This window comes from Lactuca saligna, chromosome 9, assembly GCF_052625555.1.
Source record: "Lactuca saligna cultivar CGN05327 chromosome 9, ASM5262555v1, whole genome shotgun sequence".
In the NCBI taxonomy this organism is placed as follows: domain Eukaryota; kingdom Viridiplantae; phylum Streptophyta; class Magnoliopsida; order Asterales; family Asteraceae; genus Lactuca; species Lactuca saligna.
The window spans coordinates 29,934,433-30,006,521 of NC_136425.1; the positions used below are offsets into that span (position 1 = coordinate 29,934,433).

Consider the following 72,089-nt stretch of genomic DNA (forward strand, 5'->3'; position numbering starts at 1 on the left):
CTTAATCACTGAGTTATTCCCCCAACTCGGCGGGTATACTCGCTGAGTGATTTATAGGAAACCCTAATCCTACTCGCCGAGTCTGCCCTTGGACTCGGCGAGTTCATGCCATGCACAAACTCAATTGACCTCCTGAGGTCAGATTTGTTCCTTTGGTCCATAGATCTGACCTTCCCAAGCATGATAATCACGTAAAGTTCAGACCTTGATACTCATATAGCATCTAGATGGTCTCACTTGGTGATTTAGCCCCAAAAAATAACTTCCTAAGTTCATGGCTCCCAAAATAACCCATAAAGCTCCAAGGGTTAAGGTCTCTAGACCTCTTTGAGTCCAGATCCAAAGCATAAACTCGAGAAGGGACCAATTGCTCCACATATTCATTCTCCAAAGGGGGTTAGATAACCCTAACTATAAGAATCAACACCAAATGTGAAGAAGGTCCGAATAAATACCTCAAGATGAAGTCTCTGAACTCTAAAATCACCTGAATCGCTCCTCTTTCAGCATGTTCTTGCCTTGGTCACCTCCTTCTTGTAATCACACCAACAAAATGATCAAAAGTGGCCTCTACTTCCTCACAAACACTCTAGATCTCTTAGGGTTTCTCTCTGGGGTTTGGTAGCCGCAAATGACGGCCCTAAGAGCCTTTAAATAGGTCTCAAACCCGGGAAATTAGGGTTTCATTATACAACGTGGACTCGCGCGAGTCCAGTCATGAACTCGGATAAGAATCCGCGACCCTACTCGGCGAGTCTAAGCACCAACTCGCCGAGTCACCCCACAAACTCCAAAATAAATGAATCAAATAATATACCTGAGAATCTGGATGTTACAAGAGAGACTATTGGTGACCCTGTATGAAGAGGGACGTATCATAGGTTGTAGAGAGGTGTTTGACCTGTTGTTGGGTTAAGGCGGAGCACCAGCGACCTCATGGTCCATTGCAGCCTCTAGAGATTCCCCAGTGGAAGTGGGAACATATTTATTTGGACTTTATCAACAAGCTACTGAGGACTGTGCATGGAGTTAACGCGATTTGGGTGATTGTGGACTGACTGACAAAGATCGCTCACTTCCTCGTTATTAGTAAGAGTTCCTATGCAGAGAGACTGGTTGAGATTTATGTGAAAGAGGTGGTAGCTCGGCATGGAGTGCCAACCTTGATAGTGTCAGATCTAGACGTGCGCTTTACTTTCAGGTTCTTTAAGAAATTTCATGAGGAGTTAAGTACCTGGTTACATTTCACTACCGCATACCATCCGCAGACAGACGGGCAGAGCGAGCGGACGATTCAAATGCTTGAGGACATACTGCATGCATGTGTTATGGACTTCGGAGGAAGTTGGGACACTTATTCGCCCTTGGCTGAGTTTTCTTACAACAACAACCATCATTCGAGTATTGGTATGCCTCCCTTTGAGCTTCTTTTTGGGAGGAGGTTTCAGACTCCCATTTGTTGGAGAGAGGTAGGGCAGCGAGTGATGGGTGGCATTGAGATAGTGCTGAAGACGATTGAGCAGATTCAGCAGGTTAGACAGAGGTTATTAACGGCCCATAGTCGCCAGAAGAGTTATGCAGACAAGCGACGATCTGAGCCAGAGTTCCAGGTTGGAGATTTTATACACATGAAGGTATCCCCTTGGAAAAGGGTGATTCGATTCAGGAAACGGGGCAAGTTGGGGCCCCGATACATCGGTTCTTTTAGAGTGACCACAAGAGTGGGTAAGGTAGCATACCGGTTGGAGCTACCTGCAGAGTTGAGTCAGATTCATAACACCTTCCACGTGTCCTAGTTGAGGAAATGTATAGCCGATGAGACGACAGTGGTACCCCTAGAGGACATTAAGGTGGATGTGATCCTAAATTACATTGAGAGGCTGATCACGATGTTGGATCAAAAGGTGAAGGTTCTGAGGAACAAAGAGGTACCCCTACTTTGGGTCCAATGGCAACATCAGAAAGGGTCTGAGTCGACTTGGGAGCCGGAGTCAAAGATGCGAGAGCAGTATCCCGAGTTATATTCGGAGCGTGACTTCGAGGGTGAAGTCTGATTCTAGTGGGGGAAAATTATAACATCCCAAGTCTAAGTATACCTTGTAACCCTTGGTCTTTTGAGTACTTGTCCATTTTAGCCCTTTTTGAGAAAAGGTGGTGAATGTGCATGTGGGGCGTGCGCGAGTGTATGCTTAGCGTACTCCTGTGCATGCTTTTAACGCAGAAGCCACCTAGTATGCCAGGCGTACTAGGCCCAAAGTGAAGACCCTAATTTAGGGTGTGTCCCTATATAAAGGATATGATGGCCTCATTCTTGGCCATCATTCTCGGACAACAAAACCTCTTAAACCCTAAACCTTCGTCCATAGGGTTTGTGAGTGCATTTGAGAGCCTTTGAGTGATTTTGTGTGTTCTTGGAGTGAAGAAGAAGCTTTGGAGAAGAAGGAGTGTGAGTCCAGACCCTTGGATCTGAGCATAGCTATGTTGGGGGCTTCATATATAGGTATAAAGCTTCAATCTTTCTCACACTTTCATTTTGTGCATCATAGTAGAGTATTTTAGGGTTTTGTCCCAAAAGTTGGAGCCTTTATGAGATATTGTGCTCCAGAGACTATGACCAACCCCCTTTAAGTGTTTTAAGTGGTGTATTGTCATAAAAATCCAGACTTAGATGTTGGAATCAAGCCATGCATGAGATATGAGCTTTTTTGAGATAAGAGGGTGGATGTTGTGTGTGTTTGTGACCATATCTACCATGCAAAGGCATAAAGACACTGACTTTATGGAGTAAGAGCTATTAGGGAGTCCAGATCTGTGATATGAGCCAAGGTCTTAACTAATTAATTCAAAATGAGTAGAAAGAGTGAAACTGGGACGTACGTTGGGCGTAATCCCAATATGCGCAGCGTAGGGGTCGAGAATCCTCAATGAATGCATGACATCAGAGTACGCCCAACATAAAGAGCTGGTACACGCAACGTACTCTCTGTCGTTGACTTGTTGGTTGACTTTTAGCGTTTGGTCAATTGGTGGATTATTAAGGCCATTGAGGGGTAAAATGGTCTTTTACCCTTCTGTAAGTTTGCAGAAGGGTTAGTTTAGCTTCTTGAGAGCCGTGATTAATTAGGGATAATTTTTATATGTGTTAGGCAGAGGCTAGACTGGTGGTTTGAGTTCGAGATTAGTCGATTTCTTGCGAGGTGAGTCTTCTCACTATAATTACCATGAATGGTATCTTCGTATGACCATGATGTCTTATGTGCTTACCTGTGTATTGTGATATTTTGCATTATGTCTTTGTGATTTATACTGAGTATTATTATTAAGCTTATTGAGTTAGGACCGAAGGGTCCACCTGAGTTGTGAGACCGGAGGGTCTCCACTGAGACACATTGACCAGAGGGTCGTATTGAGTTAGCCTCGAGTGGCTAATGTAATATGTGTGGTATTTTGGGGAACTCACTAAGCTTCGTGATTACCGTGTTATGTGTTTTAGGTACTTCTCAGGATCACGGGAAGGCGCCGACTTGATTGTACACCCACCAGAGTTAGAGTTATGTGGAGAGGATCCTGGATTTGTGATATATACAGTTTTGGACATGTGTTTTGAAAATTTTGGTTTGAAAATTGACGGTGTGATATATATATATATATATATATATATGTGTGTGTGTGTGTGTGTATGTGTGTGTATGTTGAATCTGGAGGCACTAAGTGAATGCCCTTAAGTGGCTAGATGAAGATAAGTGATGGTAATACATGTAAGAACATGTATCAGAGCATGTACATATATTTAGAGTATGTATGAGGTATACATTTATAAACATGTACTTGAGCATGTATGCATACCTAAAGTATGTATGTATGTGTAGATGTTATGGGTAGTATGAGTAATACCTATGAGATGTAAATGAGAAACAAATGGGATTATATGTATTATAATCCCACATATGAAAGTGTATGTATGGTTAGATGAGAATAGTATTATATAGAATACCAAAGAGATATAAGAAGAAGAAGAATTAGATTAAATACTTAATGAGTTAAGTACTAGATAAGTAGTAGAAAATATATTGATGAGATAAGGAGACAGAATGTCCATGGGACAAGAGTTATGTGATGAGTTACATAAAATAGTTAACGAAGAGTATGATTCCTTCGAGAATGAGACAGAGATTCCTACGGGAATAAGAGTATGATTCCTTCGGGAATAAAGAGTATGATTCCTTCGGGGATAAGATTATGTCCCCATGGGGAAAGAGATGATGATCCCTTTGGGGATGTAGATAGATGATTCCTACGGGGTTAAAGATGGTGTATGGTTAAAGAAGATAGAGGAAAGGTTCCATCAATGGAACAAGGCAAGAGAGTTCTTTTGAAAACGTAGATATAATCCATGAGGGATTAAGAGTAAGGAATATGTGAGGGATTCAAGAGAAGAAGAATGATTAAGGATCTATGAGGGATCATAAAAGATGAATAAGTCTAGATGAGCATACCCGATAATGTAGTGGGATGTTGTTTTCCTTAGAAGATAGAGAAGATTATAATATGAGATGGGATCGTTGGGTCTAGATGAGAATAGAATGTTGAGGCATTAGAGTTGAGAATATAAAGATGAAGAGTAAGAAGAGTATGAGACAAACATGTTGAGAGTAAGAGATGTGTCAAGAGCAAAGTAAGATTATGAGGAACATGCATAGAGTATGAGCAGAACAGACAAAATATAAGAAAGAAAAGAAACGGAGAAAGAAAAGTATGAGAGAAATAAAGAAAGAGAAGATAGAGTATGCACAATGTATAAGATGAGCCTGAGAAGAGGCTAAGAAAGAGTATGCGTAGAAAAGAAAAATGTAGAGAAGAAGAGAATAAGATAAAGTATGAGATAGAGCAAGAGTAAAAGGTAAAGATGAGAAATGAATAATAGAGATAGATGAAAGAGAAAGAATAACAGTGTATGCTATTAGAGAAAGAGATTAGATTGCAAAGTATGAGAAAGAAAATAGAAGAAGATTAGAGTATCTAAAGATGGAAAGATAAAGAAGAAGAGTTAGATTAACATGAAAACATATTAGAATATAACTCGTCAGACCTGTGGTCGGTGTTGTAGTAGAGATTTTAATGTTTTGCAGGTTTAGATAGCAATCGTGATATGTGAGAAGATAGGAGCACAATGACATAAAATAAAAGAATATATTATATATCCATGTTTCAACTTGCATGTAAGCTTTTATTATAAACCTATGAATAAACCTGAGATGTAAAGTGTTTTAATTTTTATAAAATTCCATATTTTAGTAAAAACTTTTATAATCCTTGTAGATGTATGTGTAGAAAATTCGGATCGTTACAATTACCGTTTGTATATGTCTGTTAAGTAGACATGAAAAGACAATTTTACCTATGGATCAAATCTATAAAACATATAAGCTAGAATGACCATCAGTAAATTGTTCCAAAAAATAAAATAAGAACAAACAACTCATTTCTCTCCTCCTGCCTCGTCTCTCCCTCTCTTTTTCTCCTCTCCCTTCTCCCTTTGCACCTCTCCTCCGATCAACATCTCCTACCTCTTGCTACCTCTAACGAAGTCCACTCCCTACACCTATACTTGTAGGGTACCACAACAACGCCGCCAGCACTATCGCCTCACAAGAGCATTCAATAGATTACCCCCTCTCTGAATATTACACTTGTTTTTATCTTTTTTTCTTTTTAAGTTTGGATTTTGATTTGAAAATTCGAAGGATATAACTGTGGTGTCCATGGGGAAAGAGAAAATGGTGGTGTTTGTTGTGGTATTTAGTGGGGCTGTTAAATAATTTACCAAAAAATATTGCTTTTAACAACTGTTTTTAACAAATTAAAAAAAAAAAAAAAAAGTTTGTTATTAGAAAAAAGGTTAATTTTTCCCCCAATATATGGTGGTTTTTAATAAGAAAAAAAAAATATAATGCTTAAAATGCAAAATGGCCAAAATATGATGGCTTTTGTATGGTTAGTCCTTTTTAAAATGGTAAAAAATCATATTTTAAAACTCTAGTGGCTTGTGTTTGTACAAACCAGATATTTAAATATGTGCACTCTAAACACTCTACTTAGAAACCTGCCTCCACCCCATGGTAAGCCATGCTAAGCTACAAAATGATATAAAAAACTTCGATTTTCTTTGAATATCTAACATTAGATTTGATCGACTTTTCACTTATTGAATATTAGATGGATTAAGTGTACTATTGTGTTAATCAACACACCCAAAAAAGAACGAAAATCTATCCACTCAAAACATATATTATATATAAAAAGATCATTTTTACACACATACATTCAGCAGATCTTGCAAAAGAATTGAAAGTACAAAAATGAGGAGGATAATGTGTTAGTTCATTCAAGATAATTCAACAAAATGTTAACCAAACAAACAACATATAGCAATTAAGATTCTGACTTGTACCTACAGCAATGAAAATAGTACAATCAATTGCTTGACGCTTATTTCATTAACAACATTCAGTCACTTTTCAAAATCAAATAAAATACAAACATAATTTACAACAAATGTATATCCTGACAAGAATGCGTGGCTTATTGATATTTCCTATTCCATTCAATCCTTAAATTCACAAAATTATAAACCAAAGAGGTTAAAAAAACCTCATTCACTTTCACTCAGAATTGGGACAATCAGAGGATTCATCTGTGCAAGATATACAATAGCCCACCTGCACAAAAACACAATGACACAAAATTAAGAAATAACTAATAAGAACTACTTTTTGTTGTTATTGTTGTAGGAGATTTTAAGATTATTTTTTAATTGACTTCTTCAAGAGTGTCCTATGATATGTTCCATCCTATAGCTTTAGGATAAAGATCAGTTTTTCTTTTTAGGATAAGGATGTGATAACTGATAAATGTATATTAAAAAGGATTAAGAGAATCAAATTCTTATGCTTGATTTGTTAGTAATGTGTATATGTCTTAACATGTACAGACTACCAATAGATACAAAGAATGAAAGTGTTAAACTTACATCATCCAACAGCATACTGTTGCAGTGATCACCAATGTGAGGTGGAACCTGCGTTATATTTACATGTAATTGATATTAGTGGCAAACCAAGATTTTATCAATACATCTAGAGGAAAGTAATGCGAAGACAGAAATCGAAACTAATAGCACAAGTTGAATGATCAAACTTCAGTTATCTGCAGCGATCTGATCAACTACATATTCGATCCATAAAATGGGTACACGTTGATTACAGAAGCCAAACATTTCTAAGTGAACAAACAACGTTCTATATGTCAAACGTGTAGATTTCTTAACATGGACTTTGAAGATGAACAACCCAATTGCACTACCCGAAGACAGGGATTGACGTATATGAAAGCGGGATTAGAGGTAGCATAAAAATTAACAGATTCCAGAGAGTAAGTGATAATGGATAATATCAGAGAAACATACAGATTAGCGGATGGCCCTTTGTTGCAGCAGATTCGAGCGCAAAGAGACGCGATGATTCCAATAACAACGAAAATCAGGGTTGTAAGTAGAAACCCCATCGTTGTAGATCCCTCTGATGTGAATAGCAGTCAGAATCGATCTGTTGAGAGGAGAAGGAGGCGGTTGCAGGGATGGAAGCGGCGAATATAGGGTCGGAGATGGATGGATGGTGGTGGTGATTTTAGAGGAATCAGAAATCTATCGTCGCCAAATTGATACAGAATAGCAGATCGGCTGGATCTTGCACGTTGTGCTTATTTTTAATTTATTAGATTATATCAAGTCTTTATAGATTTTCATCGATTTTAATTAATATGTTCGGATAATAACTTGAAAAATAATAATATTCCTTATTATAAGTTATTGCTGTTTATTTGTGAAATTGTTTGTGAAACTGAATGCCAGAAATTATTTTAAAATTCTAAGTGTTAATAAAGGAAAAGGAGAAACCATTTGTGTAATTATCATAAAATATGGGTAAAAATTGGTAAAATTAGAGGGGTATTTATGTCAAAAATAGAAGAAAAATCATCTTTGACTGCCCTTACGACTCTGATATATCAGGTGTCACCCAATGATTAGTTGTGATTTTTTTTCTAATTAATTTTTTTATCATAATCTTTTTTAGTATGAAAAACATATATTAAAAAAAACAAAAAAATAAATAAAAGTTTTTAAAGTTATCTATAAAATAAGCATAATCCTAAAATTCGAAAAAAAATAACATTTTAAAATGTTTGATTTTATAAACAAAATTCAAGTAAGTAAATCTTCTACTCATTATATCAATGAGTTTACAAAAATGAATTTATTCATCCAGTCATGAAAAACTTATGAACCAATATTAACTAATTAGTCCCTTCAAATATAATTTTAAGTAAGTTATAACATATAGGAATCACAATTACAAATATAATTAATTATTTATAGTAAACTTTATAATAATTAATCACTTATTTTCAATAAATTATTAATTAAACATGATTTTGTAAGATTTTTAATATAGTAATACAATACTTTTAAAAAAGTTACAAGGAAATGATATGTGTTATTTTTATAGAGCATTTGAAAACAAAACGTAAATTATAACTAATAATTATTCTTTTATTAGTATAAAAATATTTAGTGGTTATATTTTGTAAAACACCTCTTTGCATTTTAGTTGTGACGACGTAAAATTTTCTAACAAAATTTTTCAAGATAAATTACCAATATCACATATAAAAATTCTTAAAATCACAAGTGTCAATGTCATAACATTTTTCCAAAATAGTTTTCAAAAGTAATTATCAGATCCAGGATCCATAAACATAGCTCCCTCTCAACTGTATGTGTACAAGCAAGTCGGTGCCTTCCCGTGATCATCAGAAGTATCTGAAACACATAAACACATAACACGGTAAGCACACATGCTTAGTGAGTTCCCCAAATACCACATACAATACATAAGCCACTTAAGGCCATAGCTTTATAAGACCTTCCGGTCGTTGTGTCTCAATGGGACCTTCCGGTCCCACAACGCTAATGGACCTTCCGGTTCCAATTCTATTGACCTTCCGGTCCCAACCACACTGACCTTCCGGTCCCAACCATATTGACCTTCTGGTCCCTACTTCGCAAGCTCATAGTATAACACATACATATCACATAAACAAAATCATCATAATATCACATAACTCATGTAAGCACATAAGACCTTCCGGTCACACATAGTTACCACTCTTGGTAAGGTGTAGTGAGAAGACTCACCTAAAACTAGCTCAGAATAATATCGAACTCAAATCACCGGTCTAGCCTCTGCCTAACACATACAATGATCATCTTAATTAATTATGGCTCTCTTTCTCTTTTTCTCAAGGCTAGACTAACCCTCCTATACACTCACAGAAGGGTAAAATACCATTTTACCCCTCCATGGGCTTAATAGACCAAACGTTGACCAAACCCTAAAACTCAACCGAAAGTCAACGGTCAGGGAGTACGCTGTGTGTAAGGACCTTCTACGTTGGGCGTACTCGGATGCTATGCAGGCATCGGGGATGCTAGCCCCCTACGTTGCGCGTATTGGGATTACGCCCGACGTACGTCCCAGTTTCACTCTTCTCACGTTTTTGTTCTTAATCCGTTAAGACAGCGGCTCATATTACAGATTTGGACTTCCTAATGTCTCTTAATCCATAAAGTTGATCACTTTAAGCCTTTGCATGGCTGATTAGGTCAAAAACACTCATCCCCTTTCCTTATGAAGTTCATAGTTCATGCATGGACCATCCCTAACGTCCAAGACTAGATTTTTATGACTCTACTTCACAGAATACACTGAATATGGGTAGATCAAGGCCTCTAGAGTTCATCATTGCATAAATTATCCACCTTTGGGACCAAAACCCTAAAAAACTCCATATGAATGGATCTAATCAAAGAATGAGAAAGCTTGAAGCTTTATACCTTTTTGTGAAGCTTTCCTCATAGATAAACTCAGATCCAAACTCTTGGAGTTCCCTCTCTTCTTCTCCGACCTTATTCTCTTCTTCAAGATCACACAATCACATTAACAAGCTCCCAAATGCACACTCTATCTATAAGAACAAAGATTTAGGGTTAAGTGGATATTGTGTCTAGGAATGGTAGCCAGGAATGAGGCCATCATGTCCTTTAAATAGGGGGCTTGTTCACAATTAGGATTTCATTATAGGCCATGTACGCCCAACATACACACTGGTACGCCCAACGTACTAGGTGGCATCCGCATCTCAAGCACACATTCGAGTACGCTAAGCGTACACTCTAGTACGCCCCGTGTACTCGCTTATCACACTTTATCTAATAAGGACCAAAATGTTCAAGTACTCAAAAGGTCAAAGATTTATAATATATGCCTGAACTTGGGATGTTACAATTCTCCCCCGCTAGAATTGGATTTCGTCCTCGTAGTCATGCTTCTGCAAAAAGTTTGGGATGCTGCTCTTGCATCTCCGACTCCGGCTCCCAAGTCAGCTCGCATCTCCGACTCCGGCTCCCAAGTCAGCTTGGTACGACCACTCGCTACCACCCTCCCACCAATACCACCCCACCTCCATCACCCATCATCACCACCTGCCGCCACCAGCCCCGCTCCACCTATAAAAACCACCACCCGTCACCATCATCCACCAATCACCACCACCCGTTACCACCACCTACCATCACTACCCGCCTCCACCACCCATCACCCCCACCCACCCACTACCACCATTGGATACAACCACCCTCACCCACCACCCACCAAGACCACCACCACCTACCACCATCTCTACTACCCACCTCCATCACCCATCACCGCCACCTGTCACCACCACCCCACCTATTACCCAAAAAACCACCACCCACCACCACCACCACCACCCGCCACCACCACCCACTACTTGTTGGATTAGTGTCTAAGTCCATAACTATATTTGATATGTACTTGACCAAGTTGTGCATGGTCCATTTGGATTGCCTTCACCAAAGCAACTTGACTGGAGAAATAATATAGAAAAAGGTGATTATGATTTATTAATATATTATAAGACTAATATATTAAAAGATAAATCATATTTGTTTAATTAACATTGGTCAATAATTGGTTAATAATTTTATCCAAGTTTGACCAAAAGTCAAACCGGTCAGAAAGTCAACGGTTGTGACATCCCCAAAATCACGGCCAGAAAAGACCGGTTTTATTTATACTTTATTTCAAAATCAGAGTTATCTTTTAATAAATGGTTTGCGGAATTTGTCCCAAAACAATAATATGATAAAGATTTATCAAAAGCATTTCCATAGAAATGTATTCATTAAAAGACTCGGGATGTCATGTTCGTACAGATCAAAAGTATAAACAGTACAATATAAGCCTTACTACATTATTTCATATCTACAGGCCTATATCCGTAATCCCTCGTCCAAAACATCACACCTATGCTCATGCGCCACTACCTGTAATACATAAAACTGAGTGGGTCAGGCTTGGGAGCCTGGTGAGCACATAGGGTTTTCAACCCACAATAAATAAGTTTATTAATTTCATCAATCAACAATAACCCGATTACCCGTTCCCGTTATCCTCACTTTACGTCCCTAAACACCTATCATAAGGGACCTAGCCTAAGGATTATCATCGGGACGGACACTACTGCTAAGGGGATTCCTCAGCAATAAATGTCCTAATAGGCAACCATGTGGGGGATGGAGTACACCGGTGAACACATCGTTCACAACACCTACAGGTTGCGAACCTGCTAGTGTTCCACTGGACTGTCTAGAAGAGTCCGTGGTCGTCATCTATACTCCGCTAGATGACTGGATCAACAACAACAACATCGAGGCCTCTCATCATTTTATCACACATCACCTATTACATCTACCCATGTTTTACCCCAACATTTTCGTAGATATAAAATACATATACAGTTTAAATCATTGAAAACATGTATAACAACGTTCATCTAGCATAGATAGCAAGTATTCAGATAATATGCACACATAGCACGTAATTTATATAAAATACTTCATATCTATGTGTAAGTTGAAGGTAACTATGCACTCACCGGAAAAGGTGGTGATTCCGAACTCAGACAGCGCTTCGCTTCTTAAAAAGAATTTTTCTTCGACGAAACCTAGTATTATTACCACTAGAGTTTAGTTTATTATTCGTCGAGACTAATTAATAGTCTAGCTATTATTATTATTATATAAGCGTCAAAAAAATACTTATATAACCCATAATAATAGCCCAAGTATTTATTATAAGTTCCTAATAACGTTACTATAATTAAATAAAAGTTATATTAAAAATAGCGTAGGCGTAGCTCACTTACAGCGGGTTTTATAGAAAACCGGGCTTTGCTTGGAGCAGCGTTCCCGAGCCGAAAAGCTATTCTTCTCGGATCCTTCAAGCACTCCGGGGCTTCCGCCTCGTGCTAGGGAGGTTCCCTAGGCTTTTCAGGGGATTTCGGGGCTAGAGAGAGGTTCTAGAGAGAGAGAGAGAGTAAAGAGAAGAAAGAATGGGAAAGGTGTGAAGAAAATGAGGGTGGGAGAGGTGGTATTTATAGGGTGAAATGTGGCTGAACTTGGTGCCACATGTCACCATCTGGTGGCAAGCCTTGGGGAGAAAGCAATGGCCAAGATTGTGCCACATCACCCATTTTCGCACAGCACACTTCCGACTTCTAAAATCCGTAACTTTCACATACGACCTCCGTTTTTGACGTTCTTTATATCCACGCGTAGGTAATAATAAGATCTACAACTTTCATTTTGACACCGTCAGCTAATTCTCGACCAATCTTAAATTTAACAGTACAAGGAGATTATACTGTTAAACGTCTGCGTAAAATTAATAACTTCTACATACGGACTCTGTTTTTGTCTGTCTTTTTACCGTTGATTTCCTATTAATGAGATCTTCAACTCTCATTTATGTTGCGTAAGCCAAAAACCGCTCGAACTAAAATTCAAGTTTCAGGCCGTGCACTGCTAAGCCGAATCTTAGAAAAATCATAACTTCTTCATACGAAGTCAGATTTGGGCGTTCTTTTTATCGATGTTCTTAGTTTAACATATTCTACGACTTTTGTTTAGATTGCTAAGGCTAAAAAGTCTTCTATCGTAAATTCACTATTTACGTCTCCCGGTATCGTGCCGGTTTTGTCGTAAAACTTCGGCGGGCCATAACTTCTTCGTTATAGCTCGGATTTCGGCATTCTTTATATGTACGGAAACCTTGAGACATATTCTACAACTTTATGTAGAGATATCGGGATTATCTCACACTTTAATTTTGACGCTCATTTTTATTCTTTATTAATTATACATTTATAATTAAATAATAAACACATAAACGCACATAATTCACATAATACTCAAATATTTCATATTTATTACTTCAAAAAGAATTACAATAGTTGACCTAGACTATTACATTGACAAAAATGCTTAGCCCTGAAAACCCGGGCGTTACAATTCTCACCCCCTTAGGATGATTCCGTCCCGGAATCATGCATCAGCAAACAGATGTGGATAGCGACTCATCATGTGATCCTCTGTTTCCCAAGTGAGATTCGGCCCATTCGAATGTTTCCATCGGACTAGCACCAAGTCGACCATCTTGCGTCGTAACTTCTTAGTCTTACGGTCAATAATTGCCTCAGGCTCTTCGATCAGCCTTTTATTCTCATCCATCCTTAATTCCGAGATTGGAATTATGTCGGGAACATCTCCCATGAATTTCCTCAAATAACACACATGGAAAGTGTTATGAATACCATTGAGTTCTTCGGGCAATTCCAGCTTGTAAGCTTGGTTCCCAATCCTCTGAAGAACTTTGAATGGTCCAATAAACCTTGGACTCAACTTTCCTCGTTTCCCAAATCGTATAAGTCCCTTCCACGGTGAGACTTTAAGTAAAACGGAATCCCCAACTTCGAAGGTTATCGGTCGTCTTTTCTTGTCGGCATAGCTCTTCTGACGATCCTGAGCTGCTAACATTCTTTCCCTAATCACCTTCAATTTCTCAGCAGTCTCATGGACTATCTCGGGGCCCATAAACTGCTTCTCTCCGGCTTCAAGCCAACAAGACGGCGTACGACACTTCTGCCCATACAAGGCTTGATAAGGAGCCATCTTGATGCTCGAGTGAAAACTATTGTTGTAGGAAAATTCTACCAGAGGTAAGTGCTCGTCCCAATTCCCTTGGAATTCGAGGGTACATGCTCTCAGCATATCTTCCAACGTCTGAATCGTTCTTTCACTCTGACCATCAGTTTGCGGATGGTAAGCAGTACTCAAACACAACTTTGTACCCAACTCCTCTTGTAGACTCCTCCAAAACCTCGATGTGAAACGACTATCACGATCTGACACAATAGTAAGAGGGACACCGTGAAGTCTTACAATTTCCTTCACGTAAGCATTTGCGAGCTTATCCATAGACCACTTCTCGTTGGCTGCTATGAAGTGTGCACTCTTGGTGAAACGATCCACGACTACCCAAATCATGTCGTGACCATTCTTCGTTCTGGGCAGTTTAGTCACAAAATCCATGGTGATGTCTTCCCATTTACCCATGGGTACAGGTAAGGGTTCTAAACTCCCATACGGTTTTTGATGTTGTGCCTTAACCCTCGCACATGTTACGCACTCAGCCACATACTTCGCAACATCGAGCTTCATCGTCGGCCACCAGTAGTAGGGTTTTAGGTCCCTATACATTTTAGTGCTACCGGGATGAATCGAGTACATGGTCTTGTGTGCTTCTTCCATTAGAAGATCTCTTATTCCTCCCGTCTTAGGTACCCAAATTCGATCTTGGAATACCTTCAGTCCTCGACTGTTCGTACCGAACACTAACGTTTTTCCCAAACGTTCTTCCTTTCGGTCATTCTTTTCTAAGGCTTCTTCTTGAGCTTTCCTGATACTTTCCACAATCGTCGAGACGACTTCAATTCTTAACGCTCTTGGCCTTCTTCTTTCAAGATTGACTTTCCGACTGAGAGCATCAGCAACAATATTTGCTTTACCTGGGTGGTAAAGTATCTCACAGTCGTAGTCCTTGAGAAGTTCTAGCCAGCGTCGTTGCCTCATGTTCAACTCCTTCTGATTAAAGAGATACTGGAGACTCTTATGATCAGTGAAGAGCTTGCACTTCGTGCCGTAGAGGTAATGCCTCCATATCTTTAAGGCGAATACTACCGCTGCCAACTCCAGATCATGAGTGGGGTAGTTCTTTTCGTGCTCTTTCAATTGTCGAGATGCGTATGCTATCACCTTTTCTCTTTGGGTCAGAACACAACCTAACCCGACTCCAGATGCATCACTATAAACTGCGAAATCTTCGACTCCATCGGGTAGAGAAAGTATCGGCGCTTCACATAACTTCTTCTTTAGCTTCTCGAACGCCTCATCATGTTTCTCACTCCATGTATACGTAGCTCCTTTATGGGTCAAAGCTGTTAATGGAGCAGCTATCAAAGAAAAGCCTTGGATAAATCGTCGGTAATATCCGGCTAATCCTAGAAAGCTTCGAATCTCCGTGGGATTCTTCGGACGTTCCCACTTCATTACAGCTTCGATCTTGGCAGGGTCAACCATTATTCCTTCTTGGTTAACAACATGACCCAAGAATTGGACTTCCCGTATCCAAAAGTCGCATTTGGAGAACTTTGCAAAAAGCTTCTCCTTCTTTAACACCTCCAACACTTCTCGTAGATGCTTGCCATGCTCCTCCTGGCTTTTCGAGTAAATGAGAATGTCGTCGATGAACACTATCACAGATTTATCGAGGAATGGTTTACAAACCCTGTTCATCAAATCCATGAATGCTGCGGGAGCATTGGTTAGTCCGAATGACATAACCAAGAACTCGTAGTGTCCATATCTTGTTCTGAATGCAGTCTTCTCAATATCCTGCTCTCTCACTTTCAACTGATGATATCCTGACCTAAGATCGATCTTTGAGAAGTAGCTTGAACCTTGCAGCTGATCGAATAGGTCATCAATCCTCGGCAATGGATACTTGTTCTTCACCGTTGCCTTATTCAGCTCTCGGTAGTCTATGCACATCCTCATGCTTCCGTCCTTCTTCTTCACGAATAACACCGGAGCTCCCCAGGGTGATGAACTAGGTCGAATGAAACCGCTATCCAACAGCTCCTGAAGTTGCGTCATGAGCTCCTTCATCTCCGTCGGTGCTAATCGGTAAGGTGCCTTTGCTATCGGTGTTGTTCCTGGTAATAAGTCTATACGAAATTCTACTTGCCTATCAGGTGGTAATCCGGGAAGATCTTCGGGAAAGACTTCCGGATAATCGCACACAACCGGTATATTCTGCACCTCTTTCTTTTCTTTCTTAGCATCGATTACGAATGCCAAGTACGATGCACATCCCTTGGACAAACATTTCCTAGCTTTCATCAAGGATATGATTCCAGAACTCACTCTGCGTTTGTCCCCGTACACCATAAATGATTCCTTTCCGGGTGGGTTTATCCTAACTATCTTCTTTCGGCATAATATCTCGGCATCGTTGGCGCTAAGCCAATCCATACCCAAAACGATGTCGAAACCGTTTAACTCTATGGGTAATAGTTCCTCCTGGAATTCGTTTCCGTTTAGGTCAATGAAGATGTTCCTAATACGATTACTAACAGGTACGAATTTGCCACTGGCAACTTCTACAATTAGGGCGTTATCAAGTTTTTCTACAGGTAATGCTAATTTCGCACTAAATTTATGCGACACAAAGGAGTAGTTGGCTCCGGAATCAAACAGTATATTTGCAGGCAAACCATTTACAAGAAAGGTACCTGAAGCGACGTCTGCTGCCTCCTTTGCAGCCTCGAGCGTCATCTGGAAGGCTCTCGCCTTCGGCTTTGGTGGTATGTTGGGTCTTCCTGCCTCCTTCTTCTTCGGGCAGTCCTTCAAAATGTGCCCTTCTTCATTACACCCATAACAGGCCTTCTGGTTAAGAGTGCATTCGTTGGCATAGTGCCCAGGCTTTCCGCATTTGTAACAAGTGACCCCTCCATCACACTTCCCAGAGTGCTTCTTCTTGCACTTGTCACACCACTTTGCTTCTGATCCTCCTCCTCTCGAACTAGACTTCGAGAATCTACCTTTCTTACTGGACCTCGAGGATCCGTCAAATTTCCGTTTCTCTCCCACTTTCGCTCTCTCCAGACCCTTTTCTCGTATCTGGGTCTCCACATTCTTAGCAGCCCAGATGGCAGCTTTCAGAGTGCTAGTTTGCTTGACCATTGGACCGAAGTCCGCTGGTAATCCGAGGGCAAATTTGTTAACCTTGGAGAGTTCAGTTGGGACGAGGTGAGGAACAAGCTTCATTTTCTCAGTAAAGCTTGCAGCGTATTCAGTAACGCTCATTCTTCCCTTCTTCAGATTCTGGAATTCGTTGCTGATCTCCAGAAGATCCTGCTCAGAGCAGTATTGCATCTTCAACTGTACCAGAAAATCCTCCCACGACATTTTGCTTGCTTCACCTTTGGGCATTGAATCAGCTAATAGCTTCCACCAGCTTAGTACTCCAGATTTCAATAGAGGAACTGCAAGAGCAGTCTTCTGCCTATTGCTACACTCGCAACTCTCAAACATTGTCTCCATCTCAGAGATCCAGTTCATGACTTCCACCGGCGTCGGGCTTCCGGGTAGACTCGGTGGCTTGGATGCCATGAAATCCTTGTATTTGCATCCACGTCCATCATTTCCTCCATCCTGGTGGTTTTGCCTAACTATCGGTGGGTTGGCTTGACCAATAGTCCCACTGTAGTTTCCTTCTTCAGTCTGCCCTTCGTTCAACTCGGGCTGTTCGAGCTGAATAGTCGCTTCCTCTCGATTTTGCTGGAGCAAACGCCTGGTTTCCTCCATTTGACGATCCAACATTGCCTGGATCATCGCTTGCACTCCGGCCATCGTTATTGGTCCGGCAGCGGCTTCCACAACTGGTATTTGCTCGATCACGGGGGGTTGGTGTCCGTTCCCATTTGCGTTTACGTTTCCGCTACGGGTCCTTACCATCTTGATCTATATACCGAATAAGGTGGATTTAGATCTTTATTTAGGAGAGACGTTTTAAATCGTCCTTATCACTCCGACATGTTTACATGCTAATTCTAATATCGTAGTCGTACGTTTAGAATCCTAAACACATAAGGTTCCAGATCCGGTCGGCAACAGACCATAGATCCCGAACAAAATAACAGCATATCATGCATAAAGCATTTAGCACATATAAGCATTTTAGGCACAATTCCTAAAATAAGCTAGTGCTCACACCTCACAATCATCGCTTAGCATTCTAAGTTTAAGTCTAGAAATCCTACAAATTCCTAGTTCGCTTAAACTAATGCTCTGATACCAATTGTGACATCCCCAAAATCACGGCCAGAAAAGACCGGTTTTGTTTATACTTTATTTCAAAATCAGAGTTATCTTTTAATAAATGGTTTGCGGAATTTGTCCCAAAACAATAATATGATAAAGATTTATCAAAAGCATTTCCATAGAAATGTATTCATTAAAAGACTCGGGATGTCATGTTCGTACAGATCAAAAGTATAAACAGTACAATATAAGCCTTACTACATTATTTCATATCTACAGGCCTATATCCGTAATCCCTCGTCCAAAACATCACACCTATGCTCATGCGCCACTACCTGTAATACATAAAACTGAGTGGGTCAGGCTTGGGAGCCTGGTGAGCACATAGGGTTTTCAACCCACAATAAATAAGTTTATTAATTTCATCAATCAACAATAACCCGATTACCCGTTCCCGTTATCCTCACTTTACGTCCCTAAACACCTATCATAAGGGACCTAGCCTAAGGATTATCATCGGGACGGACACTACTGCTAAGGGGATTCCTCAGCAATAAATGTCCTAATAGGCAACCATGTGGGGGATGGAGTACACCGGTGAACACATCGTTCACAACACCTACAGGTTGCGAACCTGCTAGTGTTCCACTGGACTGTCTAGAAGAGTCCGTGGTCGTCATCTATACTCCGCTAGATGACTGGATCAACAACAACAACATCGAGGCCTCTCATCATTTTATCACACATCACCTATTACATCTACCCATGTTTTACCCCAACATTTTCGTAGATATAAAATACATATACAGTTTAAATCATTGAAAACATGTATAACAACGTTCATCTAGCATAGATAGCAAGTATTCAGATAATATGCACACATAGCACGTAATTTATATAAAATACTTCATATCTATGTGTAAGTTGAAGGTAACTATGCACTCACCGGAAAAGGTGGTGATTCCGAACTCAGACAGCGCTTCGCTTCTTAAAAAGAATTTTTCTTCGACGAAACCTAGTATTATTACCACTAGAGTTTAGTTTATTATTCGTCGAGACTAATTAATAGTCTAGCTATTATTATTATTATATAAGCGTCAAAAAAATACTTATATAACCCATAATAATAGCCCAAGTATTTATTATAAGTTCCTAATAACGTTACTATAATTAAATAAAAGTTATATTAAAAATAGCGTAGGCGTAGCTCACTTACAGCGGGTTTTATAGAAAACCGGGCTTTGCTTGGAGCAGCGTTCCCGAGCCGAAAAGCTATTCTTCTCGGATCCTTCAAGCACTCCGGGGCTTCCGCCTCGTGCTAGGGAGGTTCCCTAGGCTTTTCAGGGGATTTCGGGGCTAGAGAGAGGTTCTAGAGAGAGAGAGAGAGTAAAGAGAAGAAAGAATGGGAAAGGTGTGAAGAAAATGAGGGTGGGAGAGGTGGTATTTATAGGGTGAAATGTGGCTGAACTTGGTGCCACATGTCACCATCTGGTGGCAAGCCTTGGGGAGAAAGCAATGGCCAAGATTGTGCCACATCACCCATTTTCGCACAGCACACTTCCGACTTCTAAAATCCGTAACTTTCACATACGACCTCCGTTTTTGACGTTCTTTATATCCACGCGTAGGTAATAATAAGATCTACAACTTTCATTTTGACACCGTCAGCTAATTCTCGACCAATCTTAAATTTAACAGTACAAGGAGATTATACTGTTAAACGTCTGCGTAAAATTAATAACTTCTACATACGGACTCTGTTTTTGTCTGTCTTTTTACCGTTGATTTCCTATTAATGAGATCTTCAACTCTCATTTATGTTGCGTAAGCCAAAAACCGCTCGAACTAAAATTCAAGTTTCAGGCCGTGCACTGCTAAGCCGAATCTTAGAAAAATCATAACTTCTTCATACGAAGTCAGATTTGGGCGTTCTTTTTATCGATGTTCTTAGTTTAACATATTCTACGACTTTTGTTTAGATTGCTAAGGCTAAAAAGTCTTCTATCGTAAATTCACTATTTACGTCTCCCGGTATCGTGCCGGTTTTGTCGTAAAACTTCGGCGGGCCATAACTTCTTCGTTATAGCTCGGATTTCGGCATTCTTTATATGTACGGAAACCTTGAGACATATTCTACAACTTTATGTAGAGATATCGGGATTATCTCACACTTTAATTTTGACGCTCATTTTTATTCTTTATTAATTATACATTTATAATTAAATAATAAACACATAAACGCACATAATTCACATAATACTCAAATATTTCATATTTATTACTTCAAAAAGAATTACAATAGTTGACCTAGACTATTACATTGACAAAAATGCTTAGCCCTGAAAACCCGGGCGTTACAAGTGGGTTAGATCTGATCCCACATCGGCTGGGAAGGAGAACGAAACATTTCCTTACAAAGGGGTGTGGATACCTTCCTTGTCACAACGCGTTTTAAAGCCGTGAGGGCAGCAGATCCCATAAGAACTCTGCAGTTAAGCGTGCTCGGGCGGGAGTAGTACCGGGATGGGTGACCCCCTGGGAAGTCGTCGTGCCGAGTGGCCCAAAACGGACAATATTGTGATACGTGCCAGAGGGGGGTGTTACAAATGGTATCAGAGCTAGGGCACGGGTCGATGTGTTCGACAGGGACGTCGAACCCTATAATGGGGGGTGAAAGTGGGTTAGATCTGATCCCACATCGGCTGGGAAGGAGAACGAAACATTTCCTTACAAAGGGGTGTGGATACCTTCCTTGTCACAACGCGTTTTAAAGCCGTGAGGGCAGCAGATCCCATAAGAACTCTGCAGTTAAGCGTGCTCGGGCGGGAGTAGTACCGGGATGGGTGACCCCCTGGGAAGTCGTCGTGCCGAGTGGCCCAAAACGGACAATATTGTGATACGTGCCAGAGGGGGGTGTTACAACGGTCAAATTCCACAAGGTCAACAGTCAGCTTAGTGAAAGTCAACCTCATGTCGTGACCATTCCTTATTCACGTCGTGAGGATGCATAGACAAAAAAATCGTGATTATAGTCATGTCATGAAACTTCTTAAGTCACGACGTGACTTCTCGTCAGAAATCCAAATCTTCATTAAGTGCTAAATCTCTTCAGACCGAGGTCCATAATTTCATATCTAAATCCTAAATAGCTTCATAATGGATAAATTTTCCAACTTTATCCATTAGGATGGTCCAAACAACCAAGATCTAGTCTTTAAGTCCCAAAACCGCCAAGAATGCATCTTTCTCAACATAATCCATTAAGTCAAGGTCTCTAACCTTCATATCTGAATCAACATGATGTTTAAATGAATAAAGTATTGGTAAGTAGGGTGGGGAATATCTATAATGTTGTTTTCACATCTCATGCCCATCTTCACTTACATCCACACCACACTTCACTTACACCCACTTACATCGACGCCTACCTCACTTTACTTTCAGCTCACTACCTCACCACACCTCCATACCCCACACCCCATGCCCATCCATCCACCTAACCATACCACCTATGTATCCACCCAATATCCATATCTACACTCACACTCCCATGCCTATCAACTCTCACCGTATATTGTTGGTGATTTTACATCACTAACATTATCTAAGTGTAATATAATTAATTTGTTGATCAATGTCACCTTGATAAATATTGAACAAGTTAGGATGGTGTGGAGTGAACATTTATTTACATTTGTCTTGGTTAAAAGTACAATGCTATTTAGGACGAAACCCCTGAATGAACGGGGGTTCGGGGGTAGCGCCCCTGGCTGGGGTCGAAGGGGCATTAGAAATCTAATACCAAAATAAAAATATTTATATTGTCATCAAAATTTTATAAATATTGATAAATACAAACATTTTTAAATTATGATTACATTAAAAAAATATTAATTTTAAGTTGATAATAAATAATAACGTGTATTATAAAACAAAATAATATAATTAACAAAAAGTATTTATTAAAAAGTTAAATATATTTTTTCATAAATTTAAGATATATAAATTTGGGTATTCCATCCACATATTAAAATATTTGAATTTTCCACAAAATCTAAAATATTTGAATTTCCCACGCCCAAAATTTCAAATGACCTACTTTTATTGACCTCACTTCACACGATCTTTCTCAAATCTCTCTAACCCCAATGCCCGCCAACCACCCAATACTATTCGTCTTCTATTTCGGCCGCCACCACCACCACCAATATCGCATCACTCGATTTGAGGTCTCCGTTTCTTCTGGTCGTTTTTTGTTGTCGCTCACCATCCATCTGGTCGCATTCTTAATTTCACGTCACTCACCGTCGTCAGTGCAAGGTCGCATTTGTGACATCCCGAATTTCACGGTCAGAAAAGACCGATTTGTTTATGCTTTGTTTTAAAAAATCAGAGTAATCCTTTGATTAAAAGAATTGCAGAATTTGTTCCCAAAATAAAATCTGATAAAATATAATTTATCAAAGCATTTCTTAAAGAAATGTATTCTCATTAAATAACAAAATCTCGGGATGTCATGCTCCGATACAGATCAAAAGCATAAACAATATAAAATAGACATCACAACAGTTATTTATAACTACTGATCTATAATCCAAAATCTCTCGTCAAGTCTACTAACTTATACCCTTTTGCCATTACCTGTAATGCAAAGAAAACTGAGTGGTTCAGGCTTGGGAGTCTGGTGAGCATATATGGTTTTCAACCCATAATAATATAATTATTATATTTAATCATCAAACAATCAACACAATTACTCATCCCCATTATCTTCTTTACACTTAAGGTTTTACCCTAAGAATCAACTATCCTTCATTCATTCATTCCTAAGGATTAAACTAAGGAACTGGCACGAAGTCCATTGCTTCCAAAGTTTATCTATCAGGTACTAAGTCCATAGTTATCAACGATTTATCTCTCAATTACTAATTCCATAGCTATCAGGCGCTAACTCCATAGTTACCAAGGTTTACTCAACGGGCGCTAACTCCATAGTCACTAAGTTTCACTTAACAGGCGCTAACTCCATAGTCATCAAACTTTATATAATAAGCGCTAACTCCATAGTCACTAGGGTTTATACAATAGGCGCTAACTCCATAGTCACCAGGGTTTTTACAATAGACCCGAAGTCACATCGTCACCAAGGTTTACTCGATAGGCACTAACTCGCATAGTCGCCAAGGTTTACTCAATAGGCACGAAGTCACATCATCGCCAAGGTTTACTCATACTATCTTTCATCACACACCAACTATTTCATCTACCCCTGTTCTACTCAACACTTTCGTAGATATAAATACATATACACTTTAAATCATTTAAAACATGTATGAAACATCCGTTCCACACCCATCTTAGATAAACAAACAATATATAAACACATAACACGTATTTCATAGAAAATACTTAATATTTATGTGTTAGAAGAAAGTAACTACACACTCACTTGATTAGATGATGATCGGACAGCGCCTCGTCTCTTAAAATATTCTTTTGCGATGAAACCGGGATGTTTTCTCCAAAACCGGGCTTCACGCGGGCAGAGCTTTGACTTGAAAACTATTTTTCTCGGGATCTTCGGGCTTCGGAACTTGATTCGGATCTCGGGAATGATATCGGGGCTTCGGGATATTTCTTGCACGAAAAAATAGGTAAAACAGAAGAAAGAGAAGAGAAAATGAGCAAAGAAACTCGGCAGCCTCGACTTCCTTTTATAGGAGGCTGGATCCTCAATTTACGTTGGGCGTAAATCCAGGTACGCTGGGCGTAACCCGGATAAGCGCGGTGACTCCCCCCCCCCCCCCACCCCCCCATTTGGATAATATCGGATTTTATATTTAAATTAAATATTTTAATTATTTAATAAACTTTAAAAAATCATATCTTTCTCATACGAACTCCGTTTTCGACGTTCTTTATATCCATGCGTAGATGAGACTACGCTCTACAACTTTCGCTTAAACTCCGTCGACTAATTTTGATTTTATTTTTATTATTTATTTTTAGTAGGCTGGGACAAGAAAACTCCGTTATAAATTCATAACTTCTTCATCCGACGTCCGTTTTCGTCTGTCTTTTTACCTTTGCACTACTATCAACAAGATCTTCGATTCTCGTTTAGATTATTTCGGCTAAAAACCGCTCGATCTCAAATCGAGTATTTGGGATGTATACCGCTAAGTCGAAACTTAGGAAAATCACAACTTGCTTGTACGAAGTCAGATTTGGACGTTCTTTTTATGCACGCTCACGGTTTAATGAACTATACGACTTTCGTTTAGATCGCTAAGGCTAAATATCGCTCTAACATAAATTGACTTTTTACATCATTCAGCGTCGTACCGGTACTGCCGCGAAACTTCGACAGGTCATAACTTCTTCGTTATAACTCGGATTTCGGCGTTCTTTATATGCATGAAATCCTTGTAATATATAATATAACTTAGTTAAGATTATTCATTCTAAATAATATTTCATGAAAAATTCAATTTTGACGCTTATCGTCTCTAAATTGACTAGCCCTAATCTACGGACATTACAATTATCTCCCCCTTAGGATGATTACGTCACGGAATCATAAACGAAACAGGGCTTGAATAATGATTCCATTTGTAAACTTTCCATCCTAATTAATAACCGTGATGCTCAATCTTACATTTGCTCTTCATACTATGTTGGACTTTCAATCGTAACCATCAATTTACAAAATAAATCCTTATTGTGGACTCCTTCTTCTTCTTAGGATAAATACATTCCTTTATCTATTGTAACAGACCGATGGGTCGTGTCCCGATGACCTCTCATCGTAGTCGGACTCAACTTTATATGACCACTAGGGTCGGAATAACAACCATTTTACTAGTCATTACCGAAACAATGGTAATGACATACTTGAATAAAACGGAATCAATTACTAGCTTCTTGGTAACCTTGTGACTTTTCTTGATCTAAGCGTGAGTCCTGTGCTTCCAGTAGTATAGATCTCTACTACTATTCACACCTACTCATACTCGTCCCAAGTATTTTCTCGCAGTCCCCAAGTCCTAAAATCACAAAACAACTTAACACATACAAATATGTCCAATTAATCATAAAAAATTTCCTAGACTCTACTAGGAATTCTTCCATGCGTATCTTCTATCATTAATCATGCTTCAACTCGATTGGTGATGGAAATTCCAGACGATGGGACAACTTCAAGAATTACACCAACTGTTCCAGATGATGGGACAACTTCAAGAATTACACAAATAACCTGATAAACCTTTTTTAAGTTGAATCTTAATATGTTTGGTAGTGCTGCTAGATCTTCTAATAGAATGAGCATCATCACTAGTTTCGCAAATACAATCACGAGATTGTCTATCTCGGCTCATGCAAAAATTCTCATCTCAGTCTTGCTGGTGCAACACACCCCATTATCGAATACAGATTAAAGAAAAGCAACAATGACAATCTCGCACCTCTTTCCTCTCCTACCTAATACGTGATTTTGTCTCTCCAGAGACTTGCCTCTCTTCTACCCATCTTTTTGCCCCTTCTAATCTCAAGTAACTGGTTCACCCTTACCTCTTGTAAATTAAAGTTATATCTCTCTATATTTTTTATGGGAATTTGATTTCTTTTTTATTTTACTTGTTGAACTTCATGTTAAAAATGGTACGTATTTGTACACATGCCATTTACTTTCTGTTTAAGGTAACAGGGGCCCTATCCTTGTTTTTTTTTTTCAATCTTTGGCTCCTATCTCTCAAGTAACCTGCTTATTTTTACACGGACAAGAAGGTGGGAAAAAAGGGACGGTGTGGTCAATGCATTGGGATTACATTCAACATCTTCCATTCGTTCTTGAATAGATGTTGTCATTTGATAAGCTACCAGAATTGGATGGTAACTATTTTATATTGTTAGATAGAAAATCAGAAATCAAATAATTCGAGTCTGTAATGTAATGTTGGATCTTGAAATGTAGTTTCTAGATACCAAACATTTTCTACCTGCAAATACAGTTCACCAATGAAAGATGTGATTACAGCAAAGACCAAATGTAACACTGAGAATGTTGTTGTTGTTGTCATCAAACTTTTCAAAATGATGTCAGATATATTGGCTTAATGGGTTGAACAATTGGCGTTGTAGAACTTCTTGGAATAGCTCCAACCTTAAAGCACAATAGGTGAATTCAAATCCATCTTTTTCTATTTAGCATTTAAATGGGCTAAATGCAACTAATAGCAATGTACTGTCATTTAGCTGTATATATGAGGATTCTACTTGCATTTATAAGGTTGCGATAGGTACCAAATCCAACATCCAATCAAAACACCAAACTTCACATTTCTAAGAAGCTGTTAGATGGAATGATCAAGCAGACAACGAGCTAAATGGACAAGTCAACACTATCGAAGATATGGTTCTTAATTTAGGTTACAATATATTAATTCCATTTGTAAGGTTTATAGATATGTCTTCATTACAAGTTTTTGTCTTTACTATTTAAATTGCAAACTTATGTATAAGTTTTCTTATATTATTCTTAATAATATTCTCTTTTTGGGTTTTATCATTTTTATAACTGTCGATGTTCATTCAAACTTGTGACCAAATGTTACAAACAAATGTAATTACAAAAATTTCATGTGGCTTAGATAGATATTAGTCATCTCATAATCAAAAAAACATTTCAACATTGAAAATTTTGGTGTGTTAATAAGATATCACATGTCACTTTATTAAATAATCATGTGACTAATGTTTTATGTATTGTTACGATTAAGCAATACTTGTGTGTCAAAATCATAACAATGTGTCATGCATTATTATATCCATGTGACTACAAGTTCTACAATAGTCACAATTATAAAAACTTTATGTGACAATAAGAGATGTACACCTATGGTTTAAGTATATGTATGTGACTATAATACAAACAATAGTCACACTCAATAATTTTTTAATGTCTAAATGATAAAAATGGTCATATTTAAAACAAATTCTTATGGCCATAAAGTGAATATTGGTCATAATTACAAATACTATTGTGTCTAAAGATAAATTGTGGTTATTTTTAATTGCTTTTCTATGTCGAAAGGATATACAATAGTCATAGTTATGACTATTTATATGTCTGAATGATAGTATCGGTCATGATAAACAATACAAATATGGCTGTAAGCTAATATTAAATCTGTAATTTTAATAAAATGCATGCCTTTATAATACTTATGATCATCTTTAACTTAGTTTTGTGTCTCCATACGATAGACAATAGTCACAATAAAAGATTGTTTTTGTGACTAATTATTAGCAAATCGTCACTTATGGAATTAATTACATGTAGCCATTTAGTAAACATGGTCATGTTCACTGTAATTGCATGTCTACAAAAGATACCTAATAGTCTTAATAAACTTTGAATTGTGTGACAATTTACTATCAAAACGTCACATTGAAACAACATGTATGTCGTCATTTGGTGATATACAGTTATTACAGTTACTAAATAAATGTGTCTACTGACAGTTTAACGCCACATATTAGATAAAATGATTGATTTTAGGAACAAAATTCCCTACACAATTGCCACACTTTAATAATACGGCCACATGTTTTCATATCATACGGACACTACATTTTAAAGTAACCAGAAGACACCTACGATGGCGTCACCTTCCGTCACACTTTCAGTGAAAAAATAAAATATCACTATACGCCTATGGTCACACTTTTTTGGTGTGACTGTAAGTCTTTTTTCTTGTAGTGTTTCCTGAGATCGATACCCGACTTACCTGAACTTTGCTATAATTGATTAGGCACACTGGCTAGTTTCGTATAGTTAAGTCTACTTTAGTTGGTAATTAAAACTAGGATATAAAATGTGCATCGACCCATAAGTACAGTGACGAAAACTTACCTCACAATCTAAACGATAGTTGAACTGATCACTGCTCCAAACACTGGCTTCACGGGTCGCCTGTACATCACAGGTACCAAGCCTCAATCTACAACTCAAAATACCCCAAATGACCTAAAGTCAAACTTGGTCAAAGTCAACGCTCAACGATCCAAAGTCAAAGGTCAACCTCCAAGTTGGTTGCCACGCTATAGCCGCTAAAAGACAAAGTAGATGAGTTCCTACCCAGTCGCCACACCATGGAAAACTAAGGCTACGTCGTGGGGACTAGTCTAGACATCTTAATCCATTAAGCCATTTTCCTACAACTCCAAGAGCTCCAAAACTTAGATCTAGCCTTTCCCATGGTTTTGATGGATAAAGTTTCCAACTTTATCCATTAAGACACCTTAATAATTTAAGATTCCAAACCCTAATTCCTTAGAGATGACTAAATGCATAAAGTCACTCATTAAGCACTCAATCTCTATAGTTAGTCACCCACACCTTCCAGAATTGTTTCCTACATCTAATGAACGATAGAAATCGTAGTTTTATGGACATACATGTCCAATGCATGCCACTTTCATTTTAGGTAAAAAAAACATGGTAATAAGGAACTCAAGCTTGAACATGGGACCAAAAAACTCCATAGATCCTCATATATGAAACATATAACACTAAAAGGACCACGTGGATCCATAAAGTTGCCAAATTTATGAGATCCAACCTTTCAATTTCTCACACCATGAAGATTAAGTGACAAAACGGCTAGATCTAGAGACAAGCTACATAAAGATTGGATCTTGAGGGCTTACAAAAGTCCAGAAAACATACACAAAAGGGATATGGAGAGTTGTTTGTTGAAACAAAGTCCAATGGTGCCTTCTTCTTCTTCTTCTTCAAAACACCATCAAACACACAAAAACTCAAAGGTTAGCAATAGAGGCTAAGATTTTCTCTTGGAGGCTGAGGGAGAGTGATTGAGGATGGGGGTGGAAAACCCTAGCCATCACATTCCCTTAAATATGACTTAAACTCCAGATTAGGGTTTGCCATTAAACAGCGGCCACATTGTGGCGAATAGATGTCACGCTGTGGCGTTAGCTTAGTGCCCACGAAACTTTGGCCTTGGGCATGACGTGGGACTCCATCACCATGTCGTGGCCATCGGAAATCCAACATCCAAAATATTAAATTACTAAAAAGAAACACACCCAAAACTTACGTTACACTATCCAACAACTATTTTTATAATATTGAAAATTTTCTAAAAAAATAATTTCTAAATTAATAAACAACAATAGTAACATATATTTAAAAGTATATTATATTACCTTGAAAAGATCCATTGATATTTTACATTATTACATATTTTAAATAATCATAATGGTGAAAATTCAAAATTGTCAAATAAAGCATTTTTAAATTAATTAACAATAATAAGTTATATCCTAACACTAAATAAATACTATATATAATTGTATTTAGGTGCAAGTATATATTTCATTGAGACAATTTTGTTTCGATCCAAAAACCACTTCCACAGTTTCTATTTTTAACTTTTATGTTTTATATATTTTGGCTTACAACTATTTTTTCTCCGGACATTTGTATAAAAATAAAAAGACTAAATTGTATGAATGGTCTCCGTGGTTAGTTGAAAATTGTCACTTTTGTCTAAAAAAGTTTGAAATAGTACCAAAGGTCCAAAATTTTCATTTTGTTGTGAGTTTGATCTAATTTTTTTTAATTGTTTTTTATAACAACGATAATTTTTTTATAATGACGATTTTGTCCTTAATATTTTTTATTTTTTTATTTTTTAATTACTTTAATGTTTTATTGATTAAAAGAAAAATAAAAAATAAAATTCAACCCTCTCACTTTTGACATATTAACTCTCCTCTCTCTCTCTCTCTCTCTCTCTCTCTCTCTCCCCCCCCCCCCCCCATTAGTTGTCGGAGCACCACCAACTTCTCTGGAAACAACCTCCGACCACAAAAACAACTTCGACAATAGAGCCCCACTGCGGATGCTACCTATTTAGCCGCCGCCCTTTGTCTTGTTGATTTTTGTCATATATGTTCATCCGACCAATCTTCAACGTTGATGGGAGAGAGAGAGAGAGAGAGAGAGAGAGAGAGAGAGAATAAGATCTGGGAAAGGACTGAGAAACGATTATCGGACCACCACTATGTGCGAACCCTTGCTCCAGATCTTTAAAATACCACCACCACCTAGCAACTCGAATCTACCGTCGCTCTGATCTGCAACTCGAAGAAGGGAGGTTCGATACAATCTTCCTCAACAAACCCTAGCTTGACATCGTCTTCGCTTCTCTATTTCTTTGTCATTTTGTCGTTCCTCAGCAAACCCTAGCTCGCCATTGACATCGTCATCTTTGTCTTTATCAGTTGAGTTACGACGGATTTGCCGTGTACGGATTCGGATCTGCTTGATGTGTCTGCTTCTCTCTCAACCAGCGGCTCAGACCAAAATGGGGTGAGGCGAACGACGTGTATAGGTTCGAGTTTCCAGGCGGTGATGATTACAGATCTAGAAGGAGGCGATGTTTATAGCTCATACCAAAGTGGGGTGAGGTTTAGGACGGTGACACTTTAAAGACAACTATATCCTTGGTCCAAAATAATGAAGACGATGGTGGTCCATGGCAGACGATGATGGAGCTTTGGTGAGAGAAAGATGATGTCGTTGTCCGACGGCCGATGGTTGTCTGGTTGAAATGGTTTCCCGACAAATAGTAAAGAGATGGAGAGAGATAAAGTCTTCGGTGAGGGAAATGGGTTGGGTTTGTGTGGGTTATTAGGAATAAAGTTTTTTATTTTTATTTGAGTGAAAGTAATAAAGAAAATGGAAAAGCAAATAGAAAGGGAAAAAATATCATTTTAAGCACATCTAATTTTGAATAGGATCAAACTCGCAACAAAATAAAAACTTTGGACCTGTGGTGCTAGTCTAAACTTTTTTTGACCAAAATGACAAATTTCAGCTAAACACAGGGATCATTCGTGTAGTTTAGTCAAATAAAAACTACAGCATCTAAATTTCGGATTTCAACATCTAGAAATCAGCTAACGATTACCAATTTACAATCTACGAGTTACAGCTAACAACTTACAATTTAATTTTGTCCAACATACATGTGGTTAGTAGTGGAGACAGTGGGATGCATGGATCCGATTTAAAAATGAATCATGCCATATTTATTAATAAAATGTTCTCCATAATCATATTCTTACTAAAAATCTCCTCATTAGCATTTACTCCTCATTGATTTTTTTTACTTAAAAACACCAAAAGTAGTATAGCTTTTTATTTTTTTTAAATATATTTATGTATTTTTTATTAATAATGGACCCGATTAAATTTTGTTATGAATCCCATCCTGTTTGGAATTTTGGATTATAACTTTCTGTTAAAAATTCATGCGAGTAAAACTTTTTATTTAATTTGAGATTTTTCCAAAACTTTTAATCTCTTAGAGTGCGTTTGGTTGCAGAAATTATTTTAGTTTTCCAGGAAAAATTTCAAATCAAAATGAAAATTTTGATTTTGTTTTCAAAAACTTTCTAGGAAAATAAAAAAATTCTGTTTTTCAAATTATATGTAAATTAGAAAAGTGATTTATATAGTTTTCTAAATCTTTAAGATGGAAAAATCAAAATTTTATCAGTTTCAATCAAACGTGTGTTCTAAAATTTTCATTGAAAACCAAAAATGAAACTCAACTATATTTTTTAAAAACATTTTCTTGGAAAATAATAACAGTTTTCTACAATCAAACATTTAACAACTCATTATATATATTATTAATTCTTATTGTGCATATGAATAAAGATATTTTTCACTTTTTGACTTTTATCACAAATGTTTTTTATGTTGGTAGATTTAGTCCTTATAAAAAATATTTTATATTTTAGTAGATTTAGTCCTTAAAAACAAAAGTTTTATATTTTGGTAGATTTAATCATTACAACAAAGGTTTTATATTTTGGTAGATGTAGTTCATTCAAATGTTTTGATAGATTCAGTTCTTACAACAAAGATTGTATATTTTAATAGATTTAGTCTCTGCAACAAAGGCTTCACGATTTGGCATATTGAGTCCATGTAACTTTTTAATTTATAGAAAAGGCCTTTGTAAAGGGTTTTTTTTTTTCCAAAAACAATCCATATATGTAAGATTTTTGTATTTATAGAAAAGATCTCTGTGAAGTTTCTTCCCTATTACTAAACTAAACTGGTGATTAAAAAAAAGGATCCGGTTAGATAACATGAGTTTTTTTCTAGTTCAAAATATAACTTAAATCAATAAATTTCTTTTAAACGGTAAATCTAACATATTGCTAGTAAACTATTTTTAATATCATCTATGTTCATAATGAGACTTGAACCTTCGATTTCAAAAAATAATAATAATAATAATAATAAAAAATAAAAAAATAATGATTTAGAAACCATTTTGTACTTAAATCAATAAATAGATGGCACGTCATAGACATAATAACCATCAAACCAATCAATACTTGGCCAAGTAATTCAAACCAATCAGTGCCATGTAGACATGATAAAATGATACCATCAAACCAATGGTTAAGTTTCAACTGAAATAAAATTAGAAAAATAGGATTTAGAATAAATAAAGTTTATTAAACTCAAATATAAATATTAATATTAAGAGAAATTTACAAAAATAGCCATTTACACTAATGATATTACAAAATTGGCCAAAAAAAATCGAAATTACAAAAATAACCACCCATTTCGCAGATGAGAAGGTCCCATCTGCGAAATGGGCTTCTCATCTGCGAAAGTACAAGTGCCTAAAGCACAGTTGTGCTTTAGGCACTTGTACTTTCGCAGGTGGCCTTTTTTTTTTTTTTTTAAATTTTTTGCTGTATATATAGGGGTTATTTCGCAGATGGAATAGGTCCATCTGCGAAATCCTCTGATTGTATCTGCGAAATCGTGTTTTTTTTTGAATTTTTTTTTTAGGTTGACTATGAAATGGTTTGTTTTGACTACGAAATCAGGTTGCTATATAAATAGTTTTGTAGAAAAAATATCATTTTGGTTGTTATTTGTTTAGGAACTCTCTCTACAATTTTCTCAAAAAATGATTGAATATATGGTTTGTCTTGTAACCGGTGGGAGATGGTAAGTTAATGGAACTAATCTGGAATACATATGTCCACAGGGAGGTATTTCTGAACTTGCTTTGATATTTTCTGAGTATATTAGTTATAGTGATTTTGTATCTTTGGTAAGAAGCAAAATTGGTTTGTTAGACAAATATAAAATTAGTCTTCGTTTCCACCATCCTGAATTAAATTATTATATAGCTATAGTGGAAGACATGGATGTTAGAATGTTGATAAACGTAATAAAATGTAGTGGAGGAAGGGCTGTGAAAGTGTTTGTGGTGGTTGATGAAGTTGAGGAGGTTAATGGGGCTGGTGAAATTGGAAACCAAGTTGTTGGTAATTTATGCAGTTATAAAGGGAGCAACGATCCGATAGGTACTTACAATACTCCTAGTGTACCTCAGTTTCACAGTGTTGCTGAAAATGTTAATGTTAGTTATTCACCTATTCACTATGTGGAACCTGAGAATTACAAGTCTGTTGGGGATGATGATGTTGGTGCATATCTTAATCATGTGGGTGGTCGTTGTGATGATGTTGCCGAACAAGAAGTTAAACTTATGAATAGGCGTGTGGTAGATAAAACAAAAAAGAAAAAAAATTCAAGTAAAAAAAATGAAAAAAATCATGTTTACGGGCATTATGTTGATGTTGGTGATGTATGTTTAGATATAAGCGAGCTACAAATCAATTCCGATAGAGATGAGTTGGGTGATGAAGTTAAAGCTAAGTTTCCCGATAACCTTTTTCATGGTATGCCCCCTGTACCAGCATGGCCAGTTGATATTAATGAAGATATCCCAACACAGATGGTAGATATGAATCTTCAAAAGATTCAATGTGAGAGTATATTTAAGAACAAAGAACTTTTAAAGCGGTGTATTGGTAAAAAATATCTTCGAGAAGGTTTCCAGACGAGGACAAGTAGATCCACCAAATCAAGGTATGAAGCTGTGTGTGTTTCGAAAAATTGTTCTTGGTTACTAAGAGCAAAAGTAATTAAAAATTCTGATGGTCTTTTCCAAGTGAATAAATTTGTTGATGTACACACATGTTCTTCAACATTGTAGTCCATCTAGATATAAAACAGTTTGACATGACAAAACACTGCATAAAGCTGAAAATCGTAGTCCATCTGGATATAAAACAGGGTCCGGCCGGATCTGATGAAGGAACATTTTATGAAACAATAATGCGTCCCCTTGTAAACGAGGGACATCAATAAAATAACCAAAGACAGTATCTCGGAAAATAGCACGTCGGGCATCATCTAAAACTTCAAATACTTCCCATATGTTACCGTCACAGCCTTTTAAGTTCGCAAAGGCTTTCGTATTCATTAAACTAAAATCATGCTGCAGAAAAAACACAAAAACAAATTAGATAACTAAAAAATATTTTTTTTTAAAAATATATGATTACAAACTGCAAATAAAATTTCTTAATTACTAATATATATATTTTCCATAAAAAAACAATAACATACACATATATAAACAATTTCTCAAGTTATACAACTAATATATTAACGATAGAAAACAATATTCAACTTAAAAAATATATGATTACAAACTGCAAATACAATTTCTTAATTACATATATATATATATATATATATATATATATATATATATATATATATATATATTTCCCATACAAAACAATAACATACACATATATAAACAATTTCCCAAGTTATACAACTAATATATTAACGATAGAAAACAATATTCCCAAGTTATACAACTAATATATAAACATTTTATACAAACAATTTCTAACAATATATATATAACACAAATTTTCAACTTATACAAATGTTTTACTTAAACGACAAACACAAACAATTTCTAACAATATATATAAAACAAATTTTCAACTAATACAAATGTTTTACTTATACGACAAACACAAACAATTTCTAACATTATATATACCACAAATTTTCAACTTATAAAAACGTTATACCTATACGACAAATATATATACAAACGACTATTTTGCACTTTATATAAACAACTATACGATTAGAATATACAAGATTTCAGGTTATACAACAACTCAACAACTAAAAAAATATTAACCCTATCAAACACAACAAAATTAAACTTTTTTAACACATCCTTAATACAACAAATGATACAAAAAAAGAGATTGTTGACATTAAAAGAGTAAAAATGTAACCATATTTGCAGGATTGTTGACATAATCCTCCATTTTCTTCAAAAACTAGCAAAAAATCCGAGCTAAGCCAAAGTTAGAGAGAGTTTTTGTGTAGAGAATGGTGAAAAATGAAGGAAAAAAAAAACGTTTTTATAGTGAAATTAAGGGGATTTCGCAGATGAGAAGGTCCCATCTGCGAAATGGGCCTTCTCATCTGCGAATGTACAAGTGCTTAAAGCACAGTTGTGCTTTAGGCACTTGTACTTTTGCAGATGAGAAGGCCCATTTCGCAGATGAGAAGGCCCATTTCGCAGATGAGACCTTCTCATCTGCGAAATGGGTGGTTATTTTTGTAATTTCGATTTTTTTTGGCTATTTTTGTAATATCATTAGTGTAAATGGCTATTTTTGTAAATTTCTCTAATATTAACGACTGATGTTTACATGACGTTAACCCAGAGCAATTTCTTGCTATTCTTGAGTTTTAACTCATTATTTAAGCTTACAATTGTATATGACTAATTCCAAGAGAAGTTCACCTGCCATATCTTCGCTGATAAAGGATTAAATTCAGTATTAAATCTACAGAAAAATTTTGACTTCAATATCTTTGTTCTTAAGTTTTAAACGCTCTTAAATAATCTTAATTATCATGTTAAACCCATCGTCAACTCTGCATCTCTCTCTCTCTCTCTACTCTACCCAGTAAACCTCGGCCAAATATCCTCACATTAAAATGTCGCCCTCATCACCGGCGATCCTTCCCATCACAAACCCAAAAACCATTTCCACCGGTGAATCCCATTCACCTGCCGCCGCCCCTGACTTCCGTCCGTTCATCAACCACATAATAGAAACCGTCCGCTCCGGCCTCTCCCAACACCGCCCTTGGTCGGAACTACTTTCAGACCGTTCCACATTCTCTAAGCCTGAATCACTAACGGATGCAGCAACGCGTATCCAAAAGAACTATTCCTACTTCCATTTCAACTACCTCACCGTAGTCCTTGCCTTCATTGGTGTTTCTATCTTTACAAACCCTTTTTCTCTGGTAATACTCTTTGGTCTCTCAGCCGCGTGGCTATTTTTGTACCTCTTCCGTCCGTCTGATATGCCGTTGGTGATCTTCGATCGTACATTTTCAGAGCGTGAAACTCTCGGGTTGTTGATTGTTTTTAGCATTGTTGGGATCTTTTTTACGATCCTTGGATTTGTTTTGATTTCGGCACTCCTCGGAATGGCAATTGTTTCTGCTCATGGGGCGTTTAGGACTCCGGTGGATCTGTTTCTGGAAGAACATGAGGCTGCCATAGGGCGGATGTAGTATTGTTTCTGATTGACTGTTGTGCTTCCTCTTATTTAAAAGGTCTTATTTAAGGGAGAATTTCATATATGCCCTTCTCAAACATCAAAATATCATATTTACCCAACTTAATTTCTAAATATCATATTTACCCTTCCTAAAATTTCTAAATATCATATTTACCATTCATAAAATTTCAAAATATCATATATGTCCTTTTTAAACATCATAATATCATATATGCCCTTCTTAAATATCAAAATATCGTATATGTACTTTTTAAACATTAAAATATCAATGTTAATATCTAAAATATCCTTCATCTACAACATAATCAACAAAAAAAAACTAAAGAATCAAAATATACATTCCATAGAGAGGGTTGAAGATGAATATTTTTGTTTGTCAAGAGGACGACATTCCAACAATTTAGAAGTTCATATTCCATTATCATAGAATTAAGGATAATATCGTTAATTTTTTTAATTATTATAGTAATTTTAAGTTATAAAAAATGATTATAAAATATTAAAAACATTATAAAAAAGGATTTGGGTAAATATGATATTTTGAAGGTTTATGAAGGGTAAATATGATATTAAGAAATTAAGCTGGGTAAATATGATATTTTGAGGTTTAAGAAGGGCATATATGAAATTCTCCCTATTTAGAATATGGGTTTTCTATGAAGATTATCGTTTTAGAACATCCTATAATAAATATTTTTGTTGTTAAATCTCTATATTAATAAAAGAGGACTTCTTTTTTCATGTGTTATCATATTAGATATCCTAATTAATGTATTGATACTTGTTAATCTATTAGTTCACCATTTTAAATTTATTAAACCTCCTCATTAATGTGATGCTACTTGTCAATGTGTTGATTTTTTTATTTTAAATTTTAAATTTTATATTATTGTTTTCATTAGTTCACAAATAAAAAATATCTAATATATATTAAAAATTAATTTTACATATTTATTTGAATCAACGATTATAATTTTACATAACTAATAAAAATATATCTTAATTAGTAATTTATTTAAAATAGTTGATTAATAATTTTGAGCTTTTATTATAAAAGTTTAATTAATTTTATAACCGTGGTTCCCACGGGTTATAAACTAGTGTTATATATATAATCAAAGGATCTAGGAATTTCAATTCATTTAAAACTTAATTATCAATTTCATTTTTCATGGTGGAAATTGGTAAATCGTCATTTACCTACCTTCAAATATTTTGAAATAGGATTACGACATCCCTCATCCGAATTGTAAAATATTGTGTTGGGTCATAGTCTTAATATTTCATTTGGGTGTTATATTAAGGATTTAAATCAACTAACTTGAATTTCTCCCATTGTAGATGTCTAGTTCAAACAACTATGGTCTTCCCAAATCTTTTGGAACAAGCTTTCCTCTTGAAGATGATATCCCACGTGGAAATCAAGGTGTAAGATTAATCCCTTTGTCGTGCATTAGTGGAAATGAAAATCATACTTCACTTCCTCCACCTCCTTTAATTATTATCCTAAACCCACAAGTTCGAAGACTTGAAAAGTTCAAGATCACTCAAGCCCTATTGGATAGAAAACACAAGGATGGAAAGTCTGTGTGCGAACATGTCTTGGATATGAGGTCACACGTTGACAGGATGAGAATGTTGGGTGGTGTGTTCCCAAGGAAGTTGGCTATTGACTAGGTTCTTCAGTCACTTCCCGAATCATATAGTGAGTTTGTTAAAGACTACTATGTAACAGATCACGACATGACCCTTATTGATCTTAATTATTTGTTGATTGCTGCTGAATCAACAATGATTTAGCGCAATGGTCAAGCAAATTTAACTGGAAGATCTACATCTCAAGCTGACATGGGCAATGGCATGGATATCCAAGAAATGATTCCTTTTCCTAAAGGAAAGGAACTGGTCATGATCAAAAGTTTTGATCATAAAGGAAAGGCCAAATATGAGATTCTTCCATATGTCATTCCCAAAGAGCTTGTTTGTTTCTATTGCCAAGGAAAGGGACATTGGAATCGAAACTGCCCTGACTACCTGAGAACTTTAGTCAGATTGTATGGTTCTTCTTCAAGTAAGTCCACTATCTAACTCTATTAAGTTCATAATTGTTGATTCTTAATACATGATGTGACAAGGTTACATTTTGATGTTTTGTAGGATCATGCAAAAGGAAGGAAGCTTAAAAGAAGAGTATGTTGAATTTGGTCGCGAACATGAGGCTGCCATAGGGCGGATGTAGTATTGTTTCTGATTGACTGTTGTGCTTCCTCTTATTTAAAATATGGGTTTTCTAAGAAGATTATCGTTTTAGAACATCCTATAATAAATAACGAGTGCGAAAATATACCCATATCTTTTTGTTGTTAAATCTCTATACTAAAAGACTATGTTATCATATTAGATATCTTAATTAATGTATTACCACTTGTCAATCTATTAGTTTATCATTTTAAATTTATTAGACCTCCTTATTAATGTAATGCTATTTATCAATGTGTTGATTTTTCTATTTTAAATTTTAAATTTTATATTATTGTTTTCATTAGTTCACAAATAAAAAATGTCTGATATATATTAAAAATTAATTTTACATATTTATTTGAATCAATGATTATAATTTCACATAACTAATAAAAATATATCTTAATTAGTAATTTATTTAAAATAATTGATTAATAATTTTGAGTTTTTATTATAAAAATTTAATTAATTTTATAATCGTGGTTTCCGCGGGTTATAAACTAATGTTATATATATAATCATTTATAATAAATGAATGTCTTTTTTTGTCTTGTCACACTATCATTTAAATTCCCAAATGTTATTTTATGGTTAATTGGATTTTTTTTTCCACCTATCATTTTATATGTTTTTGTATTTTATTAAATTTCATTTAATATTTTAATGTAATAATTGTAATAAATATAGTAATAAATTGATATCAATTTCATTAACGAGCTTATCTTCTAATTTCAAAATTCTCACAATTAAAACTCATTAGTTTTTTATTATTTATTTAAATTTAAAAGATAAAAAATATTTTCATTATAATAATTTATTATTTTTTATTTTCTTATAAATTCAAAGTTTTTAAAGACTTTGACATTTACATTTATTATTATTATTATTATTTTTTTAATTAATTCATACAATATATGGGTCTCACAACTAGTACCTAATATTTGCATAAACTATTTTGAAATGGTTTGTTGTTATTATTAACCTCATAAACAAGTTTGAAAATAAATAAGTTCCCATTTTTGACATGAACGAGTTTGAAAATATGAAGAAATTAACAAATATTCAAATGTCTTGACGTTGTATTATTAAACAAAATTATACGTTGTTTGTGCATGATTAGTTTCCAAACCAAGAAAAATGGAAAGGTAAATAAAGAATTGGATAACTATTTCTTGCAAATTCAATCATTGGATTTTGATATGCTATGAGATTGACATTTGCTCTGTAGTTTCTAATTTTTTTGTAAACCTAATTTTTTTTTAGAGAAACTAATAAAAAATATTATACTTCCAAATCTACATATTTTGTCATAGTTGGGACTTAAACCATGAACCTTTGCTTGAAGGGCTCATATCCGTCAACCCCGAATACCATTAGACTAATTTGTCATTTGTTCATAAGCAGCCGTCTTGTGGGTATTACCTAGTCAAATTATATATATTTGGCGGGAGTGGTAAACGATACAATATTACGTGGGATGTTAGCTTAATTGATAGAGCTTTGTGGAGAATTGTGGTGTAGTTCAAGCGTGGCAATGTGGTTTTCCCAAGATAAAGGTGCATAAAGGGTCTGGGCCTTTAGGTGATACCAACTCTATCTCAGATCAACCTTTAGGTGCATAAAGGGTCTGGGCCTCAGCATCCCAGTCACAAACTTAAAGGGCACAATCGAGATTTAAACATGATATTGAAAAGTCCAATGAATCTCAAAGGATCTAGGAATTTCAATTCATTTAAAACTTGATTATCAATTTTGTTTTTCATGGTGAAAATTGGTAAATCGTCATTTACGTACCTTCAAATATTTTGAAATAGGATTACGATATCCCTCATCCGAATTGTAAAATATTGTGTTGGGTCCTAGCCTTAATATTTCATTTGGGTGTTATATTAAGGACTTAAATCAACTAACTTGAATTTCTCCCATTGTAGATGTCTACTTCAAACAACTATGGTCTTCCCAAATCTTTTGGAACAAGCTTTCATCTTGAAGATGATATCCCACGTGGCAATCAAGGTGTAAGATTAATCCCTTTGTCGTGCATTAGTGGAAATGGAAATCATACTTCACTTCCTCCACCTCCTTTAATTATTATCGTAAACCCACAAGTTCGAAGACTTGAAAAGTTCAAGATCACTCAAGCCCTATTGGATAGAAAACACAAGGATGGAAAGTCTGTGTGCAAACATGTCTTGGATATGAGGTCACACGTTGACAGGATGAGAATGTTGGGTGGTGTGTTCCCAAGGAAGTTGGTTATTGACTAGGTTCTTCAGTCACTTCCCGAATCATATAGTGAGTTCGTTAAAGACTACAATGTAACAGATCACGACATAACCCTTATTGATCTTAATTATTTGCTGATTGATGTTGAATCAGCAATGATTTAGCGCAATGGTCAAGCAAATTTAACTGGAAGATCTACATCTCAAGCTGACATGGGCAATGATATGGATATCCAAGAAATGATTCCTTTTCCTAAAGGAAAGGAATTGGTCATGATCAAAAGTTTTGATCATAAGGGAAAGGCCAAATCTGAGATTGTTCCATATGCCATTCCAAAAGAGTGTTTCTATTGCCAAGGAAAGGGACATTGGAATCGAAACTGCCCTGACTACCTGAGAACTTTAGTCAGATTGTGTGGTTCTGCATCAGGTAAGTCCATTATCTAACTCTATTAAGTTCCTAATTGTTGATTATTAATACATGATGTGACAAGGTTACATTTTGATGTTTTGTAGGATCATGCAAAAGGAAGGAAGCTTAAAGGAAGAGTATGTTGAATTTGGTTGCGAAGATGGATTTCAATTGCATGGTTCGATGATCGGATTTTTTAGCTGCTGATTAAGAGTTGTGATAGATTACTTAGAAATTTGTAATAACATAGTTTTCATTTGTAATTTCATTGTAAGAAAAAGTTTTTTTCGCATTTTATAAATATATAAAATTTTTATTTTTTATTATATTTCCTTGCATGGCAGTTGTGAAAACTGATGTTTGTATGTTTTTATGTTAGCAATATGAATTTTATTCTTTCGTTTGTGGTATTGTCGAGAATTTGCCAAACAAGGAAAGATTATCATCACCCAAGTTTCAGTTGGATAGAAACTTGGAATCATGCAACTTATATTGTGTGATGAATGAGAACTTCATCGTTGGGATATTAATGCTAATTCTTTGTACACATGAATATGTGAGTCAAGTGAAGGACTAGGGGATCGAGTACACTGGATGTGCGGTGGTCGGGTCCACCTTAAAGAAAGATAAGACTATTTGTCATGATTTACTAAATTTTGGTAAATATGGTTATGCTTACAAGTTTAAGTATAATTCTAAACATTGGAAAAGTTTCAATGTATGGTAGTACGAATAAGAAGAATTAAATTAGGCAGAAAGATAAAAGTTTCTCCAATCTGAAAAGATGGAAGAGTACTTTAGTATCGTGTTTTATGATCATCTTAATGATTATGGAAAACCATATCACAATTGATCATCTAAGGACATCTTAGTACATTCATATGGCTAAGAAGAGGAATCATGAATTGTTGAACTGGTTAAATCAAAAAGATGAGTCATACTTCGTTCCAAAATCAAGTCTTAGAGCCACACTCCAAGAATGAGCCTTGAGTGACATAACTTAAGAAATGTTTATAACACTTGTCAAATGTAGAGTAGAATTTTTTCTACTCTTGTACATTTGAAATTGGTAAATTGTGATGTCTTGGATATAACAAAGACCAACTAAGGCTAATTGTGTGAAGTATTAGTCTTAAATAGAATCCTCACTAACTCTTAAATATTTGTTTGTCAGGTAATGCTCATTGAAAAAGTGAATCTTATATGTCAAGAGATTAGTGGGAGTCTTAAAGATCTTGAAAGTTTCAAGAACTAATCAAGGGTGAACCAATTATTAATCACTAGCACACGACTTAAGGTTTATAACCTATCATGTTGACATATTTTTGTTTCTGTGCCCATTCCATTTAATTTGATTATGCATGTGAGTTCTATGAGTTCTCAATTGCTTGCATAAGACAACAACTTGGAAGCAATGGTAGGCCCTTATGCTGCCAGGTGACAAGAAATTAAGATTGAACAAGTTCAGTCCATATGAGTTTGGATTTGTCACTAACCTTGTCTTGTGATTATGGTTATGACAAATTCACATGGATAGGAACGCATACACCATAAAATCTGAGTGTTATAAGGTTTCTCTCCAATTAATTAAAATGATTGTGAGGAAACACTTGCACTAAGTAGATTCTAATAGTCAGTAATTGTGATATTTTCATTCTCCAATTCAATTATGATTATGACATCCCTCTTCATAATTTGAATTGTGAGAAATAGTAAAGGGTCTAAACATTTGAGACTTGTTGTTGTAAGTTCTAAAATTGTTTAGACACACATGTGAGCTATCTAAGGAAAGGTGTATGATTTTGAGAAGCCTAGATAAAGTCTTATCGAAGCATCTCGTATCAAAAATCTGAACTTTGGTAATGAAAGTCAATAAGAATTGATTTCTAGAAGTCTAGCTGATTCCTGAGTACATGTCAAAGCTAGTGGGAGCATAAGTGTTATGTTAATAAAGTTAATATTTACTAAGCTAGTGGGAGCATAATTATTATGGTAAGTGTTGCGAGTTAGCAATGTTAATTATAGAAAACAAAAGTTTTAATTCGCAAAGTTGCAGGGTTTGAAAATGTTGTTTTGCTATAATTGAGGGAGGGGAATTTCTACTTCATTTCAAATCTAAAAGCTTAGATTGATATTTAATCCAATATATATATATATATATATATATATATATATATATATATATATATATATATATATGAATGTTATGTTGAAATGGTTCAACATAAGGAAATTCTATATATGGAAATGTTAATTGCGTTCTCAAAATTTGGCATCCCTCTTCATAATCAAAATTATGAGAACATGGCAAAAAGAAATATTATAGAAAAAGACTGATCAAGTATCATGTATTTATGTTAGACATTATGAATCGTGTCCTATATGCTTCGGGTATAGGATCGCTTACATGTGCTATAATATTTATCCGTTCTAAATTTTCCAAATGCTTAGGGCATTAAGAGGGAAAAAGGACTAGAACCAGATATGACTAAAGTGGTTAAACAACTGTTAAAGGACAATCTAAGGTTTTCCAAGGATTTGTTGCTTAAGGACAACTAGAAGTATAGTAATAGATGGACCATATTGACATTATTATGAATAGACAGGAGTCTATTAATAATGAGTTGTCGTATGGCAGATATGGAATGTTTCCGTATTGGGAGTTGAAGAATAGATGAGAAAGTTAGAAACTTTTATGCAAGAAGGATGTTCAACGGAATATACTTTGAATTTAATTGCTCTCCATTGGAATACTTTGTAATGTCTGTTGCCAAGTCTCTGTGACTTTTATGCATAGTCATTACAAGAGGATCATTGCATATAAGTTTAGAATCTAACATATTGTAGTGAATGGCAAGAATTTGGTATTCTTACGTTTACGGTAAGGATTTGGAATTGTGAAATGGGCATCATTGAAATGTTTTCAATTGATCTATTTCACAAAGTAAGGATCATAGATAAACATAGTGTGCATGCTTGGAGCATGGGACACCTATTGTTTTAATTTGAGTATTAAGTTGATTATACGAAACATTATATAATGAATAATAAGTAATTAATATGGCACTCAAAAGTTTTGGGGCCACATAGGATTAGTTTTATTCTTGTGTTTCACTTTGCATGTTTTGAATTCTCGAATAACTAGGTTATTCAAACCATCCACAGTCGATCATACTTTGGAAGTAGGCATTGAGGCAAGAATATCATGAATATGTCTATAGTTTGTCTAGGTGTTTTAGATATAGTTGCAGTGTTCATGAATACTCGTGGAATAAGATTCGAGTATTGGATTCAACCAACGCTCATCTAAATCACTTCATGGATTTTATCACGAGTGATTGTGAGATAACAATATCTTATATTCTTGAAATTGAGACATGTGAGTTGTAGTTACAAGTCGGTTGCACATTGATATATGTAAACACACCAGTAACTTGTTGTTATAAAACATATTGTTGTGTGTAATTTGATGAGTAAGTACAAGCAAGCATTTAGGTCAAATTTTATCCGTTCCTTTTACCCCCATGTGGATAAAATTGATATTTGTGGGCCCCTCGATGATTTAGTGATGACACCCCTAAGTGCTTGGCCAAGCCTGGATTGATTTGATTTGTTCAATTAGCCAGTTGTCATAAATTGGAAATCAGGAAACAACAGATGGACAGAGAGAATGATGATAATCCATGTCTCATGTCCATACGATATCTAGAATGGAGGAATATATGATCCCTTATCTAATTGACGCGTCATTGACTAGGTCAGAATTCGACAGTGGCTTTTAAGTGCTACGATTACTAGTCGGGATTTTGGAGTCGTACGTGCAATAATAGTCAGTAGACTTATCCAAGTGGGAGACTATTGGATTAGGTGACTAAGCCCATAACTATAATTGGTATGTACTTGACCCGAGAGTAGCATGGTCCATTTGAGTTGCATATCACCAGGATAATTTGATAGGATGAACTTTTGAGAAAAGGTTATTTATGATTTGTTAATATATTAAGTTCTAATATATCAATATGAAATCATATTATTTAATTAGTACTGATCAAAATTTAATTTGGAATTTATTTTGTGATTAAAAGAGGCTAATTAAATATATGCGGATTGATTTGGTAAATCAATGATTCATATAGAGTGGGCCAATTGTTATTTAGGATGGGCTAAACCAATATGGTAGTCTATGGATAGTCCATGGAGGTTTAACCCATGGATCCTAGGTAATATGAAAGGTCATGGGAATTAGGGTTTACATGGATGTAACCCTAATCTCGCCACACTATATAAGAAGTTCGTTAGCATCCAAAATGGCAAACTAGTGATCCTTGGAGTTCCATGACCCAAATTGGGTTGCATGAATATTCTCTCAAAAGTTATCCTTTGTCTAAAGGTCTGTTGTGATTCCATTTGAGGCATTAATATTATTGGTGCTAAGTTCTTAAAAGTCCAAGGTTTCCAACTACAACAAAGGGTATGTCATCTAACTAGATTTTTGTAGTAAAGATACTCTATTGTATGCTAGTTAGGATGATGCTTTGGAAAAACAAAGTTTGCATGTATATTAGAGAAAACATAGATCCATAGCATCTAGGGTTGCATGTACACGAGGGAGTCAACTCTTCTCAATATCAATTAGTCGTTATGTGTTAGTATTCGTTCTTCGTCAGGTCGTGTATTTCTTGTTATGGACCAAATTGACTTTTGGGTTTCGCTGAAGTGCTCGTACATAACATTGTTCCAATGTTGCAACGAACGTCATTTTGACCTTCGGGAGTCTCTGCTCAGGTTTGGCGTAGGCACCTGGTTTTGGAAATCCTTATGATTTTAGTCGTAGTTTCGGGCATTCAACATGGCGTTCGCTCGTGCAAGAAAGAAATGGACTTAGAAGGACCCACAAGGTAATTTAAAGGGTGTTTTAAGAGTAATTTGTAAAGACAGATTTCAAGGAAGAAATCTAATCTAAGTGGGAGAGATCTATAACACCCGTTTTCCAGAGTGTATCAACTGAAGACTTAATGGGATCAAACACGAGGATTCTAGAAAAAACCCTACGCCCCGACGTGGGACATGGGTTTCCACGACGTAGCCATAGCTATATAAAGTATCCATCAATCTAGTGTGTCACGACGTGACAAGTTTATGGCCATGACGTGGCGACTGCTTGAGTACTTCACCCTAATATCATGCTAGATCTAGGTTTCTACCTACTTTTCAGCTAGCAAAGATCTTCACCATCGTGTGCTATTTTTTTGACTTTTTTAAGTCCTCAAGATCATACATTTCTCATTATATCATGCTAGATCTAGGTTTCTACCCACTTTTCTCCATGTTTGGGTTTGGTTGAATGCATTGATTCCATAAAGTTAGCAACTTTATGGATCATTGAGGTCCCTTGGTAGACACATGTTCCAGATTTAAAGTTTGTTGGTGTTTTGAGCTTCATGCATGAGATTTGGTTTTATTTCTCCATTTTTTACCTAGTTTGAGTGGTAGACTTGCATTACTGAAAAGCATCGATCTTTATGTTATATTAGACATTAGGAAGCATTCTGGAGTGTATGAATGAGTGGCTTAATGGATTAAGATCTTAATCCTTTAGGTTGTGAAAACCGAGTTTCCACGACATGGCAATCTGCTTGCCACGACGTAGCAACTAGTGGTTGTCTGACTATTTTGTCGAGAAGCTACCACGACGTGGCTGTCGAGTGGGGTTGACTTTGATCGTTGTCTTTTGACCATGGTTGACTTATGGTCAATTTTAGGGTTTTAGGGTGTAGACTGGGAGGGTACTTCCTTATGTTGTTAGGTGTCTCGTAGTATCGGTCTGTATTGTGGGTGAGTTGTTTTGTTTAGCCATTATCTGCAAGGTGAGTCGTCTCACTATATTACCTATGTCATTTTAGGGTACATGCTCGACTAGCTGAGTCTTATTTGCTTATTATTGTTATATGTACATCTGAGTTGCTGATAAATCCATGACTATTGATAGTCCGTTAGGTTGCTGATAACCCACATGGTGTGCTGTTAGACCATTGGGATTAATGTTGGTCCCCCAGAGTTGCTAATAACTCATATGGCGTGATGTTAACCCATTGGGACTACTGATAGTCCCCCATGGTTGTTGATAACTCATAGGTGTTTATCTATGTTATGTTGTATCTAATATTTTTAGGAACTCACTAAGCTCTGTACTTACCGTTGTGGATTAAAAAAAGATTAGGTGCTTATCGGATTACGAAGGTGGGATTGTACACACATCAACAAATTTATGATTCGGGATTACGCACTGTCTTCCTTATAACTCTAATTTTGAATTATGGTTTCTGAACAATTGATTTGACTTGAATGCAACTTTATAAAATGAGTGTTTATTCTATTTTAAAAAATATATACATTCTAGAATTTTAGACGTAACATTTCTGGAATATACTTTCTTTTGTGCTATGAGTCAAGTGACCTTCGCTTCTTTGGCTGGTACATCCTCAAACATCACATTAGGCACCGTCCAAAGGTTAAACTAGTAGAACTAGTTGGTGGATATTGAAAGGCATTTAAATCTATTGACGATTTTAAATGAAACGGAAGATATTTTTTAGTCATAGAAAAAATTAATTTTAAGTTAATTAGCTTTGGTGTGAATACGGTGTTCACCTCGTTATATTGTGGTTTGTAAGGTGTTAGATAAGAGTTAATTGCATTCATAAATAGTCTGCTAGGTGGATGTTAAGTTACAATTAGTTGTATTTATAAAGAGTTATGATATATGGGTGATAGGTAAGAGTTGTATATATAAATAGTCTTTGCACCATTTTTCCACTCTAATAACATAAAAAAAAAGTGTTGTTTGGCAGAAGTGTAACCATCATTTAAAAAATAAAAAATAAATAAATAAATAAAACACTTAATTTAAAAAATGGTTATTCGTACCGAACGATATTGCTAGTACGAACGATATTGTTATATCGGTTTTTCCTCACCAACAACCGACTAAAGATTGGAAAAATATTTAATTGATTCAAATAACTTATGGGTTGCTGAGAGCGCCTTACAAAAAATTACATCTTTCTACCTAATAAAAGCCTCTTTTAAGGTACCACATGTCATTTCTATAAAACCCTACATTCCACGTGTCATATCTTCGGCTATCCTCTAATTTTTTTTCCCGCCCACTGCTTCTTTGAAGAATCAAGATCAGCATCATGATCATCTCCTACTAATTAGGTATTCGGTTACCATATTTTCGTTTATACTTTTGGAATGCATATCAATCGCTACAACAAGAAATTAGGAAATCTTCTCCAAATTTAAATTGGATCTTATCTCAACTAAAGCTCCTATCTTCAGCTTCTAATTTCCATTCCTTCTTCCCATCATCTGCAACTCACCAAATCCACTAGAATTATTGGTCCCCATTACTTAGTTGAGGTTACTACTCGACCTCATCCACAAACCTTATTTTCCCCCCTTAATGCCCCTCTCTGCTTTCTTATTATGACTGCTCATATTCAGCCGTGGGATTTTCTTTTTTCTTTTCCAAATACATGTTTTAGATTACTGCCAGTGAAATTTATTTCAATTTCATATTTAAAAATCAGATATATGAAGGGTATGGAGATCAAATGGAGTCTTCTGATGGAAAGAGTACGTCTTTATATGTTTATCCATATGTTTTTTGGTGTCTTGAATCAGTAACTCTTTTCGCACACCACCTGTTTGATAAAATAACTAAACCAAATTGTATAATCAGAAAACTATGTAAATCAGGCGGTGAGAGTGATTTGTGTTCTTGGTTGTGTAGAGCTCTTTTTTGAGTAGGTTTTAATGTTTGAATCTTTAAATTTTGAAGGCTTTGAAATGTAATTATCATTTGTATTGCAATTTTTTGATTGTAGACAATGGTCTAATTAACACTCATATTTTGAAATGAAATAAGAACATTCAATGGATTGATTTAGCACTAACATACTTTTTTTTTCTCTTTCATTTCAGTCCATAAAGTTACTAGAGTTTTAGTAAATGTCTTCCAACTGTTCGACGAGAGGTCTAACTCAAGATATAAATATGTTTATGATGATTTGCTTTTGTGTTGATTAGGTGGAGGAGGTGAATAAAAACCAACGTTAATTATTGGAAGGATGAAAAAGTCATATATGGTGAAGTGTCAATACCTTCTACTTTTGGTTTTTAGCTAACCATAGTGAATGGCAATGTGAGAAACAATATGTATATTACTGGGATTTCATCATGTTTTGGCACTGATATGAACAACTGGTTTGAAGCCATCATTGTACTAGCTCTACAACTACTTTTTAAGCACTTGCCAAATATAATACAGCCTTGTGGAGTAAGGGTGAGTGAAAATTCTGCATCTCAAACATCATTTTGGCTTGCCAAATATCTGTCACTCAATTGTTTTGGGATATTAGATAGAAAACAAAATTATGCTATTATGTCGGCACAAATTGCCTTTGATTGTACTGTAAGCTACATATTTTTTTCCATATGAATTGATGTCTATACCCCCACGGTTTCATTAGATGCTTGAAAAAGTTGAATTATATTTAAATCTCATAATTTATTGAATTATATTTCATTATATTTGGAAAAAAAATATTGTTTTATAAAAGATATTGTTTTGTTAAATAATTTATAGAATAGTGATTATTAAAAATGGTTTTTATATACGCACGTTACATTAAGTTATTTTTTAGTTTTAAAAAAAGTTCTTACTTTAAAAAAATTAATTTCATTGTTATTTTCAATATATCAAATTTTATAGGTGATGGTATGCCATCATTATTTATTTATTTATTAACTATCACAAAAATGTAATAAATGCTATGTTCTTATTATTTATAATTAATTTATAAATTATTTTTAAACAAACATAAAATATTTAATAATATATTGTTTCAATGTGTTATATAAATAATTGTTCTTTAATTTTCTTATTAATTGTTACTTTTTATTTTTGTTATTTTAAATTTTCAACCACCGTGTTTTACACGAGTTATAACCTAGTTGGCTTATATACGGTTTTCACCGAAATGACATATCGTATGCCAACACTCTTAAAAAATGTCCACCAAAGCAAAATATGGTGTGAACCCTTAAATAAAGATGTCAACGCGGTTAATTTGCAAAATATCTTAAATAGTTAAATTTGATTGATTTATTAAATGTGACTATCATAGTTTTTTCAAAAATTAAACAAATTATTGTGGTTTTTGTATATTGGGTCATAGTAGTATGTGATAACGTATTTAGCTTTGTAAACTGTCGTCAAGGATCAAGTGATTGTCTCTATAATTGATGCACACCCAACTTCATTGTTGGTGGTATATCTTTCATTTTAAACCAATCAATGAACGTAGAGAAGGCTAATTCATATCGAGTCTTGGATAGTGTCGCTTTTAAGTTTTCTTCGCATTAATTTCTCAAGGGAAAATGATACATACACCCTATGAAGTTTCTAAGGTTTACTCTTTTAATCACTTAACTTTTTAAGGGAACACATTTGCTTTTGTCGGGTCCAATATGTCCTTTTTGAGAAAATGAAGGGGTAACCTCGTTACCCCTTGTGCTAGCTCACTTAAAAAAATTAAAAGGTCTCTCTCTCTCTCTCTCTCTCTCTCTCTCTCCCATAACAAACACATACACATACACACCTACAAGTCCCTTCCATAGTCTTTTCCCTCCCTTTTTTTATTCATCGACCCGACACGCCCCAACTCATGTGATCGATCCAGGTTGTGGTGTTTCCCGTCGTCTTTCTGTCATCTTCGACTAAAAATTAGCTCCCTTCCACATCTGATTCGTCTTCTCGGTGACCCATGTGAGAAATTTCAAACAAAAAAACCCACATACAATCATTATCAATGAAGAACATCTCACAAATACATAAACAAGACCCGGAAGGAACTCAAACCCGGATCAAATCTAATTTCTGGATTGGTCTCTCAAACTCCATCGATGGGTGTGGGGAGCAGTCTCTCCGCTAAGTTCTCGTTCTACATCTGTCATCGTTGAGGTCCTAGTGCTAGGCTTACCTGATTACAATGAAATCCTTGATTGCCCTAACAAGTTCTTCATCAACACCAGATTGAACCAACGACTCCCAAACCTGAGCATCTACAACAAGTCGATTATGCTCAACACCACTGATGCTAGTGACTTCTTCGAGGGTGGATGGGGCAAATCCTTCCAGAATCAATGGAGGAATGAAAGGGACGTATTCAAACCACGGGCCAAGACGATTCGAAAGAACATTGATGCGGGCTTCTGTGTCGAGGTTACGATATTGGGGTGGTATTGGAGATTACGATGTCGGTGGGCGAATGGGTTGGTAGAGTTTTTGAGACGGTGGCTTAGAGGCAGGGATAAGCGTGGCTGAGATGGGTTTTCAGAAGGGTTTATTGGGTATGTGGTGGGAAGTGAGAGGAAACTGGGAGGAGAGGAATGGTGAATGGAGGAAAGTGGGGGTAGGTTTGGGAGAATTCAAAGCTAAAGAGAGCATGGTGGAAGGTTGAAGAAATGGAAGGAATTGGGGAAACCTTATCCTGTGTGACAAATAAGAGAGAGAGAGAGAGAGAGAGAGAGAGAGGTGGGTGGGTGGGCCCCAAGTTTTGCCTATGTATCCTCAAAACCGGCTAAAACAAGTAAAAATGATTAAAAGAACAGATTGACTACAACTTGGTTTCCTCATAAAGCTACGAAAAAACTTAAGTAATTAATAAACCCTAGAAACTTCATAGGGTGTATGTGTCATTTTTTCTATTTCTTATTGGATATAGGATATGCATTCAAGTTTGCCAACAGTTGGTGTTTTGGTGGTCACCAATCAAATACTTTTATCATTTTATTGTGATTGAATGTGTATCATTTCAACCAATGAAAATAAAATTTGTTAGAAAAAAAAAAAAGTTGCTTCACCAAATTATAAAGCTTTATTTAGGAAATAAATGATGTCATAGTTAACCTCTGCCTTTTCTTTAAATTAAGTGAAGTATTTAAAAAATCTATTATACATTAATTAAATTTATATCCATTAAAAAGTATAATCAAATTATAAAATACATATTCTTTATGAACTTTATAGTAGGGTTAGTGGTTACAACCATTTCTAACCATCAAACTTTGTGAAGCTTGGTTTTAGATAAAAATTTCATTCCAAAAGAATGTGACTGTGACACCATTATAAAGTGTACCTAATAAAAACCAATCCCTACTCTTTCGGTTTAAAAATATTGATGTCATTGTTCTAAACAATGCATTAGTGTTTGGTCGGACGTTTTGAATTACCGACGAAAAAAATCCAAGGTGTCGTCTACTGTGTTACGCCCACTTTGTTTTCTTAATGCCTTCTGACTCCCTTCCCATTTTCTAGTTGTTTCCAACCTCGCACTTTCTATTTGCAACATACATAAATTGATTAAATGTTTGAACTATTATTAGAATTTCATATAAAAAAATTTAGTTGGAGTTTCATAAGAATGTATATTATACATAATTTTACAAATATGATACTATCATTATTTTATACAATATTTAGTTGATTGTTGACGAAAAATTCTTATGTCATCCATAAGTCCCTTTTTGAATACTATATAAGCATATTATACTTGTGACAAAGAAATCAACACCCCCTTATATCATTTCAACTTTAGGTTCTTTCTCTCGACCTCTATTTTATAACTTAAATTAACATGTTTTCAAAGTTTAGTTATTCACAGTTTTTAATGAATATGTACATGTGCAGGAAACGCGATGAAAACGCTTATGTTTTTCCTTTTATTTGTGATGTCAAATATGGTTTTGAGCAGAAAGTTATCCAATGATCACTTGTCTCGACACAGTGGTGGTGGCCAACTGGTGGAGCTGTCATCAAGCTACTGTTTGAGTTGGAGGTTGGCCACCGAGACAAACAACTTACATGGGTGGCGTACTGTCCCCATTCAATGTCTCCGGCATGTTGAGGCATACATGATTCGAGGGCAATATGATTCTGATGTGGAATTGATTGCAGATGAAATAAGGAATTATCTCGATCAGCTTGTTTTATCTGACGATGGAATGGATGCATGGATCTTGGATGTCGATGAAACTTGTCTTTCAAATCTCTATTATTATGAAGGGAAGCGGTTTGGGTAAGTTTACGTCGTTCTTATGTGTTCATGCAAACTGTTTCTGATATATACATATACTTACAAGTTACATCATGTATGTATAGCATATATATCGATCATGAATATTGGTTTTAGCTATATATGATATGTTTTATTATATGGATGTAGAGGAGATCCATACGACCCACATGCATTCAAGGAATGGGCATCGATAGGAATCTGCCCTGGGATTCCAGCGATTCTAGGATTGTTTAGGAATCTGGTGGAGAGTGGTTTTAAGGTGTTCTTGATCAGCGGCAGAGATGAAACGGCCTTTCGGCAAGTCACTGTTCAGAATTTGCATCTTCAAGGATTTTTTGGCTTTCAACGCCTCATTTTGAGGTAATATATTAACTATTAAGGGTGAGGAACTTGGATAATGTTTTTTTAGTCCAAGTCACTGCACCTTTATAAATCTTTTTGTGTATCGAGATCATTCAGAAAACAAAAAACAAAAAATAAAAAATAGCGTTTTAACTAGTCATGGCATCCAGAAATAATCACGTCGGTGCTGATCGATTTTTAATTAACATATTTTATATTACTTTTATGATTATGACCATCATTTTAAGTTAGTTTCTAAAATATGATCACTTTTAACACAATGACTGGATATTTTACGAAGTGGATTCATGACGAAATTCTTTCAAATATATATCTAGTTTTGTTGCATAGTTTGTTTAGGTTTATAACATTTATCTTTATAAAATAAATAATATCGTCGACTTGCTTGAAATAAAGAAGTGCCCACTTTCATAATTTGAAACTAATATATATCTTCAGGAGTGAAGCATACAAAGGGCAAAGTGGTGTGGTTTACAAATCAGAAATGAGAAGGAAACTGGTGGAAGAAGGGTACAGGATTTGGGGAAATGTAGGTGACCAGTGGAGTGATCTTCATGGAGAATTTGTTGGCAATAGAACATTTAAACTTCCAAATCCCATGTATTTTGTACCATAATTAAATACTATATATAATTTGGTATGTTAGACAAAATGATTGGTTTGTTAATCGATGGTAAGTAGTACTGATGGCAGATAGATTTCCATTCGAGCATATATGGTTTGACAATCTTCGACTTTTTTAGATGTATTTTCAACAACCATGGTTTAACTTGTTTTGATCTATAGGCCTGAGGGAGTAGAACATGTCATGTAATAGTGTCACGTCAAAAACCACAAAATATTTGTCATTTTTGCCACACAAATGGTTGGTCAATGTGGTCAAATAATAATAATAATAATAATAATAATAATAATAATAATCTCTCTCTCTCTCTCTCTCTCTCTCTCTCTCTCTCTCTCTCTCTCTCTCTCTCTCTCTCTCTCTCTCTCTCTCTCTCTCTCTCTCTCTCTCTCTCTCTCTTCAGCACTAACATGTCATTTGAGTCTCGTATTTGTATAGTATGTCAAACAAATATTGTATTTTTTTATACCCACTCCTCTTAGCCTTATAGATGAAATTATGGAAGACTATATTTGACATGGTTTGCCTTTTTTTAGATGGTATTCTCGCATCAACACCAACATGTCATTTGAGTCTGGTGTTTGTATGGCATGTCAAGCAAATATTGTGTGCTTTTGACATCCACTCCTCTTAGCCTTATAGATGAAATTATGAAAGATCATATTTGACATGGTTTGACTTTTTCTTGATGGTATTCTGACGGAGTTTAGGACATCAACAATGTATTGAACTCCATAAAATTTAATGGATTGTCACATCATCATTCTAAAATTCATACAACTCTATTATTGTTTTCGCTACAATACATTTAACTCCACAAAGTTCAATAGAATGCTACAAAATATAATTTACAGTAAATATTTAAGGATTAAAACTTTCATTTTTCCCATAGAAGAGTTCAATGACCACTGAACTCCAAATCCATTGAATGCCAAGGTGGCATCTCACAATGGTTGAGTTTCATCCATTGAATGACACATGGACTTGTCACCTTATTCAACTTTCCCATTGAACTCATTATTGTGGATGCTATTAGATCGACCAGATTTGATATTATTTTACAAATCTTCAATACATTTTTCAATTTTACTGAATACTTTCATCACAGATGTGTCACACAAATGATTTATTATTTGAAAAACAATAAAATTTAAATAAAACAAAAAATTGTGATTTTTTCTGTCTAAATATAAGGAAAAAATAAATAAACTTATAAAAATATTCATATCTAACTATAAAACTAATAAACATTACAATAAAAATTGTTGATACTTTAAAAATGTCAATACAATTACAAATGCTTAATTAAGTATTTGAAAACATAAAAATAAGAATTATTCAATTGATTAACGGGTATGATGAATTGTATAATTAGGACATCCACAATGCATTGAACTTCAAAAAGTTTAATAGATTGTAATATCATATTTTTACAATCCATATAGCTATATTATTTTTTGTCCTGCAATGCATTAAACTCTACCAAATTTAATAGAACATTACAAAAGATACTTTATAGTATATATTTAAGAATTAAAAACTTTCATTTTTTTCATTGAAGACTTAAATGATCATTGATCTTCAAATCCATTGAATATCAAGATGACATTTCACAATGGTGGATGTTCATCCATTGAAGAACACTTAGAGTTGTCACCTCACTCAACTCTCTCATTGAACTTACCATTATGGATGTTCTTGAGGCCAACGGTTGTTCTTCGATTTGAGTTTGAAACATATTTCATTGAGTTTGCCTTTGTTGCATTTGCAAATATAATTGAGTTTGTCTTCGTTTCATCTTATTTTACATATCAAGTTGAGTTTTTTGGATGGTTTTTTATGTTTTGAATTTGTTTTCCCACCTTCTCTACCTAAAGAATGGTAGCCAAACGGGGATTCTACCTATACTTCTAATTCTAGTCTATGAGTCTATTCCGTCGTCGGTGACAATTTCATCATAATTGCAAAAGGTCACATCCACTTTACAATTTCAAAGTGATTTGTTTTATATTTACAAATTTTATCCTTTTAATTTGTAAAAATTACAAAATTATTTAATTATAATTTGATTTTTGTATATTTTTTTTTCTCATTCAAACGGTTATATAATATCAATATGCTATGAAACATATAGAAAAAACTATTTAAAATTTTATATCTAACAAAAATAACGTAATTAAAAATTTTTTAAAAAAAATGATAAAAAAATCGGTATAAATAATAGAAATATTAATATATATATATATATATATATATATATATATATATATATATATATATATATATATATATATATATATATAGTCGACACATAATTAAATGAAATATCTTTATTTTTTATCCAACACACAATTCACTGACTTATAATTTGACGTGCTTAACCTGAATCATACCATATGGGGGATGTCTGTGTGACATATTCCCACGGGCGATGTCTGTGTGATTGTGGGTATGGATTGGTTGAGCCGTTTCAATGCCATGATCGACTGCGAGGGTCAGGGCGTGGTAGTTTGAACACCAAGTGGGGAGAACTGGTTATTTATGGAGAGGGCACCAGGATGGGTTCAGGGTTTTGTTCGGCAGCCAGGGTTCAACGGTATATTCAGCACATGTGTGCAGGTTATTTGGCTTATGTGGTGGATACGCGGGTGATCCGGTGTCCGTTGTTTATTTTCCGGTTGTCAGGGAGTTCGTTGATGTATTCCGGAAGGAGTTACCCGGCGCGCCTCCTGAGATGCAGGAGTCGTCATCTCAACTACAAGAGCTGCTAGGCAAGCAGTTCATCCATCCGAGTAGTTCTGTGTGGGGAGCAATGATTTTATTCGTCAAGAAGAAGGATGGTTCATACCAGATGTGCATCAATTACCGGGAGTTGAACAAGTTAACGGTGAAGAACCATTATCCCCTTCTACGGATTGATGATCTCTTTGATCAGCTACAGGTAGCATATTGGTTCTCCAAGATAAATCTGAGGTTTGGGTATCATCAAGTTAGGGTGAGGGAGGAGGACGTGGATCAGACCGCGTTTTGGACTCGTTATGGGCATTACAAGTTCGTGGTGATGCCTTTCGGGCTCACCAACACGCCTACGGTATTCATGGATTTGATGAATCGGGTATGCAGGCTGATGCTCGATCGTTTGGTTATCGTGTTTATTGATGATATATTGGTGTATTCCAAGACCAGAGAGCAGCATGAGGAGCATATTTGCGAGCTTCTGGGGGTTTTGAGGCGAGAACGACATTATGCTAAGTTCTCGAAATGCGAGTTTTGGTTGCGAGAGGTTCAGTTCATTGGACACCTCATTAACCAGGATGGGATTTTTATCGATCCGACCAAGATTGAGGTGGTGATGCAGTGGGAGATTCCAAAATCTCCCTTGAATATCAGGAGTTTCTTGGGTTTGGCAGGGTACTACTGGAGATTCATTCAGGATTTCTCCAGGTTTATAGTATCCCTCATTCGTATAACGAGGAAGGGGGTGGATTTCTGGTGGGGCCCTAAGCAGCAGACCGCATTTGAGACCCTTCGACAGCAGATCGCATTTGAGACCCTTCGACAGAGACTTTGCGAAGCCCCAGTTTTGACCCTCCCGGAGGGAATTAAGGATTTTGTGGCTTTATGTGATGCATCCATCACTGGCTTAGGAGCAGTCCTCATGCAGAGAGGATGAGTGATAGCTTATGATTTATGGAAGATGAAGCTGCATGACACGACATACCCCACGCATGATCTTGAGTTGGGGGCGGTAGTTTTCGCCCTCAAGATTTGTAAGCATTACCTTTATGGGGTCCACTATACTATCTACACGGATCATGTAACATCCCGAGTTCAGGAGTGCAAGTTCAGGGTTCAAAGTGTAAATATGAAAGGGCAACTCGGCGAGTCCATGGGTGAACTCGGCGAGTAGGGTCGCGACTCTGGTCGCGTGTTAAGTGGCCAACTCGGCAAGTCGGAGGCTGGACTCGGCGAGTAGGCGCTGAGTGGAGAAAAACCTAATTTCGGAGGATGATCCCTATATAAAGGACATTATACCCTCTCCCCAGCCTCTTTACCCTCTCTTGAAGTCCAGAAAACCCTAAGACACGATTGTGAGGGATTTAAGTGCATTTGAACCTTGGAGAAGAGATTTTTGGAGGAGATCTTGGAGAGATAGGAGGCTTGGAGCAAGGGGCTTTGCTAAGATTCAGATTTCTCTTCTGTTGGGACTTCCTTTTGAGGTATCACTTCGTTTCTTGGGTTGTTATTCATCTAGGTTCATCATTTTGGAATGGGTGGAAAGTTTAGCTTGTGGTATTTCGGGTTTGAAGGTTAGATCTGAGGTTGCTACCTCAGATCTGGAATGGAAAAGGTCTAGAGTGAATTAAAGTCCCTGTTCTTGAGTGTTTGGTGAAGTTATCTTGTCCCAAACCCTAGCCCTAGAGTGTAAAATGCCTAGATCTCTTTGAATTCACGTAAAGTTTGCCACTTTACATGATGGATGGGTTGTATATGGATAGATCTATGTTTTGGATCATCTGCATGGCCTGGAAAGCTTCTGCATGGGTTAAGATCTAAAGGCACTCGGCGAGTCACAAAGGTGTACTCGGCGAGTTGCTTGAAGATGGACTGGAACTCGGCGAGTTGGAAGAACAACTCGGCGAGTAGGTTGAAGATAGCCTCGGACTCGGCAAGTCTGTTCTTGGACTCGGCGATTCTAGTCTTGAGGTCCTAATCTTCTTCTGGTTGAGCCATGAATCGACGAGTCAAGGGAGGACTCGGTGAGTTGAGTGCGAGGGGACTCAGAGTTGTGAGACTCGGCGAGTCTCGGGGTGACTCGACGAGTTGAGTCGCGAATTGGGGAAGTTTTGAGCATGGGGACTCGACGAGTCATTAGGTTGACTCGGCAAGTAGAGTCAGTCAGGAGGTTGACTTTGACTTTGACTTTGACCAAGGGTTGACCAGTTGACTTCCAGGGGCATTTTGGTAATTGTTGGCTTTTGTTTTGAGTTCAGTATTGGTGTTGGCCAGTGGTGGAGATCGTGTCAGTGGTCGGAGCATCTCGGTCTTATCTTTTCAGTCAGCAGTTGCGAGGTGAGTTATCCTCACTATATCAACAAGGTCTAAGGCACCAAGTCCGACCCTTTATCGGATTGTAATTCGGGTATTGTTGTTGTGTTGTTGCTTTACTATGTTTGCATCCTGGTAGTTAGGATGGTATATGTTAGAGACCTGGCTAAGGTCGGTATCCTGGTATATAGGATGATGCTATGCTAGTGACCGGTTAGGTAGGTATCCTGCTTAGAGTATGTCATGTTATGTGATCTGCTAGACCGGTTTGATTGGATGTGAATTGTTATATGATTGTATGTTTATGTGCACATGGTTGTTTGACTGGGGATGGGTTGAGGCGGGTCCTACTTTATGCTGTAGGCCAACATCCCCAGGGCGAACCGGATATTCCGAAGGCCCATCAAGCGATCCGGATATGCTGGAGGCCCCACGAGGGTGGACCAGACGTGCCGAGGCTCGAAGAGTGGACCAGGCCGACTGAAGGCCCGGTGCGGCGGACCAGTCATACTGTAGACTCAGAGAGTGGACCAGGTAGGTTGAAGGCCCGGTGCGGGCGGACCAACCATACTGCAGACTCAATGGATAAGGCTAGACTCGGAGGGTAGACCAGGTGGACTGAAGGCCTGGTGCAGCGGACCAGTCACACAGTAGACCCGAAGTGCATGGCTGTTCTGTGTTATGTTCGGTTATGATACGTTATGTGTGGTATATGTGGTTGGTATTTTGGGGGTATCTCACTAAGCTTTCGGGCTTACAGTTGTGGTTTAATGTTTTTCAGGTTCTTCAGGAGACTGTGGTAAGGCAAAGGCGTGATCGTACCGCTCCTCATGATTATGTTTTATGATGTGGTTCCGGGAAGACTATCATAATAATTGTATTCAAAAACCTTTTTGTAATAACATTGTGAAAATGGGTTGTTTTTGAAATGTTAAAATTGGTTGAAATTTTTATGGTCGTTACAGATCATAAGATTTTGAGGCATATTGTGGATCAATCGAACCCGAACATGAGGCAATACAGGTGGCTGGACGTATTTAAGGATTATGACTACGAGATCCTTTACCATTCGGGTAAAGCGGATGTGGTGGCGGATTCCTTGAGCGGAAAGTCGGTTGGAACTTCAGTTAAGGTGTCATGTATGACGATATCTGTGGATTCTCCACTTGTGGGGATGATTAGGAAGGCTCAGGCCGAGGGTGTGCGGGAAGAAAAATGGAAGATTGAGAGGATCAGGGGCGAGATCACCAGGTATGTTCCGAAAAGTCGTAGTTTGTTGACCTGTTGGTGGGGTCAGATAGATTGTGCTAGAGGAGGCTCATAAATATCGTTTTTCTATTCATACGGGGGCCACCAAGATGTATCAGGATCTACGGTTGAGCTATTGGTGGCTTTGTATGAAGCGAGAGATCGTCTGGTATGTTGAGAGGTGCTTGACCTACAGGATGGTCAAGGCCGAGCATCAGAGGCTACATGGCAAGCTGCAACCTCTGGAGGTTCCCATGTAGAAATGGGAGCGGATTTTTATGGACTGCATCACCATGTTGCCGAAGATGGCAAAGGGTTTTGATACTATTTGGGTCATCATTGATCGATTGACCAAGAGTGCCCATTTTTTGGCAATTTGGGAGAGCTCGTCGGCTGAGAAGTTGGCCGTTGTGTATATTCACGAGATCGTTGCTCGCCATGGGGTTTCAGTCTCTATTGTTTCAGACTGTGATGTTCGGTTCACCTCCATTTTTTGCAGAAGTTCCATGAGGAACTGGGTACGAGGCTACACTTCAGCACAACTTATCATCCGTAGACCGATGGCCAGAGCGAGTGGATGATTCAGACTCTTGAAGATATGTTGCGAGCATATCTCATTGATTTTGGTGGGAGTTGGGACTCCTACCTACCTCTTACAGAGTTCTCCTACAACAACAATTTCCACTCCAGCATTGGTGCTCCGCCTTTGAGCTTTTGTATGGACGGCGATGTCGTATCCCAACCTGTTGGGGCAAGGTTGGTCATAGGGTCATGGGGCAGACCGAGGTGGTGCTTCAGACCACAAATATGATCCATCAGATCAAGCATAGATTTTATACTACTCAGAGTCGATAGAAGAGCTATGATGACCGATACTGATCTAAGTTGGAGTTTCTGATCGGAAATATGGTGCTATTGAAAGTATCACCTTGGAAAAGTGTGATTCACTTCAGGAAGAGGGGAAAAAGGATCCTCGGTATATTGGACCAATCTGGATTGTTTCCAAGGCTGGAAAGGTTGCTTATAGATTGGATCTTCCGGAGGAGCTTAGTCAAATTCATAGCACTTTCCACGTTTCACAACTACAAAAGTGTGTACTAGATGAGGATGCAGTGGTATCATTGGATGATATTCAGGTTGATGAGCGTCTGAACTATGTCGAGAGGCTGGTATCTATTCTCAAGAGGAAGGTGAAGATTTAGCATAGCAAGGAAATACCTTTGGTAAAGGTACGATGGTAGCACCGGAGGGGCTCTGAGTGGAGTTGGGATCCGGATGCTGAGATATAGGAGTATTATCCGGATTTGTTCTTCGTAGCAGGCTTCAAGGGTGAAGCCTAGTCCAAGTGGGGGAGAGTTATAACATCCTGATTTTCCAGGTATGAGATTTATTCTTTAAAGCAAGTTTTTCTTTGAAACTCCGCGAGTTTATAGCAACAACTCGGCGTGTGAAGGGCTTTTGGGTTGTACATTTTATGGACCAACTCAGTGAATTGGTGAGGAGAACTCGACATGTTGATGGATGGGTGGGAAAACCTAAATTTAAGGGTTTTGCACCCTATTTAACCTCCTTAAGTCCTTAAGGTTGATCTTTTATCAGTCTCCAAAGCCCCATATCGGCCCTTATGAACCCTAATCACCATTCCCTTTCATTTTGTGAGCTAGTGTGGTACTTTTGGAACAAAAGAAGAAGTTCGAAGAAGGAAGCAAAGATCTAGCAAGAAAATCTCTTATCTTCAGTTTGGCACTCTTTTGGACCTTTGTAAGTGTCCAAGATATGATTTTTATTCCTCTACGTAGCTAGATCTTGAGTTTTGTCCCTTTTCTCCTTATTCTTGAATGTTGCTATGGATAGATTTCATAAAGGTTGCAACTTTATGAATCTCCATGTCAAGGTAAGCTTATAATGGTTTGGATATGGTCTTTAGCCAACCCTTGATGCCATGCATGGAGTTTAGGTCATATTTTCCCTTTTTTTTACCCATTTTGGGTTCAAGACATGCATTGGACATGCATGTCTATAAAGCATCTACCTTTGGCACATTTTTTAGGCTAGAATCTCTTCTGGAAAAGTGGGGTTTCAGATCTCAATGATTTTGTGCTTAATGGTTAAACCCTTGAGTTTTCAAGCCTTGTAAAGCGGGTTTTTGAACACTTGAAGTAGCCCCAAAGGATAAAATTGTAAAATTTATCCTTTTAGACAAGATTTGAGTTTAGATCTGAGCCTTAGAGTCCTTGGAATCGTAGAATCAAATGAATGTGTTAAGCTGGTGAAAAGTCGGCGGGTTGGTTGGGGTTTTCCCGACCTTCTGAGTACTATAAAAACTCGACGAGTTCATTAATGCACTCGACGATTTAGGTCAACATGGACTGTTGACCTTGATCGGTGACTCTGACTTTGATTATGGTTGACCAAGTTTGACTTTTGAGGGCAATTTAGGTATTTTAGGATTTTGATGGAATTGGTCATATGGTGGTTGTAGGCATTCGAGTCGAGAGCGGAGATTCGGAGTCAGACCTTATCAGTTCTGCACTACTTGTGAGGTGAGTCTTCCTCACTATAATTTCGGATCGAATGCACCAAGGCCGGCCCATTGGTTTGATAACCTAATATTATATGCTAAGTATGGAGTAAGTATGCATGCTAGTTTGGTATATTGGTGGGACTACCTGTGATACTGCTTGTTATCTGAATATGATATTATTTGTTATATGTCGGCATATGGTGTGGGTTGGGTTGAGGTTGTACTTCCCCGTGATGTAGCCAACAAACACTGGAGCATAAGAGATATAGGTTGAGGGCCAGGAAAGGCATGTTAGACTCATACTGAGGGCTTATGAGGATTCTAGATACAAGCTGAGGGTGGTGTAAGGCATGCTAGACTTGTACTGAGGGCCAAGGAGCAAGCCAGACATAAGTTGTGGGCCCAGGGAGCAAGCCAGACTTATGTTATGGGCTCAGGGGTAATACAGTATGTTTGGTGTGGGCCCATTGCATGTTGTTATTATATTTGTACTATTTTCTATGTATTGGTAGTTTGGGGGAACTCACTAAGCTTTGGGCTTACATTTTTAGATTGTGTTTCAGGTACCTCAAAGGATCGCGGCAAGGAGAATGTGTGATTGTGCACCTCCTCATGTTTTTGTTTTACGATTTTGGGATTTCTCTAATGTGAAATTGATTTTGAAAACAATTTGTAAACAATGATGGTTTTAGGTTTGTTTAAAAAGTTTAGAATTTCCAAGAATTTTATGAATGTTACAAGTTGATATCAGAGGCTTGGTTTGGGTGAATTGCAGGAACACTCGTATGAATCTAGTCTCAAACTATGGAAAAGATTATCAAAATCGTTTTCAAAAGGTTTTCAAAATACTCAAGGAGGATGCAATGTGTACGATCAGTCGGAGCCAGTATTTAGACCCCGAAATACCAAACTGTTATTTGATATTGTGATATGTTAACACAACATGCTAGTGATAGGCTAGGGATCCTCAGGAATTGCATGATAGAATTACCTAATTATATGATGCCTGGTAGCCTAGGAACTTTCTTTTATGGAGTTGATATCATTATTGTAGTTTCTTAGTGTACGTGACATGGTTATATATAACTAAGATCTTATAGCCTGAGAATGTGTGGTTTGTCCTTATTTCCTGTTCTTATTTGATGAAGGGCTTAGGGTAGGATCAGATATTCAAATTGATATAGGGTCCAATGTTATGTATGGCTAGTATACACGAGTGTTTCATGGTTGGTAGAAGTTGATGGGTTTTGAGCAAAACATACAATCCTATGTGTGCATGCAACCCTAATTAAATATCTACGTTTTCTCAAATTGAACATACAATAACGAACAACAAAGTATAAACCCTAGATCCCTAGTGTATAATCGAAATTCACATAATAAATGGTTATGAAACACCCGAGAATTGTATCATCAACAAGACATTGACTGGACTTGAGAGCATACTTTTAAGATTGTTATTGTAAACAATCTTGAATACTTGTTTGAAAGACCTTTGTTAGCAAGTGCCACAAGTGTCACGCCTCTAATGGTTCATAAACAAACTCAAGCAACCAAGGAATACTATTGAGAGTGAGAGAGAGAGAAAGAGAAAGAGAGATAGAGAGAGTAATGGAAGAAAAATTTTGGCCCTTTGGCTCTTAGAGGATTCATTACCAAAATTTAAACCTAAGGATGGTTTATATAGGTGTTAAGAAGGTATTGGATAAGGCAAGTGTATCCAAGATAACCCTAATCCCTTAACTTCCTCTCTAAGGCATATAAGGCACCCATAGAGCCCAAGGAAACCCTAGGAGCATCTAGAAATCGTTCCCCATACTATAGAGAGCTTCTAGAATTGCGCAATGCTCAACTATTGACTATTGAGCATTGTCACCTTTAGTCACCACAGTTTTAATTAATTCCTTTAATCCTAAAATCAATTCCAAATTAATTTCTGATTAAATATTAGTTAAACAATATGATTTCTAATTAATATATTATTTCCATAATACATTAATAATTCATTTATTTTGATTTCTAATTAATTTACTAACCAAGTAATAAATTAATAAATCCTTCTTTAGTCTCCAACATTTATCATATTCAATTACCAGGTTTGAATGTAACCCAAAAGGGTTGTGCTACCATCAATTCAAGTTTATACCAAATATATTTATGGGATTAGACACCTAATCCAACGGTATCACACTTAGATAAGTCTAATAACTATAACTGCCAATATAACTACCAAATTGATCAGCAAATTGTAGCAACAAAAATCCATTGTCGAACTCTGACCTAGTTAGTAACGTGTCCTTAGATAAGTGATCAAATATTCCTCTGCTCTAGAATATATCGTACGGATATGAGACATGGATTATGATCATTCTCTCTATCCAAGATTTGTTTCTCGATTTCTGATTTATGACGACTAATATCAAAATACTAATTGAACACATCAATTCAGTAAAGGCTTGGCCAAACGCTTTAGATGTCATCATCAAATCATCGAGGGTGTTATAGGTGCAAAATCACGCTTGGATGTGGAGTTTTAGGCTTACCCTCTTGTATGTGTAAATGGGTTGAGTCTTTCGTATAAATAGGAAGTGAGTGACTCCAATTATGTAATAATTGAAAGGAACCATTTTGAGTGTTAGACTAGAGAGATAATTTGTACATGTAACATTCCGACTCTCAGGTATAAAATTTTTAGTCTTATATTTCCATTTTTAAAGGTCGACTCGACGAGTTGGATCCCTTGACTCATTGAGTATGAAAGGATTTGGCCGCATGTTTTAAGTAACCAACTCGATGAGTTGGAGGACACGATTCAACGAGTTGGAGCTGGAGGATGAAACCCTAATTTCTGAGATTTTGCACCCTATTTAAAGGGTCATTAGCCTCCCTTATCCTCCCTTACAACCCCTTTTAAGTCCAGAAACCCTAAATCACGTTTTCTCTCCATATGTGTGTTTTTTAAGCTTGGAAGGTGGATCTTGGTGAGAGGAGCTTGAACATCAAGAAGCTTTGAGCAAGGAACAGTTGAGGATCTGAATTCTACTCCATTTTAGCATCACTTGAAGGTTACCTTGATCTCCTTCTAGCTAGATCTTTCTATATTTGAGTTTTGGCGCCATTTTAGCATGTTGATGTTTCATTTCGAGTGTTGCGCCATGATCTGAAGTTGTAACTTCAGATCTAGGCTTATCTTGGTCCTTACAATCATAAAGCTTTAGCCTTTAGCAAGATAATACCTCTTCCTTATCTAGGACATCTTCTTTAGCTTGATTTGGGCCATTAGCACCTTGCATGTACGTAAAGTTTGCAACTTTACGTAGGAAGTATGCCTTAGGAACTCAGATCTGCAATACTAAGCTTTAGGGTGGCTTAAAATCATCTGAATGAAGAAAGGACTGAAGTGACTCGATGAGTTGTGTGGCCAACTCGACAAGTCCGATGAAGATTAACCATTGAAGGTTCTGCATGAACTCGGCAGGTCAGCAAGATGACTCAATGAGTCAGTTAGGATTTCCTCGACTTGTGAACACGCATGAACTCAACGAATTGTCTGGAAACTCGACGAGTCAACTGGGGATTTCATGACTTCTTGAGGCCTAGAAGGACTCGACGAGTCAGTGAGCTGCACTCGACGAGTAGGGTCAACATGGACTGTTGACCTTAACCGTTGACTTTGACTTTGACCAAGGGTTGACCAGTTAGACTTTTGGGGGTATTTTGGTAAATTGGCAATTTATAGAATGGTTTTATGGTAAATATAAGTGGTGGAGTCTGTGATTGTGATTCGACAGTTTGAGCTTATCACTTCAATTCGACGTTTGCGAGGTGAGTTTTCCTCACTATACTTAAGGGTCGAAGGCACCAAGGCCGACCCCTTTGGATTGTTATCCTAATATGTTACGCTAGTATGATCTGTTAGATCGGTATCCTGGTAGATAGGATGGTATATGTTATTACGATTTGTTAGATTAGTATCCTGGTAGATAGGATGTCATCATGTTCCTATGATCTGTTAGATTGGTTTATCTGTCTATAGACTGTTATGTGATTATCCATTATATGTACAAATGTTTGATTGGTGGTTGAGGCTTGTCTGCTTTGTGCGAAAACCAATAGACCTGGGCATTCCAACCCGATGGTTGTGGGTCGTGAGTATTCTATCCCGAGGATGATTGGACTCGTAGTATGTGGGCATTCCAACCTATTAGTTGTGGGCCTGCGGTATTCCATCCCGTGGATGATTGGACCCATAGTATGTTGGCATTCTAACCAGATGGTTAAGGGCCTAGGGTATTCCAAACTGATGGTTGATTGGACCCATAGTATGTTGTCTGTGACTATATGTATATTGTTGTGTGTATGGGTATTTTTGGGGAACTCACTAAGCTTTGGGCTTACAGTTTCAGTTTTGGTTTCAGGTACTTCAGATGATCGTGGGAAGGCAACGGCGTGATCGTAAATCTCCTCACATTTTATGACTATGTTTCTAGGATACTCTGATATAGAACCATTTTGAAAACAGGTTTGTAATAATCTTTGATTTTGAAATGTTTTTAAAACTTTAAATTTGGCATGATTTTTATGGATGTTACAGTACAAAACCCACTTTGTATGTTCTTTCTAGATCTAATATGAACTTAAACAAATTTATTTACTTGATATGTTCTTGAGTTTACATGATGGTTCACTAGATCTTTTCTTATTACGCGCATGCCATCATAATCAACACCACTACAATTGGTATCAAAACTTTTGTTCTTGATTGGATAAAGAATTGATCCATGGTAGCTTTCTTGATTCGGGGATTCATTTTTTGATCTTTGATCTTCATGATTTAGAGATTTTTTGGATTCTAGAAATCGAATTCATCCTTGATTCTATTCATAATTCAATTTTCTTCACTAGAATTCAAGTGATTTTTGCTTTCACTCTCTAGAAAACCCATTAAAAACCACTTTCTCTCTCTAGAAGTTTTCAAGTTCATGTGATCATGTTGCATTAAGAGTATGATTCTTGGGTTGTAATCATCGAAGGTGTAAAATACAAAGTCAACAAATTTCAATACTATGGATTATTGTTGAAAGGATATTTGATTTCATTGGATTCTTTGTTTTCCTATGGAGGTTTGAAAGATGATCATGGAAGATTTATATTTCCACCACTTTCGAAGATTGAATGCTTGTATGATCTTTCCATGTTTATGTTAGCTCGTAGTGAAAATCAAGAGGAATCAGAAGAAAGAAATTTGTTTAATAAGAAATACATTTCTCTTGTTGAAAACCCAGGTGGTCTTCATGCTCTTAAGTATGTTGAAGATGTTCTTGATGTTCTTGAAGTTCATGATAAGAAGATTCAAGTGGATTCTCATGAAGATGAAAAAGTTTTTTGCTCGATTGGAGTTCAAACCGATGGTATTTTGTGTTCTTGTGATTCGTTTGAAGGAATGATTCCTTATCGGAAGCCGGCGATCCAAGAAAATCACAAGTCTCGAACTCCAAAAGATTTGATTCAAACTTAAAAAGTTAAAGTTGTGGAAAGTGGGTTTGTTCATAAAATCAAGTCTTCAAGATGCAAAAAGATGAGAAAGAAAAGGAAGAAGAAGATTAAACGCAAAAACAAGCGGTTTTATTCACAAAAATCATCAAGTGTTGTTGTGAAACAAATTTGGGTTGCAAATCAACAATCTCCAAAGGTTGCATTAAATTTAAAGTCAAAACCAAAAAGAGTTGGTGGTTCTTTTGAAGATGTTCTTGGATCGTTGAAGAACACGAAGAACACGAAGAATGAGTTGTTCACCACACATAGTGTGTGGTACAATGTTCAAATTGGAGATTTTCTCATTCCAACAAAAGAACCAAGATCTTCTAAATTTGATTCGTTCATTGAAAATGGAACTCGATTCGTCATAAGGGTATCTCAAATTCTCAAATGGATTCCAAAACGTCCATGATTTTGATTCGTGCTTTTCATTTTTCATTTTCGATCATTGTGTCTCGGTTGGATTGAATTCGTTTCAAGCCCAATTGTAGATCCAATCTATTTTCTTTCATAGATCAAGCCAAATCATGTTAACTAATAATTTTGATCCAAAATTCGAGTCCAATCTAATCACATAATTAGTTAATATTCATTAGCCCAAGTTTGTGATCCAATTTTATAAGCATCTTACTGTTCATCTATTTTGAATAGACGCCAAATTTTCCAATTTGTTACTATTCATATACATGATATGAAATCCACTCCAATCATTTAATCCATTAGATGCGTTTTGACCCAAAATCAATTCATTCGCATCCTGATATTTGATTATCCTTGCTCTCGATTCAAAAGATGTTTCGATTTCATCTCTTTGAGATATGAATATAACTTGCTGATTGTTTACAAAATCGTGACTCTTTCATATCGATTTCCTATTTTTTCTTGGAAGTGTTCTTATTTTTTTCGGTCTCGCAACAGGAAATCTCGTAACTTGGGATTGACTGAATTCGAATTGTAGGTAATTCTAATTTGATATTAAGTAAAACAAATTGATATTAGTTGATAGTTCAAATCGAATATCTTTTATTTGGATTTAAATTCAGATTTGACTGATTGGTTGAAAGTCAAATGAAGTTTTTGAAAAGTCAAAATCAAAATCAGCTTTGAAATTGAAATCGATTTCGATGATTAGGATGTCAGAGTTGATTTTTGTAGACATGAAAATGTTCTAGAAATCAATTATTGGAAATTTATGTTTTGAGTTAATCTTGGATTCGACTTGAAAGAGAAATCAAATTTGTGATGTCAATGTTTGAATAACTCACGTTGACTATCTTGAAATCGAAAGTCAACAATCTGTTTTGGATAGAAATTGATGTTTGCTGGTTTGATTTGGAATTATGAAGTCGATGGATTTCGATGATTGTAATCTAATTTCAAAGATTGATTACCTGGAGGTCGAGTATTGCTTACTTTAATTCGAATAGGTCCAATCGATTGGATAAATGGGTTAACAGTTGATTCAAATTGTATGTTATAATTGATACTTAACTGTATTCAGAATGTGTTACGAAGGTTCGTTTTGGGGATTCATTTCTAATGGTCAAAGATCGAGAAGTTGGAATGGACAGGTAATTCGATATGTGACTAGTTTTAGTTGATATCGATGCTTAGGTAAATCAACATCAAGGGTCGAAGAATTTGATGTCGATGGTTATTGATTGGGAACATACTGGCTAAGATATGTCGAGAATCGAAGGAAACTATTTGATTTTGAAATTGGAAAGACGATTTCGAAGGAAGGGACGGGTCAAGATTCAAGTGGTCATTAATATCGATGACTTGGGTTAATAATCTTTGAAAGTTGTGACATCGAGGTTGAGTAATTGATTTCGTAGGATTGTTGGTCAATTTCAAAAGCTTGGTTGTGAGAATCGGGAATCAAATAACGAAGGATTGAACTGTGACTTTTATTGGTCAAACTCACTAATGGGAAGAAGAAGATATAAAATTTTCGAAGTTCGTCCTTAAAGTTTCGAAGATATGGCAGTTTAAACCCATTTCAAAATAAGGATCTAATTTTGACATTTTGGGAGAAAAGCAACAGTATTTTCATTTCAATCCCCTGCACTTTAGTCAAAATTTACAATTTATACCCATATTCAACATTGGGGTATAATTTCGACATTTTGAAGAATTGTGCAGATGTTTCATGTTCAGTCCCTATAGTTTGAGTGAATTTACACTTTATGCCCCAGTTTCACAAATGGGGTAGAGTTTCGCATATTAGGCTATTTTTGGCACAACGGGTCCCTACATAATTCTGTTATTGACATTTTTTACCCGGATTTTGGAAAATATTGTAACTTTTACCTAAAAGTCAAAAAATTTCACAAATTGGAAATTTTTTTAGGCTTTTTCGTGATTGTTTTTTTGTGCAAATTTTTCGGTGTTTCATTTTTGGTACACATCAAGGGGGAGTACTGTGAAGATTAATCATCGGGCGCTTCTCACCCTTAATGGGATTTATAATTATTTTTTATTATAGAAAGGGGGAGTATGAAGAGTGGGTATTCGAAGCGGGTTTGTCGGCTATTCATTTGTGGATCTGAATATGTTAAGGTGCATAGTCACGCTTGGATGTGGAGTGTTAGCCTTACCCTCTTGTATGTGTAAATGGGTTGAGTTTTTCCTATAATTGGAAGTGAGTGACTCCCATTATGTAATGAGTGAAACGAACCATTTAGAGTGTTAGACTAGAGAGAGAATTCGTACAAAACCCACTTTGTATGTTCTTTCTAGATCTAATATTAGCTTAAACATATTTATTTACTTGATGTGTTCTTGAGTTTACATGATGAT

The 72,089-nt window shown here is 36.4% G+C and overlaps 2 protein-coding genes and 1 pseudogene across 2 annotated transcripts; 2 read left to right on the forward strand and 1 right to left on the reverse strand.

Annotated features, from left to right (window-relative positions):
- Positions 1-6,466: 6,466 nt before the first annotated feature.
- Positions 6,467-7,736, reverse strand: LOC145013904 (V-type proton ATPase subunit e1). The gene is made up of 3 exons (XM_078972255.1): positions 7,466-7,736; positions 7,031-7,078; positions 6,467-6,719 (listed from the first exon to the last, which is right to left on the reverse strand). Exons 1-3 carry the CDS (start codon positions 7,561-7,563, stop codon positions 6,653-6,655), a joined length of 213 nt encoding a protein of 70 aa, XP_078828381.1. The 5' UTR covers positions 7,564-7,736; the 3' UTR covers positions 6,467-6,652.
- Positions 7,737-36,170: 28,434 nt separating this feature from the next.
- On the forward strand, positions 36,171-36,929 carry LOC145018114 (PRA1 family protein B4 pseudogene; annotated as a pseudogene).
- A 16,400-nt stretch (positions 36,930-53,329) lies between these two features.
- LOC145014115 (acid phosphatase 1-like) lies at positions 53,330-54,958 on the forward strand. Its single transcript, XM_078972486.1, has 4 exons — positions 53,330-53,463; positions 53,556-53,943; positions 54,091-54,303; positions 54,745-54,958. Exons 2-4 carry the CDS (start codon positions 53,564-53,566, stop codon positions 54,920-54,922), a joined length of 771 nt encoding a protein of 256 aa, XP_078828612.1. The 5' UTR covers positions 53,330-53,463; positions 53,556-53,563; the 3' UTR covers positions 54,923-54,958.
- The last annotated feature ends 17,131 nt before the right edge of the window (positions 54,959-72,089 follow it).

Bases quoted from the DNA above. Each gene is read 5' to 3' on its own strand.
- LOC145013904 (XM_078972255.1), bottom strand. From the start codon at position 7,563: ATGGGGTTTCTACTTACAACCCTGATTTTCGTTGTTATTGGAATCATC. The intron at 7,079-7,465 runs GTATGTTTCTCT...AATATAACGCAG, and splicing joins AAAGGGCCATCCGCTAATCT to GTTCCACCTCACATTGGTGA. The intron at 6,720-7,030 runs GTAAGTTTAACA...GTTTTTGTGCAG, and splicing joins ACAGTATGCTGTTGGATGAT to GTGGGCTATTGTATATCTTG.
- LOC145014115 (XM_078972486.1), top strand. From the start codon at position 53,564: ATGAAAACGCTTATGTTTTTCCTTTTATTTGTGATGTCAAATATGGTT. The intron at 53,944-54,090 runs GTAAGTTTACGT...ATATGGATGTAG, and splicing joins TATGAAGGGAAGCGGTTTGG to AGGAGATCCATACGACCCAC. The intron at 54,304-54,744 runs GTAATATATTAA...ATATATCTTCAG, and splicing joins TTTCAACGCCTCATTTTGAG to GAGTGAAGCATACAAAGGGC.